General features: G+C 44.2%; 1 protein-coding gene across 1 annotated transcript; it reads left to right on the top strand.

Annotated features, from left to right (window-relative positions):
• The first annotated feature begins 26725 nt into the window (after window positions 1–26725).
• phb (prohibitin) lies at window positions 26726–38345 on the top strand. Its single transcript, XM_078424646.1, has 6 exons — window positions 26726–26921; window positions 30421–30582; window positions 31133–31275; window positions 35115–35231; window positions 36273–36368; window positions 37449–38345. Exons 1-6 carry the CDS (start codon window positions 26834–26836, stop codon window positions 37662–37664), a joined length of 822 nt encoding a protein of 273 aa, XP_078280772.1. The 5' UTR covers window positions 26726–26833; the 3' UTR covers window positions 37665–38345.
• Window positions 38346–72089: the final 33744 nt, after the last annotated feature.

The raw sequence follows: 72089 nt of genomic DNA on the forward strand, positions 1-72089 counted from the left end.
AATGATGCTGGGGATTGGCCTCGTCGGGCCTGTCTGCCGGTGATAGGGACCAGAGCGACATCAGAGGGAGGGGGTGCTGTCACGGGTCCAAAACAAGTTCCATGAGCACCTCTGCACTAAACAACTATGATCTTCAACAAACTTTATCTTGGTTACATTATGGACTTTGGTTTTGCACAATTACGGTCTGGTTAGTTGGTATTACTGATTATTAATTCATTGTATCACTGATTATTAATTTGTGTGTTATTGCATTAATTAATGGGCTTGTTCTTCTTATCGAGTCCACATCACAAGCTTAGAAGTTGTTCAGCCAGAGCTGAACACACTTCTCGGCATCGGCATACAATGGCGTCCTGCGCTTCTTGTGCTTGGTGGAGGAACGATTGGTGAAACAGGGCCGCAACGTGACCACTCTTTCCTTGACCAATGGACTTGTTCAACTGCAGCAAGTAAGAATTTCCTTGTATGCCGGTACATATGACATTTAAACACCTCCAAGGACCTCCAAGGACAGCAGTTCCCCACTTTGTTCTGGTGACCAGTCGGGCTCTCATCCTCCAGATTAGCCCTTCTGTTCAGACCAGGCTTTCCCTTGCCTCCAGTCACCATCCAGCCATCCCCAGGCACTTGCCTGGAGAGACTGCCAGCAGCGGGTCAGACACATTCAGGTCTTTCCAGCTCCGGGCATGCTATGTGCCAGCACAACACCTGCCGGTATCTTTGCTGAACAGACACTAAACCAGCTGGCCAGAAAATGTGTAGAAAGGAACTGCAGATGCTGGTATATACCGAAGATAGACAAAAAACGCTGGAGTGACTCGCCAGCTCAGACTATATGAAGTCAGAGGGCTGGGGTTTCTTTTATTTAAAATGTAAACTTTATTCAGAATGTAAAAAATATACAAAACAAAAACTGTGCAAAAATACTTCATACATCCAATGTAGGAAAATAATTGCAGATGCTGGTACAAATCAAAGGTATCACAAAGTGCTGGAGTAACTCAGCAGGTCAGGTAGCATCTAGGAGAGAGGGAATGGGTGACGTTTCGGGTCGAGACCCTTCTTCAGACTGATGTCAGGGGGGCGGGACAAAGAAAGGATATAGGTGGAGACAGGAAGACAGTGGGAGAACTGGGAAGGGGGAGGGGGGGAGAGAGGGACAGAGGAACTATCTAAAGTTGGAGAAGTCAATGTTCATACCACTCAATCCGCCTTAACCAACCTGATCTCCCAGTGGCTGAGCACTTCAACTCCCCCTCCCACTCCCAGTCTGACCTTTCTGTCATGGGCCTCCTCCAGTGCCATAGTGAGGCCCAGCGCAAATTGGAGGAACAGCACCTCATATTTCGCTTGGGCAGCTTGCAGCCCAGCGGTATGAACATTGACTTCTCCAACTTTAGATAGTTCCTCTGTCCCTCTCTCCCCCCCCCCCCCCCCCCTCTCCCCCTTCCCAGTTCTCCCACTGTCTTCCTGTCTCCACCTATATCCTTTCATTGTCCCGCCCCCCTAACATCAGTCTGAAGAAGGGTCTCGACCCAAAACGTCACCCATTCCCTCTCTCCTAGAAGCTGCCTGACCTGCTGAGTTACTCCAGCATTTTGTGATACATTCAATGGCGTTCACACTATCTTTAAACAAAACACCCTTGTCACTCATGTGGCCCCCAGGGGTGTTTTTTTTTGTTGAGATACAGCGCGGAAACAGGTCCTTTCAGCCCACCGGGTCCGTGCCAACCAGCGATCCCCGCACATTAACACTATCCTATACCCACTAGGGACAATGTTTTTTTAACATTTACCAAGCTAATTAAATGTACGTCTTTCGAGTGTGGGAAGATCTCGGAGAAAACCCACACAGGTCACGGGGAGAACGTACAAACTCCGTACAGACAGCACCCGTAGTCGGGATCGAACCCGGGTCTCCAGCGCTGCAATCGCTGTAAGGCAGCAACTCTACCACTGCACCACCATGATATCTCTTCCCCTGATCGACTGGTGTCCCCACCAGTCTCTGCCTTTTGAAGTCAGTTCCTCATGTGTTAAACAATCCAGCCCAACGTTTACAAAAAACTAACTCCCAATTTCGGCATTGCTACCACTTGGAATTATTTTCAAACTCATGGCGATAGCACCTCCATCTGTGGAGATTTAGAACAACCACTACCTATGGTTAATATTTGATCGTTCTTCTTGTGAAATATTTATCGGATTTATGATGATTTGGAATGGATAATTCCAATGTAATATATTGGGAAACTGTCCAACAAATAAATTCAATACATAATCTATGATTCATGTTCATGTGGAGAAAACTCAGTAAAATTGTACTTCATAAGAACACATGAAATTAGGGCCCCTTACTGAAACGTCACCTATCCATGTTCGGCAGAGATGTTGCCTGGCCTGCAAAAAAATTTCAACGCTTTGTGTATTTTTGTGCAAGAAAATAAGAGCAGGAGTAGGCCATCAGGGCCCTCAAGCCTGCCCTACCATTCAATATGGTTTTGGCTGATCTGACGCTGGGTTCAAATCCTCTTCTGAGCCCTCAATTTCCTTTCTTTTTTTCAAACATTTATCTGCTCCTCTATAAATGCCGCCAGTGTTCTATCCTACACAACCTTCCAGGGTAGAGAATGTTCAAAGATTCATTCTCGAGGAGAATAAATTCCTGTACATCTCAATTGTAATTAATACTTTTGTGTGATGGTATATTCTGAACGGTTAAAAACTAGATTTTTTATTTGTTTGAATTTTAATTTTAATTTTTTACACATGTTGAGTGCATACCTTTTAGTTATTAGATTATTAAATGAGAGGTTGATTGGTAACAAAATCAAAACAGAAAAGGGATTTATTGATGAAAAAAGATTTGGTAAATATAGCTTCATTGTAATTGAAAATAGACACAAAATGCTGTAGTAAATCAGCAGGACAGGCAGCATTTCTGGCAAGAAGTAATGGATGATGTCTTGGGTCGAGACCCTTCTTCAGATTGAGAATAAGGGGAGAGGAAGACTAGAGATATGGAAGGGTAAGGTGTGAATCAGAGGGCAGGAGGAACCCATTCCATCCCTCCAGAGTTGCTGCCTGTCCCATTGTGTTATAAAAAAAGCACTGGTTTCAAATGATGAAAGAAGACACAAGGAAATGCAGATGCTGTTTTTAAAAAAGACACAAAATGCTGGAATAACTCAGCAAATCAAGCAACATTTATGGAGGACATGGATAGGCAACGTTTCACCTTGGGATCCTTCCTCAGACTAAGTACTGACCTGAAATGTTGCCTATGCATATCCTCCACAGATGCTGCCTCATCTGTTAAGTTACTCCAGCACTTTGTGTTTTGCTCAAGATTCTCGCATCTGCAGTTCCTTATTTCTCCACCCTTTCATTTCACCTTGGGACCTTGTGTGTTTTAATGAGAGCACCCATCATTCTTTCAATCCCACAGCATATATATCTAACGTTTCTAATAATTCATGATAGAACAACTCTTTCTTCCCTGGAAAGGACACAAACTGCTGGAGTAACTCAGCGGGTCTGGCAGCATCTCCGGAGAACATGGACAGGTGATGCAAAGGAAGGAGGTTTTTAAATGACAGATGGATGTACAAGGGCCAGAGATGAAAAGACAAAAAGTGTGAGATAAAGAGATAAAAATAGAAGAGGCCTGAACTGTGAAGCCAGAGGAGGGATAATAGGTAGAAGCAGAAAGGGAGAAAATGGTGTGCATCCAGGTGGGGCACAGGGAAGGGAGGTTATGGTTCCTAATGGAACAAGGATAGAGTTTCCTTGGTCCTTACCTATTATCCCACCAGCCTCTGCATCAAACACATAATTTTCTGACATTTCCAACATGTTTCCACCACAGGTCGCATCTTCCCATCACCAACCCTTTCCGCCTGCAGAGACAACTCCCTCTGCAACTCCTTGGTTCACTCATCCCTTCCCACCCAAACTGCCCCCTTCCAAGGTGCTGAGCCTGTGACTACAGAAGATGTATCTCCTGTCCCTAAACCTCCTCCCTCACCTCCATCCAGGGACCCCAGCAGTCCTTCCAAGTGAGACAGAGGTCCATTTGTTGCTAGTGTCTACCTTTCACCAAAGATAGACACAAAAAGCTGGAGTAACTCAGCGGGGCAGGCCGCATCTCTGGAGAGAAGGAATGTGTGACGTTTCGGGTTGAGACCCTTCTTCAAACTGAAGAACATGAGTCATGAAGCCCATTGGCATTTGTGCCTATCCATTGCGTTTGCTGAAATGCAGATGTCTCGATCGTGTTTCTGAAAACGGTGTGAGGAGGAAGAACTGTTTGAGAGCACTACAACCATCTCCTGGTTTGTCGTTCAAAAACACAAAGGAGAAAATGGAAAAGTAAAGGCCATACGAAGCAAGGAGTTTATGCCAAGTAAAACATTTACATGGCTTTTTTTCCTGTAAATGGACCAAAATGTTGAAATAAATGTTTGAGCAATAAATTGAGATAGGGTTAGGATTGTAAAAGAAGGTTAGATTCAGTGAATTAATGAGTTGGGGTCAGAGATTTGTATAATGAGGAACAATTGAACACAAAGAACGAGCAAGAAATCAACTGACAGAGATTGCATACAAACAATTAAGCAAATTTGGGGAGATATTCAGCAATTATATTAATATTTTGAAACAAGGAAAAACTGCTATTGTTTAGGTTTAGGTTTATTATTGTCAAATGTAGAGGTACAGTGAAAAGCTGTTATTTGTATGCTATCCGAGCGGATCAAATAAAACGACACTTAAACACAATCAAGTCAAACTTAAGTACAATAGGCAGCAAAAGGGGGGAGATAGAGAGTGCAGATTATAGTTCTCAGCATGTAACGGGGCATGCCTAAACGGCTTGCCCCCCCCCATATCAAAAATCTTCTAACCCACCACCCTATCTCCAGGTCCCTCAGGTCGGCCGATTTGGGGCTACTCACTATCCCGCGGTCTAGGCTTAAGCTCAGGGGTGACCGCGCTTTTGCGGTTGCAGCTCCTAGGCTGTGGAACAGCATCTCACTCCCCATCAGAACTGCCCCCTCCATCGACTCCTTTAAGTCCAGGCTCAAAACCTATTTCTACTCCCTAGCGTTTGAGGCCCTCTGAGGGGGCGCTGTGAACTGTTTATGTATGTGCTGTTATGTTTGTGTGCCATTGTATGTTCGTTTCTTAGTACCTGAACTGATGTACATCACTTTGGTCAACGTGGGTTGTTTTTAAATGTGCTAAACAAATAAAATTGACTTGACTTGACATGTAAATCGCAGAATTTCTCTATTTATATTCATTGTTTTGGGTAGATCTCCTCATATAATAATTAATTAAAATGCCCTAAAATGGGTCATCATTATATGTCCCCATTTTGCTTCAATTGATCTGTGTATTACACATGTGCGAGAAGGAACTGCAGATGCTGGTTGAAGCCAAAGATAGACACAGTCACAATCGCAATCACAATAACACTTTCTTAGTCAAGTATGTTTTGCAACATACGAGGAACTTCATTTGCCATACAGTCATAACAATAAAAAGCAACAGGACACACTAAATACATGTTAACATGAACATCCACCACAGTGACTCCTCCACATTCCTCACTGTGATAGAAGGCAAGAAAACGTTCAATCTCTTCTTTCTTTGTCCTCCAGCGGTCGGGGGCGTCTAACCTTCCGTTGACGGGACGATCTTGACTCCCGTAGCCGGCAGCGGGCCTGCATCGGGTGGGGAGGATCTCAGCTCCCCCACGCCGGCGATCTATCCCGGGTTGGCACCAGTTGAACCTCGTGCAGCTTTTGGAGCTCCCGACCAGTTTCAACCCAAGACTGCGAGCTCCTGATGTTAAAGTCCGCAGGCTACATTGGAGCGTCGATCCCAGGCAAGGGATCACAGGCTCAGATGATGTCCACGCCCCTGTGGGGGCTCAAAGTCAGTCCCAGGTAAGGCCTCCAGCTGGAATAACACAGCGGGACAGGCAGCATCTCTGGAGAGAAGGAACGGGTGATGCTTCGGGTCGTGACCCTTCTTCAGACTCATATATTCCATATATTCTGACTACTTGGCAAAGACTGTTGTTGCTGTCATTCCTACACATCACAAATATCCATTGCAAATTGGCAAAGTCTACTCTTGCGTTACAAAGAATGCTGTCAGTCCTCATTTACAAAACAATCACCGCAATATATATTAGAAATTGAATTGCCAATGTTCCAAGTCACATTTACAAACCACGCATGCTTTGGTTATTTCAGTTTTCTTGAATTTTTAATTCAAGTGCTTTGTTCCTCAGACAAGAAAATATGCTGGAAGATGAGTCACTCCAACATACAATATAAAAGCTATGGTACTGTTTTATGAGACACGCAATCTCAGTTATGAGTCCATTGTGGACAGGTCAGCAGGTTGATTTTTATGGTTAAGTGACATTTCAAAGATTTGGCAATTATTAAAGGAAGACAATTCCCTGGGGCTGTCTAATATAAAGCCGACACTACAACTCCCTTTGTACCTCCTTCTTCAAACAATTCCTTTCATTAATATCTTTTCTGGAGGGACACTCATTACCACAGGATTTCAGTGGCTCAATTCCATCGGACTTTGAGAATGCCTCATGGATGAAATCCTCACATCTTTTTCTAATGCATTGAAGATGTTTGCCATTTTCATCTGGCCCACTACCAGCAATTGGTTTAGCTCGGCTTCAATAAAATAGCTATACGAAGGATGAATGGTGCTTTGATCAAAGATCTTAAAATATGCAAAGACTTGTGCATTGACCATTTACATTGTCGTCTTTGAAATGATAGCATGACTAGAATTGGTCTTAACACGCCCACAATCTGGAACTGAAAGCAATTTAGCAAGTGGATGTTGATGATGGACATGTTCAAACTATAGTTTAATGACCTTCTTGACTCAATAGCGCATTGATAACGTCTAAATGTAGGCAAAATTCAAACCCGTGGATGATTGTCAGAACACGTGTTCATGTGAACCACACCACTGCATTCAACAATCAAAGGAGGGAGGGATCCTTTTAAATCACAAATTATTTTCAATAGATATCCAGTTGTACGTTCAGAAAGTCTGGGGCAACAGTGCTATGTTTAAAACCATAAAGTATGTGCACCAAATAAATAAATATATACCAACAATGAAGATAGCAGAGAGGCAAATTAAATGTAAAAAATGTGTGCGTTGAGAGTCAGAAATAATAGGCCGATCTGCTGAAAAGTCTACAGGTTGAATTGTATCTGCTGTTTTTTTTGCACGACTGAGCAGCAGGTTTGGATTCTCAAAAGCAGGCACAGCCTTCTGTTCCAGGTAACCGTGCAGCTGGACTGCTCATAACATCCAGTGAGGAAGCACAGACTTCCTCAGAATTCCCAACTGCTGCTGAATCTGAACAAGTACACAGGACTCACTGAAACGAATGGGAAGTAACAGTTGCCAGAAGGCCACTGGAGTTTGCTTTGTTCGGTGAGCATTTTTTAATCACATCAATCCATTTCTGATCCCAAAGTGCTGAAGTAACTCAAGGAGTCAGGCAGCATCTGTAGAGGGAAATGGACAGGCAACATTCGTGTTGGTACCTTTCTTCACTGAAGGATTCTGACCCTGAAATGTCGTCTGTCCTCAGTCTGAAGAAAGGTCTCGAGCCGAAATGTCACCTATTCCTTTTCTCCAGAGATGCTGACTGACCTGGTGAGTTACCCCAATCTCGTTGTACCCCTGGGTACAATGACAATAAAGATATATTGTATTGTATTGTGTCAATCCCCTCATAGATGCTGCCTCACCCCTTGAGTTCCTCCAGCACTTTGTTTTTGTCTCAAGAGTCCATCATCTGTAGTGCCTTGTGTCTCCATGTCTGATTTACGAGATGCGATAGAGGTCTGCAGCAATCTGTTCATAAACACCTCTCCACGTTTCAAACTGTGTTCCATTCACACTCCACAATTCTGAGATTCAGGGCCGAGATATCCAATACAAATATGTTCACTCAGAACAATCTTTAAGTCCAAAAAATCCTACATGCCACATCCGTCGTATCCAAGTATATACCTTGCACTCGATTTCTTAGTGTGCTGCAAGTATTTCTTGAAGTACACTATGCACCAGAATACTGGCAAAAACCTGCAGCAGCATTCCAAGCTTGCATGCATTAAAAGTACCAAGAGAGTTGCCTACAAAATGAACCGTGCAGATGAAAATCATATTAATACAGATGAAACTATTTGAAAATGTTTCTGGGAAAAATAAAATCAGCCATGAATAGCTGTGACCTCCACAGGGCAGGATTTTGTGTAGCTTAACACTGTTTCTCTGGCGTTCATCTTTCCCAAATGAAATCAAAATTAACAAGGCAATCCACCCATCGCCCTGGCACCTGTATCCACCTATCACTCGCCAGGCTTTGCCCCCTCCATACACCTCCCTTTTCCCACTTTTTCTCCTCCCATTCCAGATGCCTGAAGAGTCCCAGCCCGAAATGTCACCTGTCCACTCCCATTCACAGATGCTTCCTGACCAGCTAAGTTCCACCAGTGATTTGTTTTTTTCTCAATATTCCAGCATCTGCAGTCTTTTGTGTCTCCAACACAACCACCTTTATCCTGCAGGTGCTGCAGGTAAAGACCACCTCTTGTATGTTTCAGTGAAGGAGTTGATGATGGCCTGTTACTTGATCTCTGAACACGTACAACCACAATAGTCACCTGCAGAGAACAACTCAGTCATTGTTGGAGGTTACCAGAGTCCTGGAACAAATTCACAAGTTCACAAGTTTTAGGAGTAGAATTAGGCCATTCGGCCCATCGAGTCTACGCTGCCATTCAATCATGGCTGATCTCTGCCTCCTAATCTCATTTTCCTGCCTCCTCCCCATAACCCTTGACACCCGTTCTAATGAAGAATTTACAGAGGCTAATTAACCTATAAACTTGCATGTTTTGGGGATGTGGGAGGAAATCCGAGCGCCCGAACAAATTCCATTCAGTCACAGGGAGAACGTGCAAACTCCATACAAATAACATCCGAGGTCAGGATTGAACCCGGGTTTCTCACGCTGTAAGACAGCTGCTCTACCAGCCTGGTGTCACTTCTGCACACATGTCAATGTAATAACAAGAAAGCAAGAGGAGGCATCTGCTGACTTCGAGAGAAGGCTCAGTCATCCGCAGAAGTAGTGCTGCAACATTCCAGGGTCCGTGCGTCTGAACAAGGTTCAGTAAATGACCTGTGCTGGATCAACAAAGCTGTGCCAATCTCAAACACGGTGTAAAGTTTTGACCATTCTTTTCCATCAAGCAAGCACAGTGTAGAGCTCTCTCTAAATTGTTTTATCGAAACAGGTAAAGAAAGAAACATACTTTGTTCAAAACTGTGTAAAGTTCCCTTGAGGCCACAGAGTAAAGTTCTAGTGCACTCCCTGCACTCTCGGGACAACTTAGAGGGAAATTAACCTATAACCCCCCACCCCCCCAAGTCTTTGGGATGTTGGCGGGAACCAGAGCACTCAGGAGAAACCCACCACGGGGAGAATGTACAAACTCCACACTTTCCTTTTTCTTTCCTTTATATGCGTTCGATACAGATGGAGTCTCTGGATGGGTTCTGAAACCATGCGTCTATCAATTGGCGACAGTCTTCGCCGACATCTACTAACTCACATACTGTACTTGTACTGCCCCTTTGTGCTTCAAAGAAACACCATCATTCCAGTCTCCGAGAAAAGTAAAGTGGCCTGTCTCAATGACGATCGCCCAGTAGCTCTAACATCAACCATAACCAAGTGCTTTGAAAGATTGGACATCTGCATTAGTCTTCCAGACAATCTAGACCCCTTGCATTTGCACAGAGGAAAAATCGATCAACCATGGACACCATCCTTCTTGAAATACATTCTCCTCCAAATCACATTGACAACATGAACACCTATGTCCAGATGCTATTCATTGATTGCAGTTCAGCCTTCAACACCTAAATACCGAATAAGGCCATTTCTAAACTCTTTGTCCTTGACCTTGGGATCTCCGTCTGCAATTGGCTCCTGGACTTGGTGATCCGGCAGAGCTCAGTCAGTTGGAAAGACATATAGTACTGGAGTAACTCAGTGGGTTAGGCAGCATATCTGGAGAATATGGATAGGTGACAATTTGGGTCAAACCCCTTCTTCAATCAATGCCAGCCACACTAGTTCTGAAGAAGGGATTTTAACCCGAAATGTCACCTATCCGTTTTCTCCAGAGATGCTGCCTGTCCGGATCCATCTGGGTGTATATGACAATAAACTAACCTGTATCTGGCCTAAAATCACTCACATTGTAAATTACTTGCTTCATTTCCTCACATAGTAAGGCTCTCAGGGACATCAGAAGAAGTCAAGATCTACCTCACAAAGTAGCTCAAGGCACCCCCAGTCTTCACGTATAAGGTCACATGTTTCCATTCAGCTCCTCATCCTCAGAATTAATGGGCATTAAAACAGGTTGTATAATCACCGGCTGCTGACCTTACATCCAATTACTAATTCTCCAAGCATGAAGCAACAAGAATGATCCCAGGAATGAGTAGGTTAACCTATGATGAGCGTTTGTCGGCACTGGGCCTGTATTCGCTAGAGTTTAGAAAAATGAGGGGGGACCTCATTGAAATTTTCAGAATAGTGAATGGCTTGGATAGAGTGGATGTGGGGAGCATGTTTCCACTAGTGGGAGAGTCTAGGACTAGAGGTAATTGCCTCAGAAGTAAAGCACATTCTTTTAGGAAGGAGATGAGGAGAAATATCTTTAGCCAGAAGGTGGTGAATCTGTGGAATTCTGCCACAGAAGGCTGTAGAGGCCGTCATTGGATATTTTTAAGGCAGAGATAGATAGATTTTTGATTAGTACAGGTGTCAGTGGTGATGGGGAGAAGGCAGAAGAATGGGGTTAGGAGGGAGAGATAGATCAATCATGACTGAATGGCAGAGTATTGATGGGCCGAATGGCATAATTCTACTCCTATCACTTATGACCATATGAACTTATGAAGTGCCAACTCCAAATATTTTCCATTTTTCATAATAGACTATTTAATGTGTCTGCTCACCTCCCCCTCACCCACACCTGCCACCACCATTTATCTAACAGAAAGTCTCCCCTCACTTTATAACAAGCTCTCTGCTCCCTTAATCCTCCGGGTGAGAGACAGCTTGACGAAATCAAATAAGGATTGAGGCAGAAAATGTATGGCCTTCTCAAAGGCTGTGCACTGAATCAAATCCCTGAATGAGGAAAAGCAGAGCTCATCGGGAGTATCACGGCAGGATCATCGGTGTATTATTTGAACGATACATAACAGACAATAAATAATTCAATAGGTTACTGTGGTCACTCAAAACGCTCTGGTCTTGGGGGAAAGGGGAGTCAGTCTCAGTCTACCACACAACAGAAGAAGGAGGAGTTATACAGAGGATGAGGAGCAGAGTTATACAGTCTGATAGCCACAGGGAAAAAGGATCTGCTGTGGCGTTCGGTGCTGCATCTTGGTGGAACCAGTCTGTTGCTGAAGATGCTCTTCAGATTGACCAGTGTGTCATAGAAACATAGAAGCATAGGAAAAAGGTGCAGGAGGAGGCCATTTGGCCCTTCGAGCCAGCACCGCCATTCATTGTGATCATGGCTGATCATCTACAAGCAGTAACCTGTGCCTGCCCTCCCCGTATCCTTTGATTCCACTAACCCCTAGAGCTCTATCTAACTCTCTTTTAAATTAATCCAGTGAATTGGCTTCTACTGCCTTCTGTGGCAGAGAATTCACAACTCTCTGGGTGAAAAAGTATCTTCTCACCTCAGTTTTAAATGGCCTCCCTATTATTCTTAGACTGTGGCTCCTGGTTCTGGACTCGCCCAACATTGGGAACATATTTCCTGCATCTAACTTGTCTAGTCCTTTTATAATTTTATACGTCTCTATAAGATCCCTTCTCATCCTTCTAAACTCCAGTGAATACAAGCCCAGTCTTTCCAATCTTTCCAAATATGACAGTCCCTCCATCCCAGGGATTAACCTTGAGAACCTACGCTACTCTAACTCAATAGCAAGGATGCCTTCCTCAAATTAAGAGACCAAAACTGCACACAATACTCCAAATGTGGTCTCACCAGGGCCCTGTACAACTGCAGAAGGACTTCTTTGCTCCTCTACTCAAATCCTCTCATTATGAAGGCCAACATGCCATTAGCTTTCTTCACTGCCTGCTGTACCTGCATGCTTACTTTCAGTGACTGGTGTACAAGGACACCAAGGTTTCGTTGCACTTCCCTTTTACCTAATCTGACGCCATTGAGATAATAATCTGCCTCCTTATTTTTTGCCAAAGTGGATAACCTCACATTTATCTACATTATACTGCATCTGCCATGCATCTGCCCACAGTCATCCTGCAACCTCCTAACATCCTCTTCGCACTTCACACTGCCACCCAGCTTTGTGTCATCCACAAACGTGCTAGTGTTACTTCTAATTCCATCATCCAAATCATTAATATATATTGTAAATAGTTGCGGCCCCAGCACCGAGCCTTGCGGCACTCCACTCACCACTGCCTGCCATTCTGAAAAGGAACCGTTGCTTCCTACTCTTTGCTTCCTGTCTGCCAACCAGTTCTCTATCCATGTGAATACCCTACCCCCAATACCATGTGCTCTAATTTTACTCACCAACCTCCCGTGTGGTACCTTATCAAAGGCTTTCTGAAAGTCTAGATACACTACATCCACTGGCTCCCCTTCATCCATTTTACCTGTCACATCCTCAAAAAATTCCAGATTAGTCAAGCAGGATTTCCCCTTCATAAATCTATGTTGACTTGGACCAATCTTGTTACCTCTATCCAAATGCGCCGTTATTACCTCTTTAATAATTGACTCCAGCATCTTCCCCACCACCGATGTCAGGCTAACTGGTTTATAATTCCCCATTTTCTCTCTCGCTCCTTTCTTGAAAAGTGGGATAACATTAGCTACCCTCCAATCAACAGGAACTGATCCTGAATCTATTGAACATTCGAAAATGATCACCAATGCGTCCACGATTTCTTGAGTCACCTCCTTGAGTACCCTGGGATGCAGATCATCAGGCCCTGGGGATTTATCAGCCTTCAGTCCCATCAGTCGACCCAATACTATTTCTTGCCTAATGCAAATTTCTTTCAGTTCCTCTGTCTCCCTTGATCCTCTGTCCACTAGTACTGCTGGGAGATTGTTTGTGTCTTCCTTAGTGAAGACAGATCCGAAATACCTGTTCAACTCTTCCGCCATTTCCTTGTTACCCATAATAATTTCACCTGTTTCAGCCTTCAAAGGACCCACATTTGTCTTTACTAATCTTTTCTCTCAACATATCTAAAGAAGCTTTTACTGTCCTTCTTTATATTCTTGGCCAGCTTCGCTTCGTACCTCATCTTTTCAGCCCTTATTGCCCTTTTTGCTATCTTCTGTTGTCCTTTGAAAGTTGCCCAATCCTCTGGCTTCCCGCTACTTTTTGCTGTGTTATACATCTTTTCTTTTAGTTTTATTCCATCTCTAACTTCCCTTGTCAGCCACAGTTGCCTCTTACTCCCCTTAGAATCTTTCTTCCTCTTTGGAATGAAATGATCCTGCATCTTCTGGATTATGCCCAGAAATTCCTGCCATTGCTGTTCCACCGTCATTCCTGCTAGGATCCCTTTCCATTCGACTTTGGGCAGCTCCAGTGAAAGGTCCCAGGCCCCGCGATCCAGGGCGGGCGAAGACGCTGCCGCTGCCACTGCTGCTGCACGTCGGGGCGGTCATGGCTCCCGAACATTGAAGCCCCCGCCACGCAGAGAAAAATCCCGCGGCCTATTTCAGGCCACGCCAAACGGTGAATTGTCCGCGGCGGGCCGACCCAAGCCCCGCGATCCGGGGCGGGCGATCACGCTGCCGTTGCCGCTGCCGGAGCTCCCGATGTCGGCATCCACGCTGCCCGAGCCGAAGGCGAGTCGCAGCCGCTCCTGCAGCCTCCGAAGCCAGCCGGCCGCGCAGATGGTGAGTCCGGTCCGCGGGCTCTGCGAACTAGAGCCCTGGAGGCCGCCAGCTCCAGGAGTTTGGCCGATGGTAGGCCGCAGCAGGAACGGAGACACGACCCAGAAAACAAAGGTCGGGTCTCCGTTCGGAAGGGACAAATTTACAATTTTACAGTTTCCCCCACACACACACACATAGTACACAACCACAAAAAAACACGACATCACATCTACAATTAAGACAAAAAAAACAACAAAAACACAAAGACAAACGGACCGCAGGTAAGCCGCAGCTGCTAGGGCAGCGCCGCCATTTTGCAATTGTACTCCTTGGTAAACTGCACATCCACATCCTTGATGGAGACGAGGGACAGGGGTGTTCCCCTCCTCCTAAAGTCCACCACTAACTCCTTGGTCTTGTGGGTGTTGAGCTGCAAGTGATTCAGCCCACACCACTCAACAAAGTCGTTGACTACACCTCAGTATTCAGCTTCCCTCCCTTCACTGATGCAGCCCACAATTGCAGCGTCATCCGAAAATTTCTGCAGGTGGCAGGAGTCCGAGTTGTATTTGATGTCCGAGGTGTAGATGGTGAGCAGGAAGGGAGAGAGGACCGTCCCCTGTGGGGCCTGTGTTGCTCACTACCATGTCTGAGACACAGTTCTGTAGCCTGACGTACTGTGGTCGTCCAGACAGGTAGTTGGTGATCCAGGACACCAATGGAGCATCCACCCGCATCTTTGTCAGTTTGCTCCCAAGTAGTGCAGGCCGGATGGTGTTAAAAGCATGAAGTAGTAAAACAACATGACTCTCACAGTGCTTCCCGGCTTATCCAGGTGAGCATTGGAGCAGGTGGATGATTACGTCCTCTCCCCCACCTTTGTTTGGTAAGCGCACTGCATGGGGTCCAGGTAGGGTTTAACCAGGGGTCACAGGTGAGTGAACACCAGCCTCTCCAGGGACCTCATGATATGTAAGGCCATCGCTGTGGTCATTGGAGGAGCTGGGACATGTCCCAGGAACCAGGCAAGATACATTCTCCACTGGCATGAACAAAGGTTTCTGGTTGAATCTGAAAAGTGCTGTGAATCCAGTGAGTTTTCTTGAATCCCAGTTAATTGCTTCTCCCACAGCAAGTACAGTGATCCTTTGCGTCAACTATCTTCAGGTATCATTTCAAAGCAGCCTGCAAACAAACATCACCAAGTACTACAAGCCTCTCCTGTGCAGGTTGGACAAGCATGATCTTTCCAGAGGGATGGGAAACTGCCCAAAACTGGTTGTTATCACATTTCAGTACATGGTGAATATTGGGTAGCAGCAAAATAAACAGCACTATGCACTGTAATTTCCCAGTTACTTTGTGTTAAATGCCTGTGGGGATTCTCTGAAATCATCTGGTGAACACACCACCAAGTCAGAGAAAGATACAGCACAGCAACAGGCTCTTCCATCCACTAAATCCAATCATCAAGCATCCACCTTTCACTAATCCTAGCCTAACCCATGTTATTTTCTCCACAATCCTAAATTCTAACACTCATCGACACACTGGGGACAATTGACTGTGGCAAATAACCTACCAACTCGTGCATCTTTGAGACTTTACTTCACTTTAGACTTGACATACAGTGTGGAAACAGGCCCTTCAGCCCACCAAGTTCAAACCAACCAACAAGTACACTGGGACTGTCCTACACACGAGGGACAATTTAGAATTTTACCAAAGCCAATTAACCTACAAACCTGTACATCTTTGGAGTGTGGGAGGAAACGGGAGCACCCGGAGATAACCCACATGGTCACAGGGAGAATATACAAACTCCGTACAGACAGCACCCATAGTTAGGATCGAATTGGAGTCTCTGGCGCTGTAAGGCAGCAACTCTATCGCTGTGCCACAGTGCCGCCTTGCACTGGGGGGAAACTGGAGCATCCAGAGGAAACTCACATGGTCGCATTTGCACTCTGTCACTAGGCCACCCTTGAAGTTTAGCAGCCAACAAATACAGAATACTAGTGCCAAACAACACATACATGCAGAGGAGTTAGCTCAAAATACAAGTCAAACTTCTATCAAGCGGTCAAAGCAGAGACTGAATCAAACAGTAAATGGCTAAGGAATTCCCAATATCCCAATAAGAGCAAAGAGGTCCTTCTGCAGTTGTACAGGGCCCTAGTGAGACCGCACCTGGAGTACTGTGTGCAGTTTTGGTCTCCAAATTTGAGGAAGGATATTCTTGCTATTGAGGGCGTGCAGCGTAGGTTTACTAGGTTAATTCCCGGAATGGCGGGACTATCATACGTTGAAAGACTGGAGCGACTAGGCTTGTATACACTGGAATTTAGAAGGATGAGAGGAGATCTTATCGAAACATATAAGATTATTATGGGGTTGGACACGTTAGAGGCAGGAAACATGTTCCCAATGTTGGGGGAGTCCAGAACAAGGGGCCACAGTTTAAGAATAAGGGGTAGGCCATTTAGAACTGAGATGAGGAAAAACGTTTTCAGTCAGAGAGTTGTGAATCTGTGGAATTCTCTGCCTCAGAAGGCAGTGGAGGCCAATTCTCTGAATGCATTCAAGAGAGAGCTGGATAGAGCTCTTAAGGATAGCGGAGTCAGGGGGTATGGGGAGGAGGCAGGAACGGGGTACTGATTGAGAATGATCAGCCATGATCACATTGAATGGCGGTGCTGGCTCGAAGGGCCGAATGGCCTCCTCCTGCACCTATTGTCTATTGTAATATCGGTCACGTTGACTAAACCCAGGTTATGTGGCAATCTCAGCAAATTTCCTCACCTTTGCAAGGGCGTAGTCAGCTGCTGTATTCATTCCATCTTCAGCAACAAGGGTTTCTGGTTAAATCCAAAATGATCTGTAAATGTTCTAACTTCTCTTCAATCCCAATTAATGCAATGACATTTCAACCTCTCTCTCTCCATCTTGCTCATTTCTTTTTTTTTAAATAAATAGATTAATATTAATTCTGGAATTAGTAACTAGCAAGGAAGTCAGGACTATTTAGTGAGTCGATATAACTGATATTTGGTTGATTTTCAGACCTATATTAAGTTGTTCCCCTCTTTCTTGTCTGCTTCATGTACATAAGACTAAAATCATGGATGCCGCTAGTTACATGGTGGAATCACAAAGTTGCCACAATTTCATCCAATTAGTTTCTTGGCCAAAGACCTGCTCAGGGTGGCAAGGTGGCGCAGCGGTAGAGTGGCTGCCTTACAGCACGTGAGGTGCCAGAGACCCAGGTTTGATCCCGACTAAGGGTGCTCTCTGTACGGAGTTCTCCCCGTGACTGTGTGGGTTTTCTCAAAGATCTTCGGTTTCCTCCCACCCTCCAAAGAAGTACAGGTTTGTAGGTAAATTGGCTTGGTCTAAGTGTAAATTGTCCCTAGTGTGTGTAGGGTTGTGTTAATGTGCGGGGATCGCTGGTTGGTGTGGACCCGTTGGGCCAAAGGGCCTGTTTCTGCGCTGTATATCTAAACTAAACTCCTGTCACTGTCTAACCAAGAGCACATCCAGATCCAATAATCAATTCTGACTGATTACACCCCTTCCCGTGGGGAGTAAGTGCAGGTTTTGTAAATGGCTGAAATTGTGGGACACTAAAGCTATCACAGGGGGGGATTTTACTACATAAGTAACACCTCTCCCCACTCAAACAGCCCTTTCCATGAGTAGGAGTTTAAACCTGCCGCTAGGCAATATCATAAAGAAGCCTAGATCAATGACACTAAACAGATTATGGATTCCTAGTATTAAAAGAATCAAAGAATATGGGGTTAAAGAATATGGGGTTAACATAGGAAGTGGAACTGAGGTAAAATATAAGTCGCAATATTTACTGGATGGTGCAGCGAACACAGGGGGGCTAAATTACCTTCTCCAGCCACCTTTTCTTATGCCATGATCAAGCACAGAATTTAAACCTGCCTCACTGATTAACAACTGCACCAATGATGACCAACATTTATTATGAACTCTCAGTGAAGCAAGGGGCAAACATAAGATGAAAAAATGAAATGTGCAGCATTTATAAGATCAGTTAATGAGAGGAATATATAGATATAAGATACAGTGCCCTCCTTAATGTTTGGGATAAAGACCCATCATTTATTAATTTGCCTCTGTACTCCACAATTTGAGATTTGTAGTAGAAAAAAATCACATGTGGTTAAAGTGCACATTGTCAGATTTTAATAAAGGCCATTTTTATACATTTTGGTTTCACCATGTAGAAATTACAGCTATGTTTATACATAGTCCCACCATTTCAGAGCACCATAATGTTTGGGACACAGCAATGTCATGTAAATGAAAGTAGTCATGTTTAGTATTTTGTTGCATATCCTTTGCATGCAATGACTGCTTGAAATCTGTGATTCATGGACATCACCAGTTGCTGGGTGTCTTCACTGATGATGCTCTGCCAGGCCTGTATTGCAGTCATCTTTAGCTTTTGCTTGTTTTGGGGGCTCGTCAGCATATAACAGGCATGCTCAATTGGGTTCAGATTGGGTGATTGACTTGGCCACTCAAGAATTGACCATTTTTTAGCTTTGAAAAACTCCTTTGTTGCTTTAGCAGTTTGTTTGGGATCATTGTCTTGCTGTAGAATGAACCGCCGGCCAATGTTTTGAGGCATTTGTTTGAACTTGAATAGATAGGATGTGTCTATACACTTCAGAATTCATCATGTTACTAACATCAGCAGTTAACCATATAACCATATAACCATATAACTACAGCACGGAAACAGGCCCGTTCGGCCCTTCCAGTCCACGCCGACCACTCTCCCTGACCTAGTCTCATCTACCTGCACTCAGACCATAACCCTCTAATCCCCTCTTATCCATATACCTATCCAATTTACTCTTAAATAATAAAATCGAGCCAGCCTCCACCACTTCCACCGGAAGCCCATTCCATACAGCCACCACCCTCTGAGTAAAGAAGTTACCCCTCATGTTACCCCTAAACTTTTGTCCCTCAATTCTGAAGCTATGTCCCCTTGTTGGAATCTTCCCCACTCTCAAAGGGAAAAGCCTACCCACGTCAACTCTGTCCGTCCCTCTCAAAATTTAAAAAACCTCTATCAAGTCCCCCCTCAACCTTCTACGCTCCAAAGAATAAAGACCCAACCTGTCCAACCTCTCTCTGTAGCTTAAGTGCTGAAACCCAGGCAACATTCTAGTAAATCTCCTCTGTACCCTCTCCATTTTGTCGACATCTTTCCTATAATTTGGCGACCAGAACTGCACACCATACTCCAGATTCAGCCTCACCAATGCCCTGTACAATTTTAACATTACATCCCAACTTCTATACTCGATGCTCTGATTTATAAAGGCAAGCATACCAAATGCCTTCTTCACCACCCTATCCACATGAGATTCCACCTTCAGGGAACAATGCAGTTATTCCCAGATCCCTCTGTTCCACTGAATTCCTCAATTCCCTACCATTTACCCTGTACGTCCTATTTTGATTTGTCCTACCAAAATGCAGCACCTCACACTTATCAGCATTAAACTCCATCTGCCATCTTTCAGCCCACCCTTCCAAAAGGCCCAAGTCTCTCTGTAGACTTTGAAACTCTACTTCATTACTAACTACACCACCTATCTTAGTATCATCTGCATATTTACTAATCCAATTTGCCACACCATCATCCAGATCATTAATGTAAATGACAAACAACAGTGGACCCAACACAGATCCCTGGGGCACTCCACTAGACACTGGCCTCCAACCTGACATAGAATTGTCAACCATTACCCTCTGGTATCTCCCATTCAGCCATTGTTGAATCCATCTTGCAACCTCACTATTAATACCCAACGATTTAACCTTCTTAATCAACCTTCCATGTGGAACCTTGTCAAATGCCTTACCGAAGTCCATATAGACAACATCCACAGCCTTGCCGTTATCAATTTCCCTGGTAACCTCTTCAAAAAATTCAAGAAGATTAGTCAAACATAACCTTCCAGGCACAAATCCATGTTGACTGTTTCTAATCAGGCCTTGTTTGTCCAAATAATTATATATATTGTCCCTAAGTATCTTTTCCATTAATGTTCCCACAACAGACGTCAAACTAATAGGTCTATAATTGCTAGGTTTACTTTTAGAACCTTTTTTAAACAAAGGCACAACATGCGCAATGCGCCAATCTTCCGGCACCATCCCCGTTTCTAATGACGTTTGAAATATTTCCGTCATAGCCCCTGCTATTTCTGCACTAACTTCCCTCAATGTCCTAGGGAATATCCTATCAGGACCTGGAGACTTATCCACTTTTATATTTTTCAAAAGTGTCCGTACCTCCTCTTCTTTAATCCTCATAATTTCCATCACTACTCTACTTGTTTCGCTTACCTCACATAATTCAATATCCTTCTCCTCGGTGAATACCGAAGAAAAGAAATTGTTTAATATCTCCCCCATTTCTTCCGGCTCAGCACATAGCTGTCCACTCTGACTCTCTAATGGACCAATTTTATCCCTCACTATCCTTTTGCTATTGACATATTTGTAGAACCCCTTGGGGTTTACTTTTACATTACTTGCCAAAGCAGCCTCATATCTTTTTTTCGCTTTTCTAATTTCCTTCTTAAGATTCCTTTTACATTCTTTATATTCCTCAAGAACCTTATTTACTCCCTGCCGCTTATATTTATTGTATATCTCCCTCTTTTTCCGAACCAAGTGTCCAATTTCCCAGGAAAACCACGGCTCTTTCAAATTATTATTCTTTCCTTTCCACCGAACAGGGACATAAAGACTCTGTACTCTCAAAATTTCACCTTTAAATATCCTCCATTTCTCTATTATATCCTTTTCATAAAACAAAAAGTTCCATTTCACTCCTTTTAAATCCTTTCTCATCTCCTCAAAATTAGCCTTTCTCCAATCCAAAATCTCAACCCTTGGTCCAGATTTGACCTTCTCCATAATGATATTGAAACTAATGGCATTGTGATCACTAGACCCAAAGTGCTCCTCAACACATACCTCCGTCACCTGACCCGTCTCATTTCCTAACAGGAGGTCCAACACTGCCCCTTCTCTGGTAGGCACCTCTACGTATTGCTGCAAAAAAACTATCCTGCACACATTTTACAAACTCCAAACCATCCAGCACTTTAACAGAATGTGATTCCCAGTCTATATACGGAAAATTGAAATCACCCACAATCACTACTCTGTGCTTACTACTAATATCTGCTATCTCCTTACATATTTGCTCTTCCAATTCTCGTTCCCTATTTGGCGGTCTATAATACACCCCTATAAGTGTTGCTAAACCTTTCTCATTTCTGAGTTCCACCCAAACAGCCTCCCTAATCGAGCCTTCTAGTCTGTCCTGCCAAAGCACTGCTGTGATATCCTCCCTGACAAGCAATGCCACACCCCCACCTCTTGCCCCTCCGATTCTATCACATCTGAAACAATGAAATCCTGGAATATTTAATTGCCAATCGCAACCCTCCTGCAACCATGTTTCACTAATCGCCACAACATCATACTTCCAGATGTCAATCCAGGCTCTAAGCTCATCCACCTTTCTTACAATGCTCCTAGCATTAAAATATACACATTTAAGGGACCCATCATTTCTTATTCTCAGTTTATTTCTTTTCCCTTCTTTCTCTCCTACATATTGGGTCTGAGTGTTTCCCTTTTCTGCCTCCTGCCTCACACACTGCCTATTAGCTATCTGTGTTTGAGTCCCTCCCCCCAACCGTTGTATCATCAATGAAGATAAGTGAGCCAGTACCTTCAGCAGCCATACATGCCCAGGCCATAACACCCCCACCACCGTGTTTCACAGATGAGGTGGTATGTTTTGGATCTTGGGCAGCTCCTTCTTTCCTCCATACTTTGCTCCTGCCATCACTCTGATACAAGTTAATCTTTGTCTCATCTGTCCAGATGACCTTTTTCCAGAATTTCCAGAAATTCTTCCAGAATTGGCAAGATCATCTCTGACCCCTCTCTTTTAAGTACTTCTTGGCAAACTGTAACCTGGCCATCCTATTTTTGCGGCTAACCAGTAGCGCAGCGGTAGAGTTGCTGCTTTACAGCGAATGCAGCGCCGGAGACTCAGGTTCGATCCTGACTACGGGTGCTGCACTGTAAGGAGTTTGTACGTTCTCCCCGTGACCTGCGTGGGTTTTCTCCGAGATCTTCGGTTTCCTCCCACACTCCAAAGACGTACAGGTATGTAGGTTAATTGGCTGGGTAAAAATGTAAAAATCGTCCCTAGTGGGTGTAGGATAGTGTTAATGTACGGGGATCGCTGGGCGGCACGGACTTGGTGGGCCGAAAAGGCCTGTTTCCGGCTGTGTATATATATGATATGATATGATGATATGATAATTTTGGTCCTCATGTTGATAAACAGCAATAAGTTTCCAAAGGTGATGGAAAGACTGGAGGAAAGACTAGGTACTGAGAGCTCTCGTATATCTGCATATACAGAGGATGTACTTCAGGCGGCAACTGAAGAAACACAATCTGCCACAGGCAATGATGGTCCAATTCTATACTACTATCATTGAGTCCGTCCTCACCTTCTCCATCATGGTCTGGTTTGGCTCAGCCACCAAGCACGACATCCGGAGGCTGCAACGGATCATTCGCACAGCTGAGAAGATTGTTGGCTGCAACCTTCCCCCCATTGACGAACTGTACACTCTAAGGGCCAGGAAACGAGCGGGCAAGATCATCTCTGACCCTTCTCACCCTGGCCACAACCTCTTCGAAGCACTTCCTTCTGGTAGGCGACTCCAGACTGTCAAAGCAGCCACAGCCAGACATAAAAACAGCTTTTTTTCCACGAGTGATAGTTCTACTTAATAACCAAAGTCTGTAGTCCCTTTTTGGCTCTGGTTTATTTTCACCCACATGTTTAGTCCGTAATGGTGTATCCTTATTGTTTTGATGTGTTTATGCTTTATGTTCAAGATTCAAGATTCAAGATAGCTTTATTGTCATCCAAATTGGACGAAATTCAGTCACCCACAGTCCAACAACAAAAGCATCAAAATAGGCATTAAAATTACACAACCCCCAAAACACACAAAAGAAACATCCATCAAGAAAACATCCATCACAGTGAGTCTCCTCCAGTCCTCTCCTCACTGTGATGGAAGGCCACAATGTCTTTTCCCTTCTCCTGCTGTCCTCTCCCACGGTCAGGTTGTTGTGGTTGCATGCCGCGCCGGACGGTCCGCAGCGGGCCGAGCCTAAGGCGAGTCGCAGCCGCTCCAGCAGCTTCCGAAGACGGCCGGCTCCGCCGATGATAAGTCCGATCCGGGGCGGGCGAACACGCTGCTGCTGCCGCTGTTGCTGCACGTCGGGGCGGTCGTGGCTCCCGACATTGAAGCCCCCGCCCAGCAGAGAAATATCCCGCGGCCTATCTTAGGCCACGCCGGACGGTGAAATGTCCGCGACCCAAGCCCCGCGATCCGGGGCGGGCGAACACGCTGCCGCTGCCGGAGCTCCCGATGTCGGCATCCACGCGGCCCGAGCCTAAGGCGAGTCGCAGCCTCTCCCGCAGCCTCCGAAGACGGCCGGCTCCAGTGATGGTAAGTCTGGTCCGCGGGCTCTGCGAACCGGAGCCCTGGAGGCCGCCAGCTCCAGGAGTTGGGCCGATGGTAGGCTGCAGCAGGAACGGAGACACGGCCCAGAAAACAAAGGTCGGGTCTCCGTTCGGAAGGGACACATATTTACAATTTTACAGTTCCGCCCCTCCCCCCCACATACACACATAGTACACAAACACAAAAACACGACATCACAACTACAATTAAGACAAAAAAAACAACAAAAACACAAAGACAAATGGACCGCAGGTAAGCCGCAGCTGCTATGGCAGCGCCGCCATAATTGTTAACTATATGTTTGTGTTGTCATTTGTGAGCGGAGCACCAAGGCACATTCCTTGTATATGCATACTTGACCAATAAACTTATTCATTAATTCATTCATTAAGGAGGCAATTAAACACACCTGAGCAATTACAAACACCCGTGAAGCCATGTGTCCCAAACATTATGGTGCCCTGAAATGGGGGGACTCTGTATAAACACAGCTGTAATTTCTACATGGTGAAACCAAAATGTATAAAAAAGGCCTTTATTAAAATCTGACAATGTGCACTATAACCACATGTGATTTTTTTCTATTACAAATCTCAAAGTGTGGAGTACAGAGGCAAATAAATAAATGATGCGTCTTTGTCCCAAACATTATGGAGGGCACTATATGTAGCAATGCTGTGTAAGATCATGAGGGGAATAGATAGGGTAAATGCACAGAGTCTTTTATCCAGAGTAGGGGGGAAGCAAGAACCAGCGGATGTAGATTTAAGGTGAGAGGAGAAAGATTTAATGGAAACCTGAGGGGCGACAGTTTCACACAGAGGGTGGTGGGTATATGGAACGAGATGCCAGAGGAGGTAGTTGAGGCATTGACTATCGCAGCACTTAAGAAGCAATTAGACAGCTATGGGCCAAAAATGGGCAAGGATGTAACTAGTAGAGTGGAGAGGATGTAACTAGTAGAGTGGATAAGGGAGAACCAGTCGATGTGTTATATCTGGACTTTCAGAAGGCCTTCGACAAGGTCCCACATAGGAGATTGGGGTACAAACTTAAAGCACACGGTATTGGGGGTTTAGTGTTGAGGTGGATAGAGAATTGGTTGGCGGACAGGAAGCAAAGAGTAGGAATAAATGGGTCCTTTTCGGAATGGCAGGCAGTGACTAGTGGGGTACCGCAAGGCTCAGTGCTGAGACCCCAGTTATTTACAATATATATTAATGATTTGGACGAGGGAATTGAATGCAATATCTCTAAGTTTGCGGATGACACGAAGCTGGGTGGCAGTGTTAGCTGCGAGGAGGATGCTAGGAGGCTGCAGAGTGACTTGGATAGATTAGCAGAGTGGGCAAATGCATGGCAGATGCAATATAATGTGGATAAATGTGAGGTTATCCACTTTGGCGGCAAGAACAGGAAAGCAGAGTATTACCTGAATGGTGGCCAATTAGGAAAAGGGGAGATGCAACGTGACCTGGGTGTCATGGTGCACCAGTCATTGAAAGCAAGCGTGCAGGTGCAGCAGGCAGTGAAGAAAGCGAATGGTATGTTGGCATTCATAGCAAGAGGATTTGAGTATAGGAGCATGGAGGTTCTGCTGCAGTTGTACAGGGCCTTGGTGAGACCGCACCTGGAGTATTGTGTACAGTTTTGGTCTCCTAATCTGAGGAAAGACATTCTAGCCTTAGAGGGAGTACAGAGAAGGTTCACCAGATTGATCCCTGGAATGGCAGGACTTTCATATGAAGACTGGATAGACTAGGCTTATACTCGCTGGAATTTAGAAGACTGAGGGGGGATCTTATTGAAACATATAAAACTCTTAATGGGTTGGAGAGGCTAGATGCGGGAAGATTGTTCCCGATGTTGGGGAAGTCCAGAACCAGGGGTCACAGCTTAAGGATAAGGGGGAAGTCTTTTAGGACCGAGATGAGAAAACATTTCTTCACACAGAGTGGTGAGTCTGTGGAATTCTCTGCCACAGAAGGTAGTTGAGGCCAGTTCATTGGCTATATTTAAGAGGGAGTTAGATGTGGCCCTTGTGGCTAAAGGGATCAGGGGGTATGGAGAGAAGGCAGGTACAGGTTACTGAGCTGGATGATCAGCCATGATCATATTGAATGGCGGTGCAGGCTCGAAGGGCCGAATGGCCTACTCCTGCACCTATTTTCTATGTTTCTATGTGGGACTAGTGTAGATGGGGCATGTGTAGGATGGAACTGCAGATGCTGGTGTAAACCAAAGATAGACACAAAAAGCCGGAGTAACTCAGCGGGACAGGCAGCATCTCTGGAGAGAATGAATGGGTGACGTTTTGGGTGGAGACCATGTTGGTCGGCGTGGGCAAGTTGGGCCAATGGGCCTGTTTCCATACTTTAAGACTCTAGAGTATGGAACACTTGAATTACCTGAATGCACATTGTTTGTGCTCCTTGTTTCTCACGTTTTCTCTGCAATGGACTTTAGTGAAGGTGAGGGGTTGGCAACAGACTTCACGAAGTACATATATGGCAGATTGTGAAACAGGCCAATGGCAAAGAGACTGCAGCTCCACACCACGTGCCTCGCCCTCTCAGCGGGCCGCGGCCGCACAGCATTCTGGGCAGTGTAGTCCCGAGCCTCTCCGACGGCCCCCAGAACTGTATTTATTCACAAAATGCTGGAGTATCTCAGGAGAGAAGGAATGGGCGACGTTTCGAGTCGAGACCCTTCTTCAAGTAGACTGAATAGTCTACACCTCCCATGATGCAGGGCGGCGGGCAGGTCAGGGCCGCACCGGAGGAGCAACCTGGGTAGTGTAGTCCTCTTGTCCCCGCTCGCCTTCTGGTTTGCGGTGTTGTGACTACACATCCCATGATACAGGGCGGCGGGCCGGAGGTCAGGGCCGCGCCGTGCGGAGCATCCTGGGAGATGTCGTCCTCCATTCCCCGCCCGCCTTCTGGTTTGCGGTGTGGTGACTACACCTCCCATGATGCAGGGCGGCGGGCCGGAGGTCGGGGCCGCGCCGTGCGGAGCATCCTGGGAGAAGTGGTGACTACACCTCCCATGATGCAGGGCGTTGGGCCGGTGCGTGCGCAGTTTGGATCGTGGAGGTGACCGTGCGGCCTGGTCTTGCTGCTTCTGCACCTCGGCCTCCGTCCCGACTCACGAGCGAAGAATGGCCGCGAAAATTCTAGAGACGATCGGGAAGGTGGGGCTGGGACTGGCCATCGCTGGAGGCATCGTCAACTCGGCGCTTTACAACGGTGAGCGGCTCCCGGACGTGTGGCGGTCTGTGACTGTGTGGCCCTGGGTTCTGCTAGTACAGGTGGGACTGAGCGAGGCTGGAGTGCTCTGCGGGCGCCACAGCTCTGGGACCGATGGCCGGGTCCGGGTCGCTGCTGGCGACATTGACCTCCTCCTGCTGCGGCCAAGTAGTGACTTTGCCCCGCGTCCTTAGGCTCTGCGGGCTGCACACCTTTACTGTACTCCAGCTCAGTCAGGCAGATGAGTCCTGGCCCCACGCTGCTCCCTATGCCATGTACCGTCCCTGACATTGCATAACCTGCTGTGTGGGAGTCTCAGCGAGCAAGGCAACATCTGCGGGGGGAATGAATAATCAACGTTATGTGTCGAGACCCTTTTTCAGACTGATTGTAAGAGGGGGGACCTGGAAAAGAAAGTTGGTGGGACAAAGCCTGGCAAATGACAGGTGGACACAGGTGTTTCTGCAGGTCGACCCCAAAGTTGAAAACCTGTTCTTTCATGTGTAAACATTGAAAATAGGCGCAGTAGTAGGCGATTCGGCCCTTCCAGCCAGCACCGCCATTCAATGTGATCATGGCTGATCACATGGCCGTTCCTGCTTTTACCCTATATCCCTTGATTCCCAGATTTGTGTCATCTGCAAACTTGGAGATGTCACATTTAATTCCTCGTCTAAATCATTAATATAGATGGTAAATAACTGGGGTCCCAACACCAAGCCTTGCGGCACCCCACAAGTCACTGCCTGCCATTCTGAAAAGGACCCGTTAATTCCTACTCTTTGCTTCCTGTCTGCCAACTAGTTCTCTATCCATGTCAATACCCTACCCCCACTACCATGTGCTCTAATTTTGCACACTTATCTCTTGTGTGGGACCTTGTCAAAGGTTTTTTGAAAGTCCAGATACACCACATCCATTGGCTCTCCCTTATCCATTCTACTTGTTTTCCTTAATTTCCTAATTGGATCGCAGTGGAACTGTCGAATGTTTTAGTTTTCCAATTTGGTGATTATTGGTTGCACAGTGTTAATGATTAGCATAAAGCATTTTGTGGTTACTCCTAGGGCATAGAAACATAGAAAATAGGTGCAGGAGGAGACCATTTGGCCCTTTGAGCCAGCACCACCATTCATTGTGATCGTGGCTGATCATCCACTATCAGTAACCTGTGCCTGCCTTCTCCCCATATCCCCTGATTCCACTAGCCCCTAGAGCTCTATCTAATGTCAACTGAAGTCATTTTGTTCTGAAATATCAACTTAGTTGTTGACTTTTCATATCTAGCTATCAATATACATCAAGTGGAATGCAGTAGGAAAAGTTTTAATGGGCAAATAAAGTGTAGAACTCATATTTTCCTTGTACTATTGTGGCAGCGGAAGTGTTATGTTTTGTGAGTAGTCTGCGCTAGCACTTTGATAGTTACAAATGGGCTAGTAAGGGAATTGAATACATGGTGTGCCAGTGCTCTTGGGACAATTGAAAATGTCACTCTAATCTTCCAGCTGAAAAAAGTGTTGCTGCAGGTTCCAGTATTCATTGCACACTTGGTTTCCCTTGAGTTATTTTTTATGAATGCTGAAACTTGGAATGGTGGAGACTTGAGGCAATGAAGGATTACCCATTCAGCGCCTCTGGTTGAACATCAGAGGAATAACAAGAGTAAATGGCAACATGACCCGATGCAGTGATTCACTAAGAACTTTGCCAATCCAAACCTAATTTTCACTGACTTCTCATACAATCAACTTTCGTAGTCCCAGTATCTATTTTATTTCCAGTATCGTGAATGAATTTAAAACTAAATGAGGGTAGAATATAACCTCGTCCAGATATAACCAGCCGTTATTCTTGAACTGTACTCCCGAGTATCTGCTCGGTCGTCATTATATACTCATCTAGTTCCATCTTTAATAGTTTATGGATTCGTCAAGAACGATTTTCTTTTAGTACAACGCTTGACTGTATTATCTTTTCAATAGACATAATGGCATGCAGATGCAGGAATCTTGAGCGGTCCCAAGCCGAAGCATCGTCGTGTCTATTTCCCTCCACAGACACTGTCTGGCTTGCTGAGTTCTCCCAGCTTATAATTTTTCAATATGCTCTTATGATTTCTTTAATGTATAATTCAGCCTTGAAATTATTAATAGTGTGGAGGTCTTGGGGCCACCTACTCCTGTCGGTTGCATATTCATCCACTGTCATTCATGATTAAATGTAGCAGGATTACAAATCTTTCATCTAAACTGTTGGATGTCGACATTTTCTAGATGGCTATAATTTTTGATATTCAGATAGTCTTGTGTTCTAACTGCACCAATTTTGTACCTCACCTTTTGATGCGTCTGATCCAGCTTCCAGCCTGCTCTGACATATTCCTTATGTAAGTAGAGCTGGTCATTTTGCCTGACAAAGTTGAAAGACAGGGATTTGTCAAACCCTGAGAGTGTAGTTTACGATGGAATCCAACTCTGCTTGCGCCTTCTAGATGCACAAATCTAGCTTCCCTTTAATCTCAATGCACCAGACTGAATAGACTAGCCTACAGTATTTTGGATAAACTGGTGTCATCTTGAACAATTCTACATCCAATGGCTGGAATTAATCTCTCAATCTGAAGACGATTTGCTGTCTGATTGGTTAGTCCATTCAATACTGAAATTTGTATCATTCTGAACACATCTCAAGACACTGCATGGGGGCTGTATCAGGGATAGTTGCACACCATCCACATAGAGGTTGGAGAATTCATGAAAATACTGTGAAGGGAGCATTCAACGGGATGGTGGGTTTCTTCCCAATGTACAATGTTTCAAGGTTAATACCCAGCTCTTGATCTGCAGTTGAACTTGTTGGATCAATGGAAGATTTTGAATAGTATTTTTCCTTTCTATGAGGACAAACCAAAATGTTTTTTGTTTTTTTTCTCTTTTGTTTCCGTATCAATTAGTTCCTAATCTTGGACGACGCATATTTGTAGGCTGGTTTATCAGCTGAGCATTTACCCTAACTTCCATACAAATTTCTAAGAACTGACCACACCTGAGGTCTGCCTTCTAATTATGGCTTAAAGGGATTGGAAAGAAAAGGGTAAAATTGACTGACTTGAGAAAATTAGAGGAAAGTTTGCTTTCCGTAAAGATTTATTTCCCTAAATCCTGTCCACAAAGTACTACTTAGAATAATTTTACTATAAACCTGGTGTCGGGTCTGGGAATTCTACTGGCAGTTTTCAGCTTTTTGTTTTCCATTGGGAAGTCTGGAGAGAGGGTGCAGTTCATCATTTTTTGTCTGCCTGCTTCTTTTAAAGGAAAGGATAACCTGGCGGGGTATTCAATATTGTAGGAGAATACTCAGTAACCAATGTTATGATTTGTTCGATGTACAGCATTGCTTTGGTACGTATATTAAAAAGGATTTAATTGCCTCATATAATGTCACTTCAGATGTACCAACATTTGATTTTCAAAAATTGTGGCATTTTATTTCCCAGTTGATGCTGGACACAGAGCAGTGATATTTGATCGATTCCGTGGTGTTCAAACTATTATCAGCGGTGAAGGCACACATTTCCTTATTCCATGGGTGCAAAGACCAATCATTTATGACTGCCGATCGCAACCACGAAATGTTCCAGTTGTCACTGGTAGTAAAGGTGAGTATAGCCATTATGCTTTTATTTTGTTTGATTAAAATGTACTTTTGAGGATAAGTAGATCCCCCTCCCACTCCCCCACCCTCCATCCCCTTCCCTCCACCTCCCGTCTCCCTCCCCCAATTCCCCTCCCCCCCCCCCCCACTCCATCCCCCATGCTCCTTCCTCCATCCCTCCCTCCCTAGGAGATAGATTTAAACCGTAAAATGTGAGTAACTAAAAATATAACACCGATTTCAATGCAACTTCTTCCATTAGCACCAAAAGGACGACGGTGAGTACGGTGGGCTTAAAATTGTTGCGTTATCGTGTACCGTTTTGGCTGTAGTTCAGGAACAAACAAACGAGAGTTTTAGTATATAGATATATCGATATAGGTATTTGTCAAAATGGGCGATTCTACCCCTCCATGTTGAAAATTATGGTGCTGGCAGCAAAGTATAAGATTTTATACTTCACGGTTAGGAATGTTGCAGAAGTTGACGTGGTGTGAAAAGTAAAGAGGCTAAAACACAACAATCTTAAGTTACCTAACTTTTTCTAATTACAGATTTGCAGAATATAAATATTACGTTGCGTATTCTCTTCAGACCAATGTCTGATCAGCTGCACAAGATTTACACTACCATCGGTGAAGATTATGATGAGAGAGTCCTGCCATCCATCACAACAGAAGTCCTGAAGTCTGTTGTTGTGAGTGTCTCGCTGTCTTTGGGTGATGAGGATTATGGATAAATACATCTAGAATTAAAAATGCTTGTACCTTTGCTGCACATAACAAAATTTGGCATTCTACAGTCCGATACAGTCCACCCTGCAAAAGCTGTGTTTTAGCTGTTCTTACTTCAGTACCAGAACCTTTTTCCCCTTAAGTTGGGATAAGCTAGAAATGCACTTACTTGCTTTTGTGGTTGGTTTTTGCACTTTGTCTATCAATCTCTATTTCAACAGAAAAGGTGAAGCTGAGGATCGGTTGTAGATTCTGTCCCGAGGTTAGTGCTAGTAACACCAAGCAATGAACAATTAGACTACTTTGTAGGGCTAGGAGGTCAGGCCATTCCTTGGCTGAAATGTGTCATGGATGATGGAAGAATTTTCATGTGCACTCAAAATAAGCTGAGAAGAGAGAAATTTGGGAAAAAATTGCGCATCGTGAATATCTGGAATAAGTTGCCAGACATGTTGGAAGCTGGTACAATTACAATGTTTAATCAACATTTGCATAGGATAGGCAATGAGTGCTATAGGCCTAATAGGCGCATGGTTCTATTGTAGATAGACATCACATTCAGTGAAAAATTGGTGGGCCGATCTGTATAATAATAATAATAATATATTTATTTTATATAGCGCCTTAACACATGCACAAAGCGCTTTACAAATACAATTAACATAGAAACAAACAGACAAACTATCCTGACGGAAAAGCGGCGAATAATCAACGCCAGCGTCCTCTCACGTCAGGGTCCGGCAGTAGACATTAAAGAACACAAGACACACAGATACAATTTTTTACACAAAACAGCCATCACAGTGATTGCTCTAGGCATACCCTCACTGTGATGGAAGGCAAAGTCTTATCTCCTCCTCGTTCTTCTCCCGTGGCGCCACGAGGCGATCGAGGCTCCCAACCCCTTGAAGCCCCCACCGGGCGATGGAAAGTCCCAGGGTCGAGCCGAGCAGGCCGATGAAAGTCCTGAGCCCCCACCGGGCGATGGAAAATGCCGCGGCCGAGCCACGCAGGGCGATGAGAGTCCTGAGCCCCCACCGGGCGATGTAAAGTGCTGCGCTGTCTCTGTGCTGTACGTTTCTATAAGTCTCTGATATTTGCTATGTGATAAATAACACATAGTTTCACTAACTCTTTCAAGTGGCTGGTGAGTTCTGTGAACTCGAATTTTTGGGTTGGGTGAGTTTTAAAATTGTGCTTTATTGATTTCAAGCAATCCTGACGGTATCTCCTGGAAAATTTGTATCTACCTTTGACTTTCATCTCTAAATTGTTCATTGCTTAAAATACAAAGATTCCATCAGTGAATTGGATATTTAGATTTTTAGATTTAGAGATACAGTGCGGAAACAGGCCCTTCGGCCCACCGAGTCCGCGCCGCCCAGCGATCCCCGCACATTAACACTATCTTACACCCACTAGGGATAATTTACACATTTACCTAGTCAATTAACCTACAAACCTGCACGTCTTTGGAGTGTGGGTGGAAACCGAAGATCTCGGAGAAAACCCACGCAGGTCACGGGGAGAACGTACAAACTCCGTACAGACGGCGCCCGTAGTCAGGATCGAACCTGAGTCTCCGGCGCTGCATTCGCTGTAAGGCAGCAACTCTACCACTGCGCCACCGTGCCGCGATGTGTTCAATGGTGTTTTACAGTTCAATGGTGTTTTATTGTCACATGTACCTACAGTGTCCTCCATAATGTTTGGGACAAAGACCCATCATTTATTTATTTGCCTCTGTACTCCACAATTTGAGATTTTGTAATAGAAAAAAAATCACATGTGGTTAAAGTGTACATTGTCAGATTTTAATAAAGGCCATTTTTATACATTTTGGTTTCACCATATAGAAATTACAGCGGTGTTTATACATAGTCCTCCCATTTCAGGGCACCATAATGTTTGGGACACAGCAATGTCATGTAAATGAAAGTAGTCTTGTTTAGTATTTTGTTGCATATCCTTTGCATGCAATGGCTGCTTTAAGTCTGCAATTCATGGACATCACCAGTTGCCCGGCCATCCTATTTTTGCACCTAACCAGTGGTTTGCATCTTGCAGTGTAGCCTCTGTATTTCTGTTCATGAAGTCTTCTGAGGGCAGTGGTCATTAACAAATCCACACCTGACTCCTGAAGAGTGTTTCTGATCTGTCGGACAGGTGTTTGGGGATTTTTCTTTATTATAGAGAGAATTCTTCTGTCATCAGCTGTGGAGGTCTTCCTTGGCCTGCCAGTCCCTCGGTGATTAGTAAGCTCACCAGTGCTTTCTTCTTTTCTTAATGATGTTCCAAACAGTTGATTTTGGTAAACCTAAGGTTTGGCTGAAGGCTCTGACAATTTTATTCTTGTTTCTCACTCATAATGGCATCTTTGACTTTCATTGACATACTTTTGGTCCTCATGTTGATAAACAGCAATAAAAGTTCCCAAAGGAGATGGAAAGACTGGAGGAAAGACGAGGTGCTGAGAGCTCTCTTATACCTGCATTAAGGAGGCAATTAAACACACCTGAACAATTACAAACGCCTGTGAAGCCATGTGTCCCAAACATTATGGTGCCTTGAAATGGGGGATTATGTATAAACACAGCTGAAATTTCTACAGGGTGAAACCAAAATGTGTAAAAATGGCCTTTATTAAAATCTGACAATGCACTTTAACCACATGTGATTTTTTTCTATTACAAATCTCAAATTGTGGAGTACAGAGGCAAATAAATAAACAATGGGTCTTTGTCCCAAACATTATGGAGGGCACTGTAGGTACATGTGAAATACATTTGAATAGTTCAGTAAAATCTTTCTATACATCAACATAATCGTACTTGAAGTACAAGAGTGAAAATAGTATCACACTGAGGTAGTACACGAGTTGCCGTGTTTCTGGGTGCCATCATGTATCCTTCAAGTTTCAAAGTAATTAAATTGTAGAGTCTTAACCTGGTCTAATGGCCCGTTGTACTGGCAGAGATTCTGGATTAGAGTTGCAAGGGCTGGGCTAGCCAGACTGACGTCGGTGTCACCCACCACTGGGCCACTGCCGTGTGCTGCTGCAAGCCACGTCCAATGCTCACCCGTCTGATGTTTGTGGGGCCTCCAGCAGCGCCTCATCCAATCGATCCCCGGCTGCTGCTGCTGAGCCCCCAGTGGCGTAGTCCATGGACGCATCTACCCATGAACTCAGCCCCCCGCGCACACCCCCTCACCACAATTATCTGCCGCCACAGCCCGGCCGGCCTCCGTGCTGCGGGGCGCCTACCACGGCTAATTTCTGAACCCCCCAGAATGCCTCTGAGGACACGGGATATAAACCTCCAGCCCACTCACCAGCACAATTTCTCTTCTCTGTCCGCACCACCTTGAAGACACATTCTTCATTTACAGTTCCACTGCATGCATGCAATCCATTTTGCCGTGGCAAAAAAGAGGCCTGATCTAAATTCTGCACAACAACGTTGGATTGTATACATATGCGGGCAGGTTCTGGAGGTGGAGGAATGATTGTTAATCACCTGAACGCGTTTTCATGCACAAAAATAAGCCATTGAGCACAGCCAGACCATTCTATTGATTATGCTCTTGTCATACTAAATCTGATAGGTTTAAGCACCTACACGTGTCTGTGTCATGAATCTGTTGCTTTTTTCCACTTGCTGGCTTGAGTTGTGACAGTTTGAAGGAATTATTTCCATGTATTCCTATAAATGTGCCTTATGTTCATTGGTTTAATATAATTTATGGTGATTTCTACTTGGTGATTATAATTTAAACCAATATAAAATTGTGCACTTTACAGGCCCGATTTGATGCAAGCGAGTTAATCACACAGAGAGAGCTGGTATCCAGACAGGTCAGCGAGGATTTAACAGAGAGAGCTGCTACTTTTGGACTCGTCCTGGATGACGTATCATTGGTAACATTCCATAGACTCTTACGCAAGTCAGAATTGCCTAGAGCAGTGCTGTATGCATGTAGATTTTTCTGTAGAACGGAGTGGTTCTGTGCATAATCCATATCCCTCCATGCCCTGCTGACATGTGCTCATCCAAATACCACTATTGTATCTGCCCACAGCACCACCCCTGTCAGTGCGTTCTTGGCAATCTGTATTTAAAAATATCAAATATCAGAGATTAACAGCCCCACACATCTCTTGAACTTTGCCTTCGCCTCTTTAGTACTCTCTCTAGTATTTGATATTTCCATTGTGGGGAAAATGGTTCTGACTGTCTTCCCTATCTAGGCCTCTCGTAATTTTATATACTTTTATCAGATCTCCCCTCGACCTCCAGCATTTCAGAAAAAACGATCCAAGTCTGTCCAACTTCTCTTGTAGCTAATGCACCCTAATCCGGACATCGTTGTAATTTACCACTCTATGTACTTACGCTGCCACTTTCAAGGAATTATGGACTTAGACCCCAAGATCCCCTTCTTCATCAGTGCTGTTTAAATTGAAATGTTAAGTAGATGCTAGTTAAATGTTATTTAAGCCTAATTGTTGTTGCTATACCCCCTCCCTATGTGACCCCGAGGGTGGAAAGAATTTCTCTCCTATGTCTTTTGCGCTTTCTCTCCCTCAAATTCTTACGTTCAGAGCTGATCTGCTTGAAAGCCCAAATTTGAGGCTGCTGGGTTTAATAGATTCTACATGCTACCCTAAAATTCTCTTGTATGCCATGTCAAATATGCTTTGTCAAGCTACTACTTGGCACTGAGACCGTGAGCTCAAAGGCTCTGCAAGAATTTCTCAATTAGAAATGCAGAATGCAAATGCACAGGGCAGATCCCACCTCCCTCATTGTTGGTCAACTCCACAAATTGCAGCAGTTATGCAATCTGATAATGATACGGTAACCTCCCTGACTTTTTATAATAGATTTACTATGAGTTTGATCATCCATTTTATATTTCTGATCTTTGTGTATGCGTGTACCCTCTTTGTTTTCTTCAGACTCATTTGACCTTTGGCAAAGAGTTCACAGAGGCTGTGGAGCTCAAACAAGTTGCACAACAGGAAGCTGAGAGGGCCAGATTTGTTGTAGAGAAGGTAAGTGCTGGTTTGCTGCACTGGACCATGTAGTTGCAAAGCAAACAAGAAAACAATCATTTATGAAACTGGTAAAACATTTTACGCTTGTTATACAAATTGGTCCCCTCTAATCTGATTCATTCTAACCATTTATAGTACCTCACTTGCAGTTAATTGTCCAATTAGGAAAAAAACTTGTATTAAAGGTTATTGGAATCTCTTGTAATGTACTGAAATTAGTTAATTTTAGCTAATGGAATTGGCTACCACACGGAGCAGTTGAATTGATATAGATACTTTTTGGGGGTGTTAGATACATTTGTGAGGGAGAAAGGAGTAGAGCATGCTGATATTAGAAAATAAGAGCAGGTGGGTGGAGGCTGGTAGAATAAAAACACTGGTTTTTACAGAGTGCTCAGGGAAGTTTTGGTCTCCTAATTTGAGGAAGGACGTCCTTGCTATTGAGGCAGTGCAGCGTAGGTTCATGAGGTTAATCCCTGGGATGGAGGGACTGTCATATGAGGAAAGATTGGAAAAACTAGTCTTGTATTCACTGGAGTTTAGAAGGATGAGAGGGGATCTTATAGAGACGTATAAAATCATAAAAGGACTTGACAAGCTAGATGCAGGAGAAATGTTCCCTGGTTCCAGAACCAGGGGACACAGTCTAAGAATAAAGGGGAGGCCATTTAAAACTGAGGTGAGAAGAAACCTTTTCACCCAGAGAGTTGTGAATTTGTGGAATTCTCTGCCACAGAAGGCAGTGGAGGCCAATTCACTAGATGAATTTAAAAGAGAGATAGAGCTCTAGGGGCTAGTGGAATCAGGGGATATGGGGAGAAGGCAGGCACAAGTTACTGATTGTAGATGATCAACCATGATCACAATGAATGGCGGTGCTGGCTCGAAGGGCCAAATGGCCTCCTCCTACACCTATTTTCTATGTAATGGGGGTATGGATTATGTGCAGGCAGATAAGAGTTGGTCTTGGCATGTTCTGCAAAGACATTGTGGGCTGAAGGATCTGTTCTGGTGCTGTATTAGGTTCTGAAATATTTTCATGCTGTTAACTCATTTGAATGTTGTTTTGTTGGACAGGCTGAGCAACAGAAGAAAGCAGCGGTTATTACTGCAGAAGGGGATTCTAAAGCTGCAGAACTAATCGCTGAGTCAATGGCAAAAGTTGGAGATGGTTTGATTGAACTAAGGAAACTGGAAGCTGCAGAGGATATCGCTTACCAGCTCTCTAGGTCCCGCAATGTAACCTATTTACCATCTGGTCAATCAACATTACTTCAGCTGCCCCAACATTAACAACGGCCTTTGTCATGATGCAATGTATGTCTGAAATAAGTAAATCTCTTTTTATTTGTATGTCCTTTCTCACAATGCAATCTTTGGTACCAAAAATTGCATTGGTAGACCAGGAATGGCAAGAATTAGATTAGGAAAAGTAGATCAATAGTTGGTTTGAATATGTAATGTTTTCAGCATACTGCTGTGGTGTAGTTTAATCCCGCTCTGCCGCAGTGATTGCCTGATTTATGAAGATATACAAATAACCACGGTCCAAAGTTATGACATCACTTTTTTTTTAGAAATCTCGTTAAAGTTATTCCAACAAAATAATGTGGAACAATGTCTGTAAAAGTTACAGTAGAGGACTAAATGATAAGCATTTTGTGTTTAAAACATGATGTAAATTACTAATCTGGATTTAAATCAGTGAAAGCATGAAGGTACTGCAATGATTATTTCTATAATTTAAAAAACTACAGAGTGCTATAGAACTTCAGAATCCATTCTGTGCTTTGCAGAGCCCATGTGTATTTAATGACTGTCGTAATGGGTGCACAGGGAATTTGTTTTTTTAATTCAATAAATATACTGAAGTTACCAAATTTTGTCTTTGTCATTTAGGGTAACATATTGCTATTAGGAATTGCTCTGAATTGTTGCAAAAGTGCAGTGCCACACTGCGGTGAGATGAATTTAATTGATTTATTCACTGCTGCCTGATTTTGGGGGAGGTGTTGGTGGGGAAGGGGGTCAAGCAGATGAACACCAATTTTTCTTGGATGGTAAGGAGCCAGACCACTATCTCAAGGATGCTTTGTGCTAGTAGCTGATTCAGAATAACATCTGCCATTTATTGTGCAAGGGATTGTGTAGGAAATAGGAACAGCAGGAGGCCATTCCGCTCTTCTCAAGGTGATGGCTAGCCAACACTTTCCTGGCTTATCTGCATTTACCTTAATTGCTCTAATCTCCAGACATTTATGGATCTGTGTTTTTAATGCAATCTGTGACTGAGCCAGCACAGCCCTCTGGAGTCTGGAATTCCCAAGATTTGAATGTGTAATGTTTTCAGCATACTGCAGTTGGCGTAGTTTACACCCGCTCTGCCGCAGTGATTGCCTGACTTAAAAAGATATACAAATAACCACGGTCCACCATGGTTATTTGTACCACTGTGCCACCCTAAGACACGGGCAGATGCGCCACCAGCAGTGGTAGCCTTGCCAACAGTCTATCCTTTATTTTTGTTATTTTTAGTATGTGTTAAAAGTATGTTTTAGTGTTCCTTGGTTTGTTTTATGTGGAGGGGGTGGGGTTTGGAGGGAAACTTTTTTTTTCAATCTCTTACCTCGACGGAGATGCGTTTTTTTGTTTTTTTCCCCATATCGTATCTCCGTCCCCACTGTGGCCTAACATCGTGGAGTTGGCGGCCTTTCCTGGAGACCGAAGGGCACTCCAAGCCATAGGAGTCTGCGGGACTTTAACATCGCGGAGCTTGCGATCCCTTTGCCAGGGATCAAAGCTCCAACCGCGGGGCCTGTGGACTTTAACATCGTGAAGCCCGCGGTCTCTGGTAAAAAGAGGCCGACTCGGGAGCTCCATGCCGTGGAGAGAGTTTCAACTGCCCTGTCGCGGGAGTTTCGATCACCCTGAGGGGGGCTTCGATCATCGGCTGCGGGGGCTGTGATCGCCCCGACTGCGGATGGTTTGACTGCCCCGACCGCGGGAGAACAAAGAGGAAGAAGATTGAACTTTATTGCCTTCCATCACAGTGAGGAATGTGGAATCCACTGTGATGGATGTTTATGTTAACTTTTATGTGACTTGTTGCTTTTCACTTAGTATGGCTGTATGGTAACTCAAATTTCACTGAACCTTAACTGGTACATGTGACAATAAACTGACCTTGACCTTCTGAGTGCACACAATTCCCTCTATTCAGTTTTAAGTTACCACTATTTTGAAATAGTTCTCTACTCAGTCAGGAAAAACATCTATCCTGTTGATTCCTTTTAACAGTTCTGCACACATTAATGCCACAACCAAGAAAGCACACCAATGCATCACCTTCCTCAGAAGACAAAGGAAATTTGACATGTCTCTAATGACATACTAACGTACAGAGATGTACCATAGAAAGCATCTGATCGGGATGCATCACAGCTTGGTTTGGCAACTGCTCCACACAAGACTGCAAGAAATTGCACAGTGCTGTCAATGCACCGCAGTCTATCACACTAATCTACCACCACCCCCTATCGCTCGATCTGAGGAAAGCAGTCAGCATAATCAAGCACCACTCATTCCCAGTCATTCTCCCTCTCTTCTTGGACTGAAGATATAAAATCATTTTCCCTGCTGTTATCAGATTCTTGAATTGATCTCTCATAAGCTAAGGATGTATTCCTGATTTCTCCATCTACCTTTTGCACTTTTTGTATCTGTACTTTCCCTGTAATGCTTTATTCTGCACTCTGTATCCTTTGTTTTAGCGCTTCCTATTGTACCTGTCTATGGTTTGATTGTACTTGTGCATGGCAAATTCACCTGGATACCACACACAATGTTTTTGCACTCTACCTTGGTACTCATGAGCATAATGTGAATGTGAAAGATACATCCTCTGGATGCGCTGGGACGCATCCTCTGTGATGTGACCTGGGGTCATGGGGTGTTTCGGGTATCACAACATCAGCCACCCTCGCCCAGGCGACCCAGCTGGGGTTGATCAGGCCCCGACTTACGTCCCAGCAGCAACCGCCCACGGATCAGCCCTCTTAATAACTACTCTGCAAGGGTTGGGAGACTGGTGCGTGGATGGACTGGGCTCTGGGGTGAGTCCTGGCCGGGCTCCTCCTGCGTCTCACCAGGTTCAAGGCCTGTGCGCTGCACCTCCTTCTCCGAGCATTTCATTCTTGCCTGATGGCATAAGGCCTTTCCGTAGCTTATTTGGTTTCTTTCTCATGAAAGACACAGACTGGGGTACCAACCCATCCTGTCCCGGGTGCCGTCTTTCCGTGCCGTCAACTGTCTCTCCAGTGGTCACCAAACTATTCTAATAAATCAATTATCAAGGAGGTTGGCTCTCATTCTTGAACACAAAAGCTAGTCACCCCATCTCTCCACTTACGACAATCCAAGAAGGGTCCCGACCCGAAAGTCCACCTGTCCTTTCTCTCCAGAGATGCTGCCTGACCAGCTGAGTTACTCCAGCACTTTTGTGTCTTTCTTTGAGTATAGGAGCAAAGAGGTCCTTCTACAGTTGTACCGGGCCCTGGTGAGACCGCACCTGGAGTACTGTGTGCAGTTTTGGTCTCCAAATTTGAGGAAGGATATTCTTGCTATGGAGGGCGTGCAGCGTAGGTTCACTAGGTTAATTCCCGGAATGGCGGGACTGTCGTATGTTGAAAGGCTGGAGCGATTGGGCTTGTATACACTGGAATTTAGAAGGATGAGGGGGGATCTTATTGAAACAAGATAATTAGGGGATTGGACACATTAGAGGCAGGAAACATGTTCCCAATGTTGGGGGAGTTCAGAACAAGGGGCCACAGTTTAAGAATAAGGGGTAGGCCATTTAGAACGGAGATGAGGAAGAACTTTTTCAGTCAGAGAGTGGTGAAGGTGTGGAATTCTCTGCCTCAGAAGGCAGTGGAGGCCAGTTCGTTGGATGCTTTCAAGAGAGAGCTGGATAGAGCTCTTAAGGATAGCGGAGTGAGAGGGTATGGGGAGAAGGCAAGAACGGGGTACTGATTGAGAGTGATCAGCCATGATCGCATTGAATGGCGGTGCTGGCTCGAAGGGCTGAATGGCCTACTCCTGCACCTATTGTCTATTGTCTTTGATATAAACCAGCATCTAGTTTTTTGTTTCTACTTCCAAGGAATTAGCTTGTTGAATCTTTAATCCATTCCATCAAAAGCTAATAAATCACTTTTTATAGATGGAGAACAAAATTGTACATAATACTCTAAATGTGATCTCACCAAGAACGTATATAATTATAGATTTTTTTTGCAATCAAGGGCAACACACCATTGGCCTCTAAGTTTCCTGCTGTGTCTGATATCTTTCAGCAGTTTGTTTATGGGGATATCTGGGTCCTTTGGAATTGAGTGATGGATGGGAGATGGGAATTGGTCTTAAATGGTTGATTAAACGAGTATTGTTCTAGGAATTACTTGTTCCTTGCTCTGCACAACCAAATTCATCCTTGCTCCAGTTGCCATTTTCATTGGGGTATAGCCATTTTCATTGGACTATACCCCAGATGCAGGTAAATCTAGTCATTACATAAGCAATCAGTAGGATTTGAAGTTGCTACATAAATGGAATTTCAGACCACTGGATCTCTGGTTTTTCTCTGTGAGGGGAACTGATAAAGGCAGAAAACTCAGTTTGAACATCAGAACGTTGTACATTCTGTTCCCTGCACCCCAGAAGTATGGAATTTTAAGTAGTAGCTGAAATTGTTTACTAGAGTTGTGTTTAATTGTCATATGTACTGAAAACAGAACAATGAAAATCTTACTTGCAGTAGCATACCAGGTCATGAAGGAACACTCACGCAAAGAGTTTGTTTTAATAAGTTGTAGTATGCAGAGAAAGTTGGGGAATTCTGGGAATTCATCCCTGGATTATTCTTGAAATATTTTGTGTAATAATTTGTTTAGCCACACAGTGGCACCAGAGGTTTTGGAATGAAAGGTATGGGCGACTAAATGTCCCTTGCCCTTGAATAAGGGGCATTTAGTTGTCTATACCTTTCATTCCAAAACCTCTGGTGCCACTGTGTGGCTAAATGGCCACTGTTAACATTGGGAAAAGCCATTTGCCTTTGCTGTTAACTTCTAGTAAAAATTTCAAAGCTATTTTGAAATAGGCAATGATGTGGAAGCAGGTCCAAAAGATTTTGTATAATCTCCAGTCTCGAGTGCTGTGGTGCCTGTTCCGGCTTAACTTTGAGAAATCCACATCATTCAATGGTGTTTATTTGACATTCGCACGAGAACAATGAAATTCTTATTTGCTGCAGTTTTACAGGCACTTTAGGTGCAACAACAAGGATAAATATGCAATAAATTAACAGTTGATAATAAACTAAACGACAGAGATGGTGCAAAATCCAAGGGCAAAGCAGTTGAGTGTTATGTTGGAGCAGTTTAATAAATTGCTCCAACGTAACCATATAAAGGCCATGCTCTTGACGAAAAGGTATGTCATCATGAAATAGTCAGCTCGAAATACAAAAGTTAGTGCCCCAAGCCCTGCAGTTTTTAACTGGTCACAAAACCTCTAGAAAGGCTAAATGATACTGACACAACCTGTGGGCCACCTGAAATGTTATGAATACAAATTAGAAAGATAAATGTTATTCTCTTTATTAAGGAGGATGAAAGCATGCCAGGAGAGGGAGCTGTTCTATACATTTCTACATTCTAGTGGTCATCTTTTGAGGTGAATCAGTCATCCCACACCCTAACTGCACAATGAGAACGCAGTTATTGCCAGTGAACCACGGTTAATTTATTGAGTGTATTTACTTGCAAAAACAAAGATATTAAGGCGTTGACTTTGGCTTACCAATGGCACTTGCCTGTGGTGGCTGCAAACGTCATCCTGTGACATGCATGTACTCTTAGCTAACATCTCAATACAATGGAGGGTGTGCTGGCTGCTACCTCAGAGATAATAGCTTTGAATCAAATGTTTCCACTCTGGAAACTTTCAAGAGGTCATACAGTATCTTTGACACGGTAGAGGGTTAGCATTTCAAATCAGTAGCCAACAAGGCTCAGTCGAAGACATAAACAGATGGTGTTGAGTTAGATTGGTGGTATGGGTGCAGCGCAATACCTGTACTAGTGCTGGTAAGAAATGAAGGGTGCATTCTTCCTGCATTTTGTATTTTGACTAATTAGGAATGGCTTTGTGCATGGGAAATTGTGTCTTACGAATTTGATTGCGTTTAAGAGGTGACCATGAAGATTGATGTGGGCAGTGCAGTAGACCTTATCTACAAGGAATTTAGCAAGATCCTTGACAAGGAACTGCATGGGAGACTGGGCTGGGCTGGAAGGTTGATAGGAGATAGAGGGTAATGGTAGAGGATTCGTTTTTCAGTCTGGAGGGTCTTTTTTACCTGGAGCTTAGGAAGTTGAGGGGTGACCTTATCGAAGAATATAAAAGGTGTATAGATAAGGTGAATCGCCATAGTCTTCCCCAGGGCAGGGAAGTCTAAATGTAGAGGGCATAGGTTTCAGGTGAGAGAGAAAAAATTTAAAGGGAACCTAAAGGTTGCACTTTTTTACATAGAGGTGGTGCCTTGATGGAACAAGCTACCAGAGGAACAGACAGGCAGGCACAATTACTTCATTTAAAAAGTGGTGCAGCAGTTGAGTTGCTGCTCACAGCCCCAGAGACCCAGATTCCATCCTGACCATGGGTGCTGTCTGTGTGGACGTTGTATGTTCTCCCTGTTTCCTCCGGGTGCTCTGGTTTCCCACCCACATTCCAAAGATGTGCAGGTTTGATGGTTGATTGACCTGCAAATTGCAGGGCGACACAGTGGCGCAGCGGTAGAGTTGCTGCCTTGAAGGGCCAGAGACCGGGGTTCGATCCGGACTATGGGTGCTGTCTGTATGGGGTATGTACATTCTCCCTGTGACCGCGTGGGGTTTTCTCCGGGTGCTCCGGTTTCCAAAGACCTCCCACATTCCAAAGACCTACAGGTTTGTAGGTTAATTGGCTTTTCGGTAAAAATTGTAGGATACAATTGTGAATACCAGTGTGTAGGATAGTGCTAGTGTATAGAGCAGACTGATGGATTGCTTATCAGTGTGCGGACTCAGTGGGCCGAAAAGCATTTTTCCATGCTGTATCTTTAAAGTCTAAAGTAAGAGATATTTAGACTGGTGTATATGAACAGGAAAGGTCAGGGTGAATATAGGCCAAGCGTAGGCAAGTAGCACTAGTTTAGTTAGGCAATTTGATTGGCATGAACAAGTTGAGTTGAAGGGCTGTTTCTGTGCTGTGTAACTCTATGATTCTGTGACTCTTTAAATATTCCCAGACTACAAAGTTACAAAATCACTTCCACGAATGAAGGTAGGCCATTCACCTTCCTGCCTCATGAAGCTTTGTTGAATTCCACGCAAACGGATTCACAACATTTTACTAAAATCATAGCAACTATCAGGCTCATCAGTCATTAATCCTGGTGATGGTGGATTCCTGCACAAAATGCAAGAACCCAGCACTGGCAAATGTATATTGCAATTGTGAAACTCGTGGCAGTTCCAAATTTCAACGACAAATGGTAAATTGAACTATAAAGCATGCAATATTTTATCAATCACCATCCAACATGCACAGCTGACACTTACAGGTTTCTTCCAGCAAACTTTGCCCCAGAAAGGGTTAATCTGCAACTGAATCGGAAAAAAGGTCCTGACCTAAACAAAATGTCATCTATCCATGTCCACCAGACATGCTGCCTGACCCGCTGAGTTACTCCAGCACTTTATGCTTTTTGTACAAGGTTGGAATGTCTGTGTTCTGCGGTTGTTCAAGGAATTATATTTTATATGTGACAAAGGCTGTAACTAAAGTGGTGAAATCTTTATTGACTGAAGGAAAGATACAGCATGAAAATAAGCCCAGTGGCTCACCGAGTCCTTGCCAACCATCGATCACCCGTTCACACTAGTTCTATGTTATCCCCCTCTTCGGATCGTTCACCTTGTTGTGGTGAAGAGGCTTGCGTGCCCCCATGATTCCAAAAGTGATGCCGTCAGAAGCACTAGCTTCTGGTAGGGCCACCCATGGCGGGAAGGTCAAGGATGAGGGTCCAGACTAAGAATGATCCAACGTACAATTCCTCAATGGCGGACCAGGCAGACAAAGCTATCTTGAACTCAACAGCAAAAACAGAACCCACCACCAGAATACCATACAAACAAATATACCAATTGAAACTATTATACAATTATATTACAATCCCCATCCAGGATACATCCAATCCCCCGCGGTGCCCAGCGGTCCCGGAGATCCCCCAGGGTGCCCGTGGACAGCGCGCGGTCCCTCTCCAACACCACCCGGGCGCGGATGTAACCCCGGAAAAGGGGTAGGCAGCTGGCTCGGGCAGAGCCCTCTTCCGCCTGGCGCCGTGAGTCGCGGATGGCCAGTTTGGCCAGGCCCAGGAGCAACCCAACCAGGACATCTTCGGCCCCACCCTCTCCCCAACGCACAGGGTGTCCAGAGATGAGGATGGTGGGTGAGAAGTGCAGCCAAAAAGCATGGAGCAGCCCCTTTAGATATTGGAACAGGAGCTGCAACCTCACACACTCCATGTACACGTGGTACACAGACTCACACACTCCATGTACACGTGGTACACAGACTCTTCCAACCCGCAAAAGTGGCAGGCGGCTGGCGAGTCTGTGAACCGCGCGAGGAACAGGTTGCAGGGGACTCCTCAGTGCAACACCCTCTACCCCAGGTCCCCGATGGAGAGGGGCACCGTGTGCTTCTTGGAGTGCAACATCAAGTACACGTTAAACAAACACACGCACAGGCGTCTTCGTTCTGACATCGGAACCTAGACCATCATCCTCGACCTCGAGGGATATCCATGACGATGTTATCCCACTTTCACACCTGCTGTCTATACACTGGGGGCAATTTACAGAGGGCAATTAACTACAAACTCGCACATGTTGGGAAAGTGGGAGGAAACCAGGGCACCTGGAGAAAACCCATGCAATCACAGGGAGAACATGCAAACTCCACACAGGCAGCATTAAGATCAGCATCAAATCAGGTCTACCTAACGGTCTCAGGTGCTTTAAGATAGCAGTTGTACCAGCTGCATCAGTGTGCCACCCTTTAATCAGGTGTTGTCTGATATTGAACAGGTTGACTGAACTTGCACTGTTCCAAATTTCAACAACAAACTGGAAATTGGAATTATAAAATGGAGTTATGTAGTTGGCAGGATGCCACCAACCCGAGTATGAACGCAAAATAGATTCTCCTTTGGTGAATGTAATGCTAATTGGAAAGCTAATGATAAGAAGTTCATAATAAAATAACAGTGGGAAATTAGTTTAAGTCTGTAATGTTATCTTAGGATTGCACATCATATGAAAATTACAAATAAATTCAATAGATATGAAAATCCAATTTTTTTTAAGTCAAAGATTCTGGTGCATTAGTTGTCATATTCATTAAAATGATTGCATAATAGAGATTTTATGCAATTACAATGTGGAATAATAAAACTAATATAGTCATTTATAGGCCCACACATTTTTCAGGTTGAATTCATTGCTTGTAAGGTACAATTACTGATGTGACTATTTTGGTAAAATATTCCTTTGATAATAAAGTAACAACCATATCTAAGGCTCTGTTAAACCAGGAAAATAATGGACCAAATTGTAAATCTGTGAAGCATTTAAAATAAACGCAGTGATTTAAAGACTGTTGAATAGACGATGAGAAGAGTGGAGAGGTTCTACAAAAGCATTCACCTAACCTGCACTTAGAAACAGAAAAACATAGAAAATAGGTGCAGGAGTAGGCCATTCGGCCCTTTGAGCCTGCCTGGCATTCAATATGATCATGGCTGATCATCCAACTCAGTATCCCGTACCTGCCTTCTCTCCATACCCCCTGATCCCTTTAGCCACAAGGGCCACATCTAACTCCCTCTTAAATATAGCCAATGAACTGGCCTCGACTACCTTCTGTGGCAGAGAATTCCACAGATTCACCACTCTCTGTGTGAAAAAAAACGTTCTCATCTCAGTCCTAAAAGACTTCCCCCATATCCTTAAACTGTGACCCCTTGTTCTGGACTTCCCCAACATCGGGAACAATCTTCCCGCATCCAGCCTGTCCAACCCCTTAAGAATTTTGTAAGTTTCTATAAGATCCCCCCTCAATCTTCTAAATTCCAGCGAGTACAAGCCGAGTCTATCCACTTACTTCCTCCAAGTACTCCTCAGATCATTGCCTGATCACCAGCGCATTTTCGGCATTCCCATTTTGGTTTCAGTAATAATTCTGACCTGGATTTAACCTTTTTTTTTCTCTAACTACATTAATCTATTAATGAAACTAATCTAATTGGGGGCCATTATTAATCCTTTCATAATGACTCCCTATGCAATCATCCTTTGCTCATGATGACTCCCTGTGCAATCATAGCTGCTATGAACCGGTCCTGCTGAGCTGGATGGTCACATCGCACAGTGATCCGGCACAGATCTACTTGCACTTTATTGCTGTTGTTTAAATTAACTAAATTATTGCATCGTATGGGAGGCGCATTCCCAATCTCGTTGTACCCCTGTACAGTGACAATAAAGATATATTGTATTGTATTGTATTGACGATGACTCCCTGTACAATGGCAATATTGGCCTCAACCGATTCCTGCTCTGTAAAATGCTAAATTGCCACTGGAGGCACAAGAGACTGCAGATGTTGGAATCTCTGATTTTAATGATGGATTGGGTAAGTTGGAGGTTGCAAATCAATGATAATTGGTTGGGTCGGACATTTTAGGTGAGGCATTGAAAGTGTTCCAACACAATAAAGCACCAAGTATGTAACAGGATGACATGCAGACTACGGTACTGTACTATTGGGCAACACCAGGGGTACATGAGCTGTGGAGTGCAGACCTTTGAAAATAGCTGACTTACCTCTGAGGTAAGGGGAGGGCAGTGGGTGTATGAGGAACGTGCCAAACAGCATTATTTTTTCTGTAGCATAAGGACGTGAGTGCTGCTAACCAGGGAGTATGGCAACTGCTGCTGTCACCCTCCCTTAGGGCTGGAGCTGGGGCCAGGTGGCAGAGATTGGAGAACAGCCTCTCTGTTTACTTGCCCCAGCTGGATGTGGCAAGACCGGACTAATGTTGGGGAAGCTCGCTCGGGCTGGCTCCCTGTCTTCCTCTTGTCTGTGGTTCATGTTCAGTCCCTCAGCTCGGTAGTGAATATACTGAGTGGGGTCATGGCTATCTCTTGCTTTGGTGTCGATAAATTCCAGTCTGCTGGCCTTGAACGACCACTGGAGAATATGGACTAACACATTAACAGTGGAAATGAACCAGTGCTGTCTGCCTGGACTTTCATATTCTCCCTGTGATTGTGTGGGCTTCCTCTCGTTTCCTCCCACAGGCCTTCAGGTTAATTGGCCACTGTGACCTGCCCCCTGTCTGTAGGTGAGAGATAGAATTGTGGGGGGAAGGATGATGTAAATGTGGGGAGAATAATAGGTTGGGGTGGGATTAGTGTAAAAATGAATGTTTGATGGTTAACATGGACTTGATGGGCTAAAAGGCCTGTTTCCAAGCTATAACTTGATAACTGGGATGTGAAACACATTTAAAAAGTAACTTTTTAAAAATTTCGAAGTGGGATTCCGAAGCTTCAAAGACAACATATTTTAAATTGATAGAAAAGTAAAATAACGTTGGAACCAATTTGTTCCTTGCCTCTCCTTTGGCAAGGAGACCATAAAGACCATAGATGTTGACATTAATACACCAGCTAGAAATTGTGGACCTCTGAGGTCGACATTACACAACTCACAACCAGAGAATCCAGTACAAAATTCTCCTCATAACCTACAAAGCCCTCCATAACCTGGCCCCATCCTACCTGACCGACCTCCTCCACAGGCACACTCCCACCTGCACCCTCCGCTCTGCCGCTGCCAATCTTCTATCCCCCCACATCCGGACTAAACTCAGATCCTGGGGGGACAGGGCTTTCTCCATCGCTGCTCCCACCCTATGGAACTCACTACCCCAAACCGTTAGAGACTCCCCCACACTCACCACATTCAAAACATCGCTGAAGTCTCACCTGTTCAGTACTGCCTTCAACCACTGAAGGTCACCTCACCTTCTGTCTCCTTTCTCTGTTCATTTATTTATTTATTTACTTATTTATCTATTTATTCATTTCCCTATGTTCTCAAAATCTCTGTAAAGCGTCTTTGAGTATATGAAAAGCGCTATATAAATAAAATGTATTATTATTATTATTATTACAACCAGCGACATATTTATTCTCCCACAGAGAGGACGGGCAGCACAGAACGCCACAGGAGATCCTGTGTCCCTGTGGCTATCAAACTACAACTCCTCCCCCTTGTGTCATGAGGTAGACTAACCCCTCCCCCTCCCCAATCTTTGCACAACCCCAATCCTGGACTTTCCACTTTAATTTCATGTTTCACGTATCTTGTTGTGTTTTATGACTGTTGGCAGACCAATTTCCCTCCTGGGATAAATAAAGTGTGATCGTATTGTATCATATCAATTGACTGTAAAGTAGAAGATATAATATGATCTCTTGCCCAAGGATACCAGGATAGGTTATAGTTCCCACATAGGCAACCCTTGCCAACATCACTGAGAATTTGGGATGCCTGAAACACTTTGTGGTTGAATTGATTGAAAGATACAGCAAGAAAGCAGGCCCGCCAACCCACAAATCCACGTTCAATGTTATCCCATATTCGCATCCATTCCCTACACATTAGGGGCTATTTACAGAGGCCAATTAATCTATAAATCCGAATGTCTTTGGGACATGGGGTGAACACCCAGAGAAACCCCTGAGGTCATGGGGAGATCATGCATGTGGCTGAGTAAATAATATCATTTCACTCAGACATCTAATTTTGTTTGTTTAATCAATTTTGCCAAACAGTTACAGTAGCTACTTGTGAAGGGAGAAAAAATGACCCGTAGCCTCTATCTGGTTTTGGTCCGGTCATTATTTCTGAGTTATCAATAAATTTTAGTGTGATCCGTATTGTGTAACTTCACATTAAAGATGCTGCTTTCCATATTAAGAATCACAATTGAAAACATTTCCAGTCTGAAGTTCAGCTTTGTGGGTCATGTTTTTGATTTAAGAACAGTATGGCTTGTACTTGGGTATCACTATGCTTTTCCACTCAAATGCTGCGGTTTGCAAGTGCTGAAACCAAGAAAGAGTTCTTATCGTAACTTAGCCTTGGTACTACGCAGAATTTTCCAACTCTATGTAGCCACTTCCTGCACGAGCAATTGTTGAAAGCTGTTGAAAGGAAGTTGAAGTTATTTCATCAAGGGAAAGAGGGCAGCACTTTGCCACAAGACAGGTTAGAGACATGCAAATTTAACAAATCTTAAGGGCTTATCTCACAAAGCTGCAAATCACTTCAATAATAAAAATTCTTATTTTTGAACTGTTTGATTGTGATCTGGTGTTGTAACTCCTTCATTTGTTTCTCAATGACTTGCCATTTGTGAACTCAATCATGTGGTGATTTACAAAATCTCAATCTGTTTTACTGTTTTTGAGATGGATAAGAGGTGATGTGAAATGTTTTTTTCCGCCCATTCTCTTGAAATGGGCGGAAAAAAACATTTCACATCACCTCTTATCCTTCAAAACCGCAGAGATGCTCCCCACCGTCGAAACAATCTCCATGAAGTGCTACCTCAAGAAAGCAGTATCTGTCATCCAGTGTAGGAAAATAATTGCAGATGCTGGTACAAATCGCAGGTAGCACAAAATGCTGGAGTAACTCAGCAGGTCAGGCAGCATCTGTGGAGAGAAGGAATTCTCTCCTGAGATGCTGCCTGACCTGCTGAGTTACTCCAGCATTTTGTGATATCTATCATCCAGGATTCCCACCACTGGGCCATGCCATGTCTTGCTGTTATTGCCAGGCAGGAGGCACAGAGGCCTGAGGTCCCACACTAGCAGTTTCAGCAACTGCTACTTCCCCACAACTATCAGTTTCTTGAACCGACCTGCACAAACCTAATGCTGTCTCGGCAAAGGTACACTACAGATCTCCTCTTGTACTACCAGGGACTTGTTTCTCATTGTCTATTTTGCACCAATGTCTTTTTTCTTGCTCAGTCTTCTTACCAGTATCTTGTATGTGTAATATATGTACAATCTATGTATTATTTATGTGTTTGTTTGTTTCTGTAAGTATATGTGCCTACAATGCTGCTGCGAGCATGATTTCCATTTTACCCTGTACCTCACTGTACATGTTCATTTGACAATAAACCCGACTTTACTTAACGACATTATTTTGATTTTTGTTCTCTACGTCTTTTATCCCAGATTCACCTAATCTCACATATTTTCAGTGGTTTAATGGACACAAAGTTTCATTGACTGAACATAAGACAAGACCAGTGCCTCTAACCTCTGCAACTATGTTACAAGAAGAACTCTGAGTGAACTTGGCTTCATATTCGGTCTCAGGGATATGCCGTCCGCAAAAAGAAACCTCTGTGAGCTCACATTAGTTTTCAACAGTGACGTGGCGGTAGAATTGCTGCCTTTCAGCGCCAGAGGCCCGGGTTCAATCCTGACCACGAGTGCTGTCTGTACGGAGTTTGTACGTTCTCCCTGTGATCACATAGGTTTTCTTCAGTTTTTCTGGTTTCCTCACACATTCTAAATAAATGCAGGTTTGTATTGTAGGTTAATTGGCTTCTGTAAAGTGTCCCTAGTGTGCAGGAGAGAGGAGTATGGGTGGTTGCTGGTCGGTGCGGACTTGGTGGGCCCAAGGGCCTGTTTCAATGCTGTATTTCCAAAACCAAAACTAAAAACAGACTGGTAAAGAATCCAAAAAGTTAGCTGAAGGGTGTCCCGAGCATTGGACTGTAAGTTGCAGGTACACAAAAACATGTCCTCATTGGTACGACAAGTGACAAAAGCATCAGAAAACCTGAAATGGAAACATTTATTTTCTAGCGCTGTAGGAGCTTAGGTATCTTTTGTTTCAATTAATCAACTTTTGATGTTTTATTTACGCACCTTTGGATGCAGTGGCAGGCTGGCGGCATATTTTGGATTTTCTTTATTTTACTGAATAGTTGCGAGTTATTATTATTTTTTAAATTTAATTTTAAAACAATTTCCAAAGGAATTCCAGAGGGCAGTTATGGAGTCACTGAGCAATAGAGCATAGAGCCATCAACTACCTAATTGCACTAGTCCCGCATTAAACTCTTTGTTCATTCTCCCTCATTGTAGTGCCTCTAAACTGAATGTTTTTTTATGATGTATGCACACATCCCAGGGAGTTGGAACAAGTAGAATGTCCAAACTGCAGAGAGTTTCTCTGTTGTCCATGCTTCTCGGTAATCCATTACAATCCCAGTACAAGACAGAGATTAGAAGTATGGGTAAAAATCTGATAAGAGTTTGTTGATCTGCCAAAAGAGGGCAGGGTTTTTAGCCTAGCGATTTTCTCCTTTCCAATCATCTCAGTTTAGTTCATACCAAAGGAAGAACTATTTTTCCGGGGTTTCGCCCGGGTGGTGTTGGAGAGGGACTGTGCGCTGTCCACGGGCACCCTGGGGGATATCCGGGACCGCTGGGCACCGCGGGGGGTTGGATGCATCCTGGATAGGGATTGTAATATAGTTGTATAATAGATTCATTTGGTATATTTGTTTCTATTGTATTCTGGTGGTGAGTTCTGTTTTGTTTTATTGCATTGTAAATATTATTTTTTAAATAATTGAATACATTTTTTGATATAATAAAAGGAAGAACTAAGGGCTGCAGAGAAAGCTCTATCCAAAACTAGCATCCAGTGTGATTTAATTTTAAATAATAGATAGAATTTCAATTCCCATACTAATAGATGTTTAACATAAGTCAATTTTAGACCTCAATCAAAATGCAGCTCTCATTCACCTACTTCTGGATCAGCAGACACATGTTTAGATTCTGCGAATCATGCATTAGTCAAAGTTGTCCTTAATTGGTTCAGACTGGTTGTTCTAATTGAACATCTTTAGGGAATATTAGCGAGATCTTTTTCAATTAAATTTGACTTATCTTTAAATGTCTCTGATCTGGATCTTGGGGAAATGATAAGGGAAGCAGAGATAATAGTCTGAAGAAAGACCCGGACCTGAAACGTCACCTATCCATGTTCTCCTGAGATGCTGCCTGACCCGCTGAGTTACTCCAGCACTCTGTGAAACGTCACCTATCCACGTTCTCCTGAGATGCTGTCTGACCTGCTGAGTTACTCCAGCACTCTGTGAAACGTCACCTATCCATGTTCTCCTGAGATGCTGCCTGACCCGCTGAGTTACTCCAGCACTCTGTGAAACGTCACCTATCCATGTTCTCCTGAGATGCTGCCTGACCCGCCGAGTTAGTCCAGCACCCTGTCGTCCAGAGAGGACAATGAAATGAGTTCAAGTGGGTATTTAAACACAGATGATCTATCGGGGGTGGGTGGGGGTTGGGGGGAATGGAGAGTGGGGGTGGAGGGGAGGGGAGTGGAATCGGGGAGGGGGTGTGGGGGGGGGAGGAGGGGCATGGGGGGGAGTAGGGGTGGGGTAGGGGGGGATGGAGTGGGGGGTAGGGGTGGGGTAGGGGGGGATGGAGTGGGGGGGAGTAGGGGTGGGGTAGGGGGGGATGGAGTGGGGGGGTGAGGGTGCTAGACCAATACAGGAGAGGCTTTGGGTCCACGGCTCGCTCTGGCCGCAGCGCTGGCGCCACAGGGCCGAGGTGAGTAGCAACTTCTCCCCTTCCCTGTCCCCCCTCTACGAGGAATGGGCCCAATGGGTCCACTTGGTCTAGTTACATATAAAACAATCAGAGACAGCAATTATAAGAGTTTGTAGATGACAGGAGATATTTGTCCATCAATGCACACCATGTGAGTACCCACATGAAGAGGTTTCTGCAGGTGTATGCAAGGTACCTTGGAATAGTGGAGAAATGAACTGAGGATATTGGTTTACACTGAAGATGGACTCAAAGCGCTGGAATAACTCAGTGGGTCAGGCAGCATCTCTGGAGAAAAAGGATGGGTGACGTTTCGGGTGGGGACCTGTGGGTCCATAATGGGAGTGTTATGGAGAAGACCAGAATTCAGTGGTCAGGCCTCACTGCAACTGTAGAAGCTGGTGGTAAACCAACTTCTGCAGTCGCTGCAGACTTCATGGTGAAGGTGACTGCCACACCTGAGGGAAAATGTTGCAGGAACTTGCCCCAGTGGAAATGAAGGAAGAATAATATATCAATTTCCAAAACAAAAATGAAATACTCAGAAGGTTCAGGTGATATGTGTGGAAAGAGAGACGGGGTGAAAGCTTCAGGTCAGCGAGCCTTCGACAGAACTGAAAAAGGAAACAAAAGAAGCATTTCACACCTCCCACGTACGTTTGTCTCGGTTGTACAGATTCAGATGCAGATTAGTTCATTGTCATTTACACCAGAGTCTAATGAAATTCCATGTTCACATTAAGTTCACTGAGTAAACATTAGTACAACCCTTACTCCAGCATTTTGTGAATAAATACCTTGGATTTGTACCAGCATCTGCAGTTATTTTCTTATAGCTACTGGGCAGGAGTCATTGAGATAGGTCACTTAATTTTTCTTGGTGATTTGAATGATGGAGGTTTTCTTGAAGCAGATGAGGAAAATAGAGTGTTGAATATTATTTTAATAATTAATATTTTTAAGGTTTTTTTTGTTTAGTTTATCGTTATCACATGTACCAAGGATTTTACAACAAGCTTTTTAGTTGTGTGTTATCCAGCCAGCGGAAAGACATAGGAACATAGAAAATAGGTGCAGGAGGAGGTCATTTGGCCCTTCGAGCCAGCACCGCCATTCATTGTGATCATGGCTGATCATCCACAATCAGTAACCTGTGCCCAACTTCTCCCCAAATCCCTTGATTCCACTAGCCCCCAGAGCTCTTATCTAACTCTCTCTTAAATTAATCCAGTGATTTGGCCTCCACTGCCCTCCGTGGGCAGAGAATTCCACAAATTCACAACTCTCTGGGTGAAAAAGCTCCTTCTCACCTCAGTTTTAAATGGCCGCCCCTTTATTCTAAGACTGTGGCCCCTGGTTCCGGACTCCCCCAACATTGTGAACATTTTTCCTGCATCTAGCTTGTCCAGTCCTTTTATAATTTTATATGTCTCTATAAGATCCCCTCTCATCCTTCTAAACTCCAGTGAATACAAGCCTAGTCTTTTCAATCTTTCCTCATATGACAGTCCCGCCATCCCAGGGATCAATTTCGTGAAGACTATATACGATTACAATCAAGCTGAAGACTGTGGCCACATGATTGGTGCACGATTTCAGAACGTGTCCAGGGACCCCAACCAGGTGGCTGCTTTCTGAGAGTTCACCTTCATGAAAGCCGTCTGCCATTAAGAGGAGTGGTGGGGACACACAACTTGGTGGAACTTTATTTGCTCCAACTCGGCACAGAAGCATTAAGCTCATCCGGTGGAGACGTAACATTCCCAGAGATTGCCCCTGATTTTGGCTTGTAGCCCCTGATGATATTTAGGCCCAACCACCGTTCGTTGACATCCGCTTGACTGAATTGAGCCTCTAGCTTGGTTTGGAATTGACTCTTGGCATACTTATGGAGTCCCTTATGGAGATCGCACTTGATTTTCTTGTACAGTGTGGGCTTCTTGAAAGCTTCGGGTCTGGACTTTAGCAGTGAGTGAATCTCTCTGTTCATCTAGGATTTCCTGCTAAGATGGACCCTAATCGTCTTTATCACCACAAAGCTTTGACCAAAGAGAGATGCCTCTTCTCTATTGTCCATGTTTCCAATCTCTAACTGCTCCCATTCACTCATTCACCGCTTACGTTCATGGTTACCCCAGCTTCCCCGCCTCAAACCTTCCTCTTTTTCTCCCTTGCAGATTTACAACCTTCTTTTGTCTGCTTTTCGCCTGGTAAGGATTTCCAACCTGACACGTTACCTCTGTTTCTCTTCCCACAGATGCAGCCTGACCTGCTGAGTATTTCCAGCATTTTGTGCTTTTAATTCTAGAGATACAGCATAGAAACAGGCCTTTCGGCGCACTGAGTCCACGCCAGCTATTGACACCCATTCACATCAGCTCTATATTATCGCAATTTCTCATACACTCACTATACCACTAGGGGCAATTTATTTTATTTTATTTTATTTTTTAATTTTTTTAATTTAGAGATACAGCGCGGAAACAGGCCCTTCGGCCCACCGAGTCCGCACCGCCCAGCGATCCCCGCACATTAACACTATCCTACACATACTAGGGACAATTTTTACATTTACCCAGCCAATTAACCTACATACCTGTACGTCTTTGGAGTGTGGGAGGAAATCGAAGATCTCGGTGAAAACCCACGCAGGTCACGGGGAGAACGTACAAACTCCGTACAGATGGCGCCCGTAGTCAGGATCGAACCTGTCTCCGGCGCTGCATTCGCTGTAAGGCAGCAACTCTACCGCTGCACCACCGTGCCGCCCTTTTACAGAGGCCAATTAACCCACAAACCTGCACGTCTTGAGAGTTGGGAGAAAACCCACAAAGTCACAGGGAGAACGTGCAAACTTCTCACAGACAGCACCCGAGGTCAGATCGAATCCAGGTCTCTGGCGCTAAGAGGCAACAGCTATGCCCTCCCCTTTGCTTTCCAGCATCTGCAGTTACTTTTTTGATACACACATGCAATTCCAAGTCACGTAGAGATGTTTCCATTACATGAACATCATTGCCTCTCTACATGATTGGAGGAAGTGCCGAAGAAGTCTTGATGAGCTGCTGCAGTGGTCTGTAGATGGTACACACTGGCTCTCAGGTAGGCCACTGATCAAAGGAATAAATGTTTAGGATGGTGATGGGATGCCAAAGAGGTAAGCTTTTGTATTTCACATGGTGCCCAGATTCTTCACTGCTGTTGATGCTGCTCTCATTAAGGCTAATCGAGAACATTCCTTCACAGTTCTGACTAATGGCATGTAAAACTGCTGAAATAATTCATTGTCGGGAAGTGGGCCGGTTACTGCAGAAACATCACGTAGAACATAGAACAGTACAGCACAGTCACAGGCCTTTCGACCCACAATATCTGTGCCGGTCACCATGAAATGACCAACTCTTATCGGCCTGCACACAATCCATATCCCTCCACTCCCTGCATATCCATGTGCCTGTCCAAAAATCTCTTCAATGCTACTATCGCATCTGCCTCCATCACCAACCTCGGCAGCACGTTGCAAGCACTCACCACCCTCCAGGTAAAGATTTTGGCTGTGCACATCTCCTTTAAACTTTGCCCTTCTCATTTTAAAGCTATGCCGTCTATCATTTGATATCTCCATCCTGGGAAAATGGTTCTGATTATCTACCCTATCTTTGCCTCTCATCATTTTATATATTTCTATCAAGTCTCCCGTCAACCTCTGGCATTCCAGAGAAAACAATGCAAGTCTGGATAAGCCTCTCCTTGCAGCTAATACCCGCTCATGCAGGCATCACTTCGGTAAGCCTCTCCTGCACCCTTTCAAAAGCCTTCACATTCTTCCCATATTGGGGTGACCAGATCAGCACGCAATACTCCAGATGCGGCCTGACCAACGTCCTAGAAGGCTGGATCATGACTTCCTGACTCTTCTACTCAATCCTCCAACCTATGAAAACAAGCACACTGGATGCCTTCTTTACCACTCCATCTACTTGCATTGCCACTTTCAGGGAGTTATGGGCCCCATGGTCCCTCCAGACATCACTGCTGTTAAGGGACTTGTCATTATTTGTATATCGCTTCCCACACCTCAGAGATCTTACAGTGGGATATTTAGTGATTGTAGAGTAGGGGAGTCACTTTCTTCAGCTGGGGTGAAAGGAAGATGAAACTGGAAGTAAAATAGTAAGTTATGGGCTGGCTTGTCTCTTTTTGCCATCTGCCAGGGTGGGTGGAACGAGCTGTGGAAGATTTGACTGCTTGATGTGGCATCAGGGAGTGGGTTGTCTCCCAGACTGCAGATTCAGCCGTTCTGTGGCTGAGGACAGGCGGACAACCTTCCAGAGGAGAGGAGAGGTGTGAAACACTAGTGATCCAAGTAGTATGGGAAAATCAAGCAATGCAAATATAACAATGACATCAAAGCTAGTGCTTTAATTTAACCAAAAAGGAAAACTATTGCACAAGTAGAAAGAAAAGGTGGTACAGTATCTGGCACTGTGATCATAATCATAATAGTAATTTATTAGCCAAGTATTTTTTGCAACATACAAGGAATTTGATTTGCCAGACAGTCATACCAATAAAGAGCAACAAGACACCCAAATAAATATTTAACATGAACATGTATCACAGCGACCCCCCCATTCCTCACTGCGGTGGAAGGCAAAAAAAGTTCAATCTTCTTCCCTTCTTTGTTCTCCCGCAGTCGGGGAATCGAACCTTCCGTTGTCGGGGCGATCTTGGCTCCCGCAACCTGCAGTCGAGCCCTCCGCATCAAGCTCCCGCATTGGGGGATCTCCGTTCCCTGCGCCAGGCGATCAGACCCCGGGTCGGGGTTGGTCGGACCTCCTGCGGCTTGGAGCTTCCCGACATCAGTCTCTACCCGAGACTGCAAGCTCCTCAATGTTGAAATCCGCAGGCCGCGGTTGGAGCGTTGATCCCAGGCAAGGAAACGCAGGCTCCGATCGTAAGTCCATGGCCCCGCGGTGGGGCTCAAAGTCAGTCATGAGCACGGCCGCCAGCTCCATGATGTTTGGGCCGCAGAGCGACCGGAGATGCGATCCGGAAAACAATCGCACCTCCGGCAAGGTAAGAGATTGAAAAAAGTTTCCCCCTCCCCCTCCCCCACCCCCACCCCCCACATAAAACAAATGCAGAGAACAATAACACATACTTTAAAAACACCAAAAATAACAAAAACTACGAAAAGACAGACAGACTGTTGGCGAGGCTGCCATCGCTGACGGCTCCACAGGGAACAACTCTACCGCTGTGCCGCCCCATTTAGAGTATTGGATGCCATACTTAAGAGTATTCAGTTTAGTTTATTGTCACATGTACCGAGGTACAGTGAAAAGCTTTTGTTGCTATCCAGTCAGCAGAAAGACAATACATGATTCCAATCGAGCCATTATAGTATAATAATAATAATAATAATAATCCATTTATTTTATATAGCGCCTTATCACATGCTCAAAGCGCTTTACAAAAACAATTAACATAGAAACAAACAGACAAACTATCCTGACGGAAAAGCGGCGAATACTCAACACCAGCGTCCTCTCACGTCAGGGTCCGGCAGTAGACATTAAAAAGCACAAGACACACAGATATAATTTTTTACACAAAACAGCCATCACAGTATAGCATAAGGTAATAACGTTTAGTGCAAGGTATTACAGCTGGAGTTGCTGCCTTTTAATACCAGATACCCAGGTACGATCCTAACTACAGGTGCTATCTGTATGGAGTTTGTACGTTCTCCCTGTGAGGTTTTCTCTGGTTGCTCCGGTTTCCTCCCACATTGCAAAGATATGTAGGTTTGTAGGTAAAATGGCTTCTGTAACTGGTCTCTAGTGTGTAGGTTAGTGTGAGTGTACGGGGTGATCATTGTGTAGCGTGGACTCGGTGGGCCGAAGCGCCTGTCTCCACGCTGTATCTCTAAAGTCTTAAGTCTGAAGGGAGTTGATTGCTGACCATATCTAAGGAGACATTCAGATTTGATTGAAGCTGTGTTTAGAGATATTAAATTATGCAATCTGTGAATATGAAGCTGATATTTAAATTGTATTTTAATCCTGCATGAGACACATCTGTACAGCTCCTTCCTGCTCTAAACATGCCTTATTTGCAGATGTGGATCCGTTTGCAATCATTGTTTCCCTCTATTCAGTACAATCCTTTTTCCTTCCTCTCTCCTCCCCACCGTTCACCCCCTCCCACCCCCCGCCCCCGCCCAGTTCTATATCTACCACCAAAACTTAGCCATCAAACAAATCTGATACGGAAGTGACCCAGTTGGAACTGAGGGGGTGGATAGGAAACTGGGAGACAGATGCTTCTTCTTTAGAGAACAGCAGGCATAAGTGAAACAACACTTGCAGTCTAATCTTCCTGATTGCTTCCTCCATAATATTTTCCATTTTCTTACACACGTCAATTCAGAAGCCTCTTAACTAAAATTATGTATCAGATTGAAGTATACCTGCAGTTGTTGGAAAGGGTGTTTGTTGGGCTTTTAGTGTGAGGAGGTCGAACTCTTTGTGCTTCTTCCAGCATCAAGTGGTCCCAGGAATTGTGGCGCTGGTTTTTCGTGTGATGTGGAATTCCCTGTACATTCCAGTCATTCACGGAATCTCCCTCACATTTCACAAGAATAACATTCCACTTCTCAGACTAGCCTATTTCCGTCTTCTTGGAATAAACTTTAAAAAAACACTCACAAATATTGTCGGCAGTTTCTGCCATGACTTCAGATCAATTGGGAATGGCGCGGTGGCGCAGAGGTAGAGTTGCTGCCTCACAGCGCCAGAGTCCCAGGTTCAATTCTGACTACGGGTGCTGTCTGCATGGAGTTTGTACGTTCTCCCTTGTTTGTACGTTTGTACGTTTGTACGTTCTCCCGTGTGGGTTTTCTCTGGATGCTCCGATTTCCTCCCACATTCCAAAGACATACAGGTTTGTAGGTTAATTGGCTTTGGTAAAATGGTCAATTGACCCTAGTCTGTAGAGTAGTGCTGATGTACGGGGTGAGTACTGGTTGGCGTGGACTCGGTGGGCCGAAGGGCCTGTTCCGCGCTGTATGTCTAAACCAAACTAAACTAAACAATTCAAAATGAGGTTAAAATAAACCCAAAAAAGGATACAAAGTGCTGGAGTAACTCAGCTGGTCAGGCAGCATCTGTCTAACCTGCTGAGTTATTCCACGCTTTGTGTCTTTATTTTGTAAATCAGCATCTGTAGTTCCATGTGTCTACATTAAAACAAACCAAAAACCTTTGCACTTTTAACAAACCAAAAGAATGACGTTTCATTACATTCTCTCGGGGTTGATCTTAAAACTGGCTCTCCAAGAAGAAAGGTCAGTCACACAACCTCCTCCGACATTATACTTGGAAGAAAAATTTAAAATAGTCATGGGTCGGGAAGATTTGTTACTCAGTATCTTACTGTTTTAACTGATGGGCCAAATCATCCTTCCAGAACTTGCCAGGCAACAGAACAGGATTTGCACCACTGTCTGGTCACACTTATAACAGCATGCTCCTGGGTCCGTGCTCATGACTTACACTGATCTATCCACGGGGAACACAGACACCAGAGAAAGTTCACTCTGGTCATAACTGAGCACAAGTTGAGCAGGACTGGGCAGAAACAAGAAAGTGATCACTGAGCCAGAACCCACACACTCTTTTTAACAGTTCATTGCAGAGGATGTTTAAAGGGAAACCAAGTCAAGTCAAGTCAAGTCAATTTTATTTGTATAGCACATTTAAAAACAACCCACGTTGACCAAAGTGCTGTACATCAGTTCAGGCACTAAGAAACGAACGTACAATGGCACACAAACATAGCAGCACATACATAAACAGTTCACAGCGCCCCCTCACAGGGCCTCAAACGCTAGGGAGTAGAAATAGGTTTTGAGCCTGGACTTAAAGGAGTCGATGAAGGGGGCAGTTCTGATGGGGAGAGGAATGCTGTTCCACAGTCTAGGAGCTGCAACCGCAAAAGCGCGGTCACCCCTGAGCTTAAGCCTAGACCGCGGGATAGTGAGTAGCCCCAAGTCGGCCGACCTGAGGGACCTGGAGATAGAGTGGTGGGTTGGAAGATTTTTGATATGGGGGGGGGGGGGGAAGCCCGTTTAGGGCTTTGTATGTGAATAGGAGGAGCAAGTAACCAAGTAACATTGAAATGGGTCCTGACCCAAAAAGTCAGATATTGTTACATTTCCACTTATGGGAGAATTGTGAACAAGGGGACATAGTCACTTAAAACAAAAATGTGCAGAGATTTCTTCTTACAGGTGGTGGTGAATCCCTGAGCTTTCAAATCCAGAGGATTGTTGAGGCTAGATCACTAGAGATATTTAATGTGGACCTAGATAACGTTTTTAAAAATCAGGAATTGGGGGATATGTGGAACTGGCAAGGATGAGGAGTTGAGGCCTGTGGTAGACCAGGCATATTAAAGCAGGGCAGGTTTGAGAGGCCAGTTGGCTGCACCTTCTCCTATCTCCTTGTTCTGTTCATCTGACAATCCACTCTCCCCTTCCCACCATCTACCCTAATAATCAATTTGGTGAATCCACACTGTATAAGAGCATTCAGATCACTTTGAATAACAACACCTTTCAATCTTTTGCCACTTATAAGTAGTTCAACATTCTTTTTTTTTCTTTCCACTAAAATGATTGACCGTGTATTTTCCACATTATATTCTGATTGCTATGTCCTTGCGCTTCACTTAGCCTGTACACATACCTATGAGATTTTTCTGCACCTTCTTCACAATGTATGCTGCCACTTAGCTCAGTATCCATGAATTTTTCTTCCATTCCGTGTATATCAAAATAACCAATTTCAGAAATAAATTCAACCATCTGGAGAATAATAACCTGGTAAAAATAATTCCCAATCAAAACTAATACAGGATGAGTAATCTCAAGTGGATAATAGAAATTCCGATCAGATGTATGTTCTCTGAGAAGTCATTTGACAAAAATCTAATGAAAAGATTTCTGACAATTTTAGGACAATGTGAATTAAGACTAATTCCTGGAATTGACTAAGAAACTGTCTGAAAATTACAGAACAACTTTTGCTTGTCAGAAGGGCTACGTCAGAGTGGAATGTAATGCTGAGTAGGTGGCCAAATTATACAAAATTGGAGCTGTAATGAAATCACAACACAGAGTGAGCTGGATAAATGTGGTCTGGACAACAGTAAACTGAAAGGAATGCAAACATTTTTACAGTACTGCAAACTGGAACGAAAAATAAGAAACCCAAACTGGAATTGGAATAGTTATAAATTTAGGTGAAAGCAGTTCTGAAATCCTAGAATTGTCATCACGAATCATCATCAAAATTATGCAGAGCAATAGTTAACAATGCCAATGAAATGTTTATCCATATTTTCAAAACAGTAGCTAGGGAAAGAACTGTTTGGTGGTCTTTTCAGACACTGCATCAATTGTGTGGGTGAGATAGAAAGGAGCCTGCACAAGTCCAAGAGCAGCCAAACTGACCTTAAACATTAGGCAAAGTAAACTTGACCATTAACTACAATAACAACCTTGCAACTGATTCGCAATTAGGTAGATAATGTCCAGCAAATTCAGATTTTCAGACTTGAAAGAAAGCACTGTGGTATCATGTAAAAAGCAAACGGATGTTACAGTGGGATAGTGCAGAGAACTCATCCATGAATTACAATTGGATGAAAGTGTTAATTATTTTTAACTGTTTTGTTTACTCATGCGAAATGTGGCGCAGCTAATTTTATTTACTACACCTACACGTGACGTCAGCTTTGGAGAAGGCACTTTGAAAATCATGGCAGCATGCAAACATCGTGCAAGTGGCCTCAGTGGACTAGTTCTGTACACTTTGCTAATCGGGGATTGTGTTTAAGTATGGCATACTTTACTGAACCGTATGCAAGGAATTTCATTTTGCATTTGCACACATGACAATAAACCACAATTGAACCATTGAACTGTGGCCAAGAAATTATAATGTACAATTACAGGCACGATGAATGATCATCACATGGCATAGTGACAATACTTCCAGCTGTGGGCCCGATGAGAGCTGAATTGTGATTACTCTTTTACTTTGTGCAAAGAGCATACAAAGAAAACGTGCCACACAGGAGCAAGGATGTGATCAAGAAAGATTACCATTCATTGTGGGGTTTACCCAAAGTGCCCTAGTTGCACTTCTCTCCTGCAAATTAGCCCTGTGTGTGAGTTAACGATAAAATGAATTGCAGAGGACATTGATGGGCTTGTGAGAATGAATTGCAACAATGCAGGAAAATAAAAGAGAGGGACACTTGAACTAATGGGATAGCTCGCTTGGGAGCTGGCATGGACCTGATGGGTCAATGGGTTCTGTACTTTTCTTAGCTAAAGGTATCTGAACCATTGGAAGATTGTGGATATTGGGGGCTTTCGGGTGTAGGGTTCATCAGGTTCGCTGGGAAGTTGGATTAAGGTCAGAGCATTTGGGAAGATAGGCATTTGGACACCAGTTGATCGGACATAAGGTCAGTGAGAAGGGTCAATAATGTGGAGGTAGCATTTACGCCCAAAACATAGGAGGTGTGTAATGGGGGAGGGAGAAAGCCTCTGTTCAGCCAGTGAACCCTATTTTTGTGGGAATCATCACTTGATGCACTTGGCCAGCCATGAATTTCCAGACCAACTCAAAATGGGGCAGAAGTGATTGTTTGCGATTTTCATTGCTTTGTATTGCATTTCTAGGTCAAGGTGCTTTCCTGATGCACACTCTTAGTTCCTGTCACATGAACTCCAGACTGGCTCGTGCTTCAATTTGGCCTAAATCTTCACCTACATTGACTGATATGTGAGCTTTGCAAGTTAGATTTTGGTCTTGAGGTAAGATTGCCCCAAATTTGCCTGTGGTGTCATGGCATATCAAGTTACACTGGGAAGGGGTGGGGTGGGGGAGGGGGGTGGAAACCAGGGGGCTGGAAACCAAACAAAAGCAAGGGGAAAATTACGGCAGTTTCAATTTATAGCTACCTGAAATCAGGTGCTGAAAGAAGTCGCAAGGTTTGCTACTTCACAAGGCATCAGGCAGTAAAGCAGTCTGTTCCGTCCACCCACTCATCTAACGTTACTACTCCAGTGGCAGAGACGAGCGGCCAATGATTATGAAAGGCAGACATTATAAAAGAGAAATAAAAAATCTAAACAAATAAGATCGACATGAAAAATATAAAAGTGTGCAGGAAATTATTATAAATAATAATGACTGCACTCTGTTACTATAAGTAAAATAGAATTCATTGAGTACACTTAATACAAAGTCAATAAAACGGTTCTCTTGCTGAATAATTTGATGTTAATCTAGTCTTTTAAAATAATTATATTGTTTATATTGATAAGGATTTGCCACGCCAGAGGATTTGTCAACAGATACAACAATAACAGCTCACGATTGAATTTCCCAACTGGTGCTACAGAAGCAAATTCACTGATAGAAGATGAACTAAAATGAGATCCTGGTAAGAATTACTTATTAAAGTTCCAATTAATTGTACTGTTTCTGAGGATTGCTGAAAAACTACAGTATATCGTTCCTCCCTTTTCAAACAAACATTGAAATGAACTGATGTCTTGCGGGCAAATGAACCAATTAACTTCGCTGATTAAGACTCAAGTTGTGACTTTCAAATGGAACACTTTAAAATGAGAATCCTGTGTAAATATTTGTGAATCTGAATTTGCTTTGTTATGACTGGGTAATAATTGGGCAAGGCTCGCCATCTCATGCAGTCAAGATCCAAAGAGATGTTTTTTTTACCCAGTAGAAGATAGACACAAAATGTTGGAGTAACTCAGCTGGACAGGCAGCATCTTTGGAGAGAAGGAATGGGTGACATTTCAGTCAAGACCCTTCTTCAGATTGAAGAAGGGTCTCGACGCGAAACGTCACCCATTCCTTCTCGCCGGAGATGCTGCCCATCCCGCTGAGTTACTCCAGCATTTTGTGATGATCTTCGAATTAAACCAGCATCTGCACTTCCTTCCCACACATCCTTCACCTAGCAGAAACTTTGCCCTTTCTGACAAAGAAATTGGACTATGTAAGAAGGTTTCTCTTGGATATTTCTTCATCAAAAGCCTATGGCTGCAAAAACACAATTGAGTAAAAACAATGAAAAATAAGGATGAGAAAATATAGGTAATATTAATATCAACACCTTGCATATATGTAGTGCCATTAATATGGTGCAATATCCAAAAGCATCCCAAAAGACCAGTAACAAAACATCATTTGACCTTGGCTTGCATAAGGGGGAATAACAGGATGGGATGGCAATCTCTCTACTTCTCCAGTTCAGAGGCAAAGTAGTCAGATGTAGGTTTTAAGGAACATCTTAAAGTACCAGAGAGAAGTGCAAAGATGTGAGGATAGATAAGGTTGATAGATAGAAATATTTGTACAGATGGGGAAGACCGTCAGAAGCTTTTGAAATTTTAAAGACCAGAGGGCATAGCTTTAAGGTGAGGGGAGCAAGTTTCTTTACGCAGAAGTGGGAACCTATAACATGCTGCCAGGGTGGTGTGGAGGTAGTGGTGAGGTGGGGCTTTTAGATAGGCACATGGATATATATGCAGGGAATTAAGAGAAATGGATCAGGTGCAATCAGGTAACTGTTTATCTTGGCATCATTTTTGGCACAGACATTGTGGACTGAAGGGCCTGTTCCTGTGCTATATTTTTCCATACTCTATGTAATTCCAGAGCTTAAAGCCTTAAGCAGCTTCAGGCTGCAGCAATTCCAATTAGAGAATGAACAAGAAGCCAGAAATGATTGAACACAAAGATCATTTATAGATCAATTAAGTTTGCAACATCTCAATTTTAGTTTATAGTAAACAGCATAATGCAAGTTACTTAAAAATTTATTTTCAGCATTTTATTTCTATCATGCCCCAATTTTGGAGCAGCCAAGTAGCAGAGCTGGCAGGGCCCACAGACCTGTGTTCAATCCTGACTTTGGATGCAGTTTGCAAGGAGTTTGCATGTTCTCCCTGTGGGCTTCCTCCACATGCTGCGGTTTGCTCCCAAAGATGTACAGGTTCATAGGGTCTAAGTGATGGGAGCAGAATTAGGCCATTCGGCCCATCAGCATGGTAGGCGGGAAATCAGGGTGAGATTTCAGAATGATTCAGAACTTGGCTGAAGGATGAAAAGCAGTGTATTGTTGGATGAGTTATGCAAAATTTTGGGTCAAATTTAAGGGAAACTAGACCAAGTGGACCTGTTGGACCCAAACCTGCATTAGTGCAGTACCCTCACCTTCCCCCCCCCTCTCCCCCTCAACCCCTCCCCTCCCCCCCACCCCCTCCATTCCCCCCTCCCACCCCCACCCTCCACCTCCCTCCCCTCCTCCCCCTCTCTCCCTCCGTCCCTCCCTCAACCCCTCCCCTCCACCCCTCCATCCCCTCCCCCTCCATTTCCCCCTCCCACCCCCACCCTCCCCTCCTCCCCCTCCCTCCCTCCCCCTCTCCCTCCCCCTCCCTTCCTCCCCCTCCCTCCCTTCCCCCCTCCCCTTCCCCTCCCCTCCTTCCCCTCCCCCGCTCCATTCCCCTCAACCCCCTTATCCTCGCTCCACCCCCCCTCCCTCCCTTCCCTCCACCCCCCTTCCTCCACCACCCTCCCTCCACCCCAAGGAGATAGATTTAAACTTAAAAATGTGAATAACTTTAAAAATATAACACCGATTTCAATGAAACTTCTTCCATTAGCACCAAAGGGACGACGGTCAGTAAGGTGGGCCTAAAATTCTCGCGCTATCGTGTAGCGTTTTGGCTGTAGTTCAGGAACAAACAAACAAACAAACGAGAGTTTTAGTATATAGATGTCTAAAGTGCTAATCGTGGGATTCCTACCATTTCTAATTTAATCAGAACCAGAAGCTATGAAATGATGAGATTGAATGATAAGCAAATTGGAGAGACATTTGAATCAGAAGGGTGGGGACAATGTGAACAAAGTTGTGGCCACGAACAATAAAATGATTTGCATTTAATATTTAAACAAACAGAATGAGAACATTAATTCTCAGCTATTTCAACAACATTCCTTCAGTACTTAGGGAGAGCAGCTTGGAAATCAATTCATGTTGTTGTAGCTGAGAATGAAGTTAGCAATCTTCATCGTAAGAAAATAACTGCAGATGCGCTAGGCGTAGGAGAGTGTTAGTAGATGGGGATTGGCTGGTTCTACGGTCGAGGAAGAAATGGAGGGCTTCGAGACCATCCTTGTGGGGGATGGAAGTGTAGAGTGACTGGACATCCATGGTAAAGATGAAGGAGTGGGGGCCTGGGAACCGGAAGTTATCGAGGAGATGGAGAGCGTGTGAGGTGTCTTGGACATAGGTGTAGGACGTAGCAATCTTCATTAGTCAACTCAATACTCAAAACAAAATGGCAAACTTTTGGAGCAGAACAGTGAAACGCTTATTGGAGGAAGAGTGAGACATACCTTCCCAAAACCCATCTGGGGGTTTTCACACTTCTGTACCTCTTGCCTGATGGGAAAAGGGAGAAGACAGAGTGACTGAGGCAAGACTCATCCTTGATTATGCTGCTGGCCTTGCCGAGGCAGCATGAAGTGTAAATGGAGTCAATGGCAGGGCAGTTGGTTTATGTGATGGTTTGGGCTGCGTCTATAATTTTCTGCAATTTCTTGCAGTCTTGGATGGAGCTGTTCCCAAACCATGCAACTGTGCTGTAATACATCCAGATAAAATGCTTTCTACGCGCATCTGTTGGTAACAGTTGTTAGGAACATGCCAAACTCCTTATAGCGCCAGAGACCCGGGTTATGACCAAAAAACAGTTCATTTTTTTCAGGACTATTCTTAGATCTGTTCAAATAATTTGAATTATCTAGTTAAGTTGACGACTACATTTTTGCTTCACGATTAGAAACTACTGTTCTAGTTTTACAAAGTAGAAGACTTCATATTTGTTTACATTGCTTACATTTGCTTGAGTATTACACATTTGCTTAAATTGGAAGCATTGAAGAGAAGCAGTTGGAAAGAGACTGCTGGAGGATAGCAGGCAAGCAGATCACAGAGAATGATAGCTAGAACACGACAATGTACGAATGTAGGATCACAGTCTCTGTAAAACAAAAACTTGTAGATGCTAGAAATCTATAATAAACAGAGAAATATTCAACATCTTTCAAACTATATGACTTGTTTATATGCAGATACTGAAATATTGGGATGGATCATGGTCAATCTAGGCACGTTTATCTATCGGCCAAAGCCTCAACTTTTCTGCGAACCGACTTCTCTTCCATTCTTTTATAACTCTGTGTGTCTGACCATCCTGGAGGCCTGGTACTCTGGCCCTCGTCAGGGGAACCATCCTGTCTGCTAAGGCCTCACGTAGAGGATACTGAGGGCCCGACTCTAGAACTCAAAAGCCTTTGAATATATGTTAAACCTCTCTAATTATCAAAGACTCTTAAAATTGAATGGTACAGTGGCGCTGCGATAGAGTTGCTGCCTTATAGCCCCAGAGACCCGGGTTCAATCCTGAATATGGGTACTATTTGTATGGAAATTGTACATTCTGCCTGTGACCGTGTGGGTTTTCTGAGGGTGCTCTGGTTTCCACCCACATTCCAAAGATATACAGGTTTGTAGGTTACATAGAAATATAGAAACATTTAAAAAATAGGTGCAGGAAGCGGCCATTTGGCCCTTCGATCCAGCACTGCCATTCGCTGTGATCATGGCTGATCATCCACAATCAGTAACCCATGCCTGCCTTCTCCCCATATCCCTTGATTCTGCTAGCCCCTAGAGCTCTATCTAACTCTCTTTTAAAATCACCCAATGAATTGGCCTCCACTGCCTTCTGTGGCAGAGAATTCCACAAATTCACAACTCTCTGGGTGAATTTTGTTTTTCTCATCTCAATTTTAAATGGCCTCGCCTTTACTCCTAGACTGTAGCCCCCTGGTTCTGGACATCCCCCAACATTGGGAACATTTTTCCTGCATCTAGCTTGTCCAGTCCTTTTATAATTTGATATGTTTCTATAAGATCCCCTCTCATCCTTTTAAATTCCAGTGAATACAAGCCCAGTTTTTCCAATTTTTCCTCATATGATAGTCCCGCCATCCTGGGGATTAACCTTGTGAACCTACGCTGCACTGCCTCAATTACAAGGATGTCCTTCCTCAAATTAGAAGGCAAAACTGCACACAATACTCCAGATGTGAACTCACCAGGGCCCTGTACAACTGCAGAAGGACCTCTTTACTCCTATACTCAAATCCTCTCGTTATGAAGGCCAACGTGCCATTAGCTTTCTTCACTGCCTGCTGGAACTGCATGTTTACTTTCCGTTACTGGTGTACAAGGACACCCAGGTCTCGTTGCACATCCCTTTTTCCTAATCTGACACCATTTGGATAATAATCTGCCTCCTTGTTCTTGTCGCCAAAGTGGATAACCTCACATTTATCTACATTATACTGCATCTGCCATGCATCTGCCCACTCACTCATAGAAACATAGAAACATGGAAAATAGGTGCAGGAGGAGGCCATTCGGCCCTTCGAGCCTGCACCGCCATTCAATATGATCATGGCTGATCATCCAACTCAGTAACCTGTACCTGCCTTCTCTCCATACCCCCTGATCCCTTTAGCCACAAGGGCCACATCTAACTCCCTCTTAAATATAGCCAATGAACTGGCCTCAACTACCTTCTGTGGGAGAGAATTCCACAGACTCACCACTCTCTGTGTGAAAAAATGTTTTCTCATCTCGGTCCTAAAAGACTTCCCCCTTATCCTTGAGCTGTGACCCCTGGTTCTGAACTTCCCCAACATCGGGAACAATCTTCCCACATCTAGCCTCTCCAACCCCTTAAGAACCCACTCAACCTGTCCAGGTCACCCTGCAACCTCCTAGCATCCTCTTCGCAATTCACACTGCCACCCAGCTTTGTGTAATCTGCAAATTTGCTTGTGTTACTTTTAATCCCGTCATCTAAATCATAAATATATATTGTAAATAGTTGCAGCCCCAGCACCGAGGCTTGTGGGACTCCACTCGCCACTGCCTGCCATTCTAACAGGGACCCATTTATTCCTACTCTTTGTTTCCTGTCTGCCAACCAATTCTCTATCCATGTCAATACCCTACCCCCAATACCATGTGCTCTAATTTTGCCCACTAATCTCATGTGTGGGACCTTATCAGAGGCTTTCTGAAAGTCCAGTACACTACATCCACTGGCTCTCCTTCATTCATTTTACTTGTCACATCCTCAAAAAATTCCTGGCTTCTGTAAATCCAAGGTTTCCCATAGTGTGTCGGATAGTGCTAGCGCCAGTGTCGCGGGTGATTGCTGTTCGGTACTGTTGTAATATGAGGTTGCTGTGAAAATGTGGTCAAATTTAATATTTCAATATCAGTCATCAAATTTAATATTTCAATATCAGTCATCAAATTTAATATTTCAATATCAGTCATCTAATCTGTTAATGTAGTGCATTGATTTTTATGTATACCATGCCGTTTGTTTGCAAAAAACCCCACAAATGTGCCAGAGTAACTCAGCAGGTAGGCAGCATCTCTGGATAACATGGATCGGTGATGTTTCGGGTCAGGGCCCTTCTTCAGAGTCTAGTAAAGGGTCCTGACCCGTAACATCACACATCTATGCTACCTGATTGGCTGAGTTACTCCAGCACTTTCTCTTCTTTTTTTTGAGATAAATTTTTTATTGGAGATAGGTACATCTTTACAGTCATACATTTTTAAATTGATAATATTGTCAATTATTATTATATTGTCTCCAATACCT

Source organism: Rhinoraja longicauda, chromosome 29 (genome assembly GCF_053455715.1).
Source record: "Rhinoraja longicauda isolate Sanriku21f chromosome 29, sRhiLon1.1, whole genome shotgun sequence".
In the NCBI taxonomy this organism is placed as follows: domain Eukaryota; kingdom Metazoa; phylum Chordata; class Chondrichthyes; order Rajiformes; family Arhynchobatidae; genus Rhinoraja; species Rhinoraja longicauda.

Excerpts from the sequence above, each read along its gene's own strand:
- phb (XM_078424646.1), top strand. The coding sequence starts at position 26,834 with ATGGCCGCGAAAATTCTAGAGACGATCGGGAAGGTGGGGCTGGGACTG. Across the intron at positions 30,583-31,132 it reads AGTTGTCACTGGTAGTAAAG|ATTTGCAGAATATAAATATT; the intron begins GTGAGTATAGCC and ends TTCTAATTACAG. Across the intron at positions 36,369-37,448 it reads CCAGATTTGTTGTAGAGAAG|GCTGAGCAACAGAAGAAAGC; the intron begins GTAAGTGCTGGT and ends TTTGTTGGACAG.